The sequence below is a fragment of the Falco rusticolus genome, chromosome 5, assembly GCF_015220075.1.
Source record: "Falco rusticolus isolate bFalRus1 chromosome 5, bFalRus1.pri, whole genome shotgun sequence".
Classification (NCBI taxonomy): Eukaryota; Metazoa; Chordata; class Aves; order Falconiformes; family Falconidae; genus Falco; species Falco rusticolus.
In genome coordinates, this window is record NC_051191.1 from 48,650,277 (window position 1) to 48,722,365 (window position 72,089).

Sequence of the window (72,089 nt, forward strand, 5' to 3'; positions counted from 1 at the left end):
GCTAACAACAGCCCAGACAAGAGAAAGAGAAAATGTCTTGGTACTAATTCTGCAGAAAAGAATCTTGACATGAGTCAGCTATGTTGTGCTATAGGAGTAAAGGGAAAAAATGGAAAAAAAAGTCATGTGGCATGTGTACATGAATATTGCTTGTGAGATATGCAAAATAATTTTTATAACCTACAACTATAGTCAGCATTCAGAGGGCATCAGCTGGAGTCCTGTTTTGGGTACTGCACTTTACTAAAGATGTAGACCCAAGGAAAAAGCCAGAAGGTAACTCTGTGAAAGACCAGTGAACAAGAAATCATAGTCTGTGAGGAAACACTGACAAAAATGAGGCTAGAAAAGAAAGAGCTGCACAGAAAGAGGTCTACAAACTACCAAGATTAGAAAATGGACTATCTCGTCTCCTTTTCAGTGGTGGCAGAAGAAGTGAAAGGCTTTGCTGTAGCAAGAAAGCTTCAGGCTGTGGGAAACAAACCTTTCCAACTGCTGGGAAAGGTCACCACACTGCTGCTGGAAGCAGCTGCCTCTGGAGCTGTAAGGCCTCTGTCACTGATGGCCCAAAGTACCCTGGGCTTGGCAAGGGTGCCTCAGGAGGGGCACAGCTACAGCTTACCCTGTCCTTCAGCTCCAGGTGGGAATGGGTGTCTTTGCATCCCTTCCACCTGCAGGTTTCTTCATAGAAGAGAAACTGCAGTTCTTAACCATAAGCTAGATATCATTGCACAAAAGACGTGCGTGGTTAGCAAGTGATGATGCTTGCTTGTTTAGGAAATAACATCAAAGACTCAATTATAAAGAAGATTTTCCTATATTTTTCATAATTCAGAGTTCTGGGATAGGTTTTGGTGCCTGGAACAGAAAGGTTTTATGAGGTTGTTATAGGCCCTGTAACTTCTTGGCCCCTTCTCATGATTCACCATTGGCTGTTGCACTCAAGAACCAGACTTCAAGAGTTTAGTCCGGCGGGTTTCTTAAGTAATGTGCAAAACCGTACCGAGTTAAGAGTTCAGACAATATATCTAATAATAAATGGCTTACATTTTAGATATGTCTTTTATTGGAGAAGAAAAGTATTCCCTGCTACCAATTTCAATTCCATGTTACATCCACACTTCTTGGATGTATCAACAAGGTGGATCAAGAAATATGAATGTGCATGTCAAAACCAGTATGTTACCTAATATTTACAGTTAGTGGGTTGGCTAATATTTATGACCATCATATAAGGTATAATTTTAACCCAGAATAATGCAAGCAATAATTTATCTGTAGGATCCTAGAGATTGCTTGTCTCCATTAATCATATCCAAATCTCAAACAGCTGTAAGCACGTTTAGAAAATGTAAAGTTATTCCTAAGAAAAGAGTCAGCACCTGTCTATAGAAATCTCTGTAGGAAAACATGTGAGTTGGAAATTTTACACACCTACTATAAGTAAAAATTATTTAAACTGGATTGAGTTCTGAGTTATCACTATGTTTGGGTGTGAGTAAGGGCAAAATATTTTCAAGTATTCAAACAAATTGAAAATTGTTTTTCTTTTGGTTTGTGTATTTGTTTTTACTGAACTTATGTAGATGTGGAGTTTGGTTCAAATGACTACCTAAATGTTACCTCCAATAATTTCTCAGCCCTTTGCTCAGCAGAAATTACAACAAATGTTGGTATATTTTAAAATCACTGTCTGAACGATTCAAAAGCAGAAATGATCCACTTCTAAAAGACAAATTATTTGCCAAGAATATTACTTGAGTTCAGTGATTTTTGTTGTTTTCTAGTTGCTGCTTTCATCAACATCCCTGTACTTCCATGAGTGCTGCTAAGTTCAGACTAATGGCATATTTTGAGAAGATCACATGGATTGAACATAAAAAGCAGTCTTTCAAATGCAACTTACATACATATAATTTTAATATTAAGATTTATACCATAGGTCCTAGAGACCTGAAATGACAGGTAAGCCTTATTTTCTTGTTACTAGATATATACCAGATAAGAAACACTCTAGTCAAAGAATCAAAAGCTTTACAATCTCAAACTTTCTATTGTTTTGACTTTTCAGATGGCAGAAATATTTTTTCTGGCATACAAACCTGTTATTTGAATTACTCCTAGTACGTTAAAAAGCAATATTATTAGCATAAAAGGGATGCTACCTGCCAAGCAGCCTGTGAATTCTATCTGGCTAATACGTTGGACGTTAATTCACTAGCAGTGCCTGGTACTCTGCCTACTCTGATACTCTTCATGTATGGCAATAAAATGAGACTCAGCAGCAACTAACACACAGCAGTATATTACATGCTACTTCCCAAATATTCCCTACATGAAGAATGTCAGACGAATCCCATGCCAAGGAAAGATAAAGTGTTAGATACTGGAGCTGGGAAATAGTAAATGGTTTCTTACCATTGGTGGAGAAAAATGCAGTATGGACAAAGTCCATGTTATTGAAATTAGCGGTCCTTTTAAACGTGTTCTGCAGAAGTAAATTACAAATCTTTATTAAAATGTATGTGAGCCAAATCTTTTCTTTTTCAGTACATAAAATATCTAGTTACTTTTCCTGTAATGTTATATTCATACATGATTTCACAGTAGCTTAAATTTTCTAATAGAGTTCCCAAAGTGCTTGCTTGTATCCAGATATGTGGTCTCATTTTAGAAGTGCTGAATTCCCACATCTCCCACTGAGCAAACACAACTGGGTCGATGCACAAAATTGACCTATTTATTTATGGTCTTATCCGACACCCTCTGAAATTAAGGAAAATACCCAATTCCCTTGTGTGCAGAAAGATGAAAGAGTTTGCTAGAGTCCTTTAATTTTAGGCATCTACTCATACAAAAGCTTGTCAATAGAACCTTCAAAATGCAAAAAGAAAAATTTGGTAGAAAATTTTGGGTTTGCAGGAAAACATTTATTTCTGATCATTGACACTTATTTTGGAAAATGTATTTCTAAGTCTTTTCTACCATAATATTTGTTGATAAAGAACAGTGCAAAAATACCTACACATGACAACATTTTTTTTTTGAATACTACAGAAAAGTTTCCTTCCAACTGATTTGGGAGAAAAAAATAATATCTTATTCTTCAGTGTTCTATCATAAGGCAAAAGAGGTGTATCTACATAATGAAAATACCCTTGAGTAAACACACTATAATATTCAAGCTATTTTCATATCTCAGCCTATTAATGCAGGCAGCTTTCTCACGGCCTCTCATATAATCTATTTATACTGTGTCTGTCTGGACAATATGTGACTGAGAATGGTATTTATTTTACTTTACTTCATACTGAGAAGCGTTCATTGCCCTCTTAAATAAGCATTTAGAACTTCCTGCTTCTTTTGGAAAAAAAAAAAAAAAAAGCTTTCTTTTAAATTATGTGCAAAGCTGAATGAATTTGGAGGAAAAATAAATCCCTTGCTTACTGAATAACTTGCTCCAAAGAGCAGTATTATTTGTTAAGTACAGCAAATAAAATTTTGTTAAATAAAGTGAATAAATACTTGAGTAACAAACCTTATGAAAAACCCCCAAACAGTGCATATCTAGTAAACAATTTTTTGCCTGCTAATTTATGAATTCCCATGAGCCTTGTGCTTCCCTCTGGGCCCATCCTAGATAAGCTACACAAGCTTTTTGACATGCCTGTGATAGCCTTTACTCTTCCGCTCTTGTCATACCCTGCATAACCCTAGAACTACACCCGGGCAGCCCAGATGAAATGGTCAGGTAAAGCCCTGTTGGGCAGCTGTCTGTGAGCAGCCAGGTTGTTTTCAGGGGCCTCTGTGCAACATAGAAGCTTGAAAGGAGTTTAGTGCTTAATGATACTATTTCAGTGTTCAATCCACTATACCTTTCATTGAGAAGTTTTTTTAAAGCCCACTTTTTAAACTAACAAACTTTGAACATAGTATTTGCCTTGTAACAATACCAGTTCCTTTTTCTAGAAGTGACTGAAGAAATTTCTCAGCATGAAAGTAGAAAGAAGTATTACTCTGTGGGAGTGTTCAAGTGTACATATTTCTTAAGTCTCACTGGTGAATAATGGGAAAAGATGTCAGAAAAATGTATGTGCTAGGGGAGGAAAACTTTAAGTGATTCAGTCTGGTGAGCAATAGGCATAGCTTGAATTTCAATCTTTCTCCATCTAGCATTTTCCTTTCCCCTTTTTTCAGTCTTATGTTTTTTATTTTCCTCTTTAATTTATTTAATACTTTTATTTATTCACATTCAGTCTTATACAATTGACATTTCTTTTTCACAAGAGATAGTAATTCCCTGATACCACTCATTATTTAGAGCACTATGTGCTAGACAAACTTTTCAGATATTCAAGGGATGCACATTTTTGCATTGTGGAATGTCTTGCATTTAGTGGCATTTAATACAAAATATAACGAATATAACCACTTTGCCTTTACATATGCAGCCTCCAAGAACAGCTTTCACAAGAAAATATCTGGATTGCAAACAGTCTCTTCAGTGCCAGAAAAAACCCTGCTGTCTATACGACTCTACAGTCCCGTTGAGCTGCAATTTTAGAGTTGCCTGGCTATTCTTTCATGTCTACAAATCACATCATTGTGTGTCCCAGTGTTAATATGTTCCCTCAGTAACTGGTTCACGTGAAATGGATTGCTATAAAATTTACATCCACATTTTTATTGTACCAGTGAAGAGGAAAACCCAGGCATTGCAAATTTACTCCATATTTTTTGCTACAGACACATTAAAAGATAGGAATCTTTTGTTTGGACCAAATTAAACAAAGTGCAAGATTTCTCTGAAATAATATGTACTTCCCATGAAATGTTTACAAATTATTTCTGCAAGAGTAAAAAGAAGTAAATCAGTCCAATTTAAATGCCTGCTGTAAACCTGGTTATAGTAGGTTGAACATAGCCTTATATTAAATTTTAATCTATAATATTGACACCAAACTGAAGAAAACCAGGTCTGCAGTCCCTGAAGGAAAATAGTAATTTTTGTGCACAACTTCTTCTTGCACACTCTCAGAAAGATCTGCTACTCCAAACATTTGAAGTAGATGTCCAGTTTCATCCATGCTCTGTTAAATGCAGAACAGTGTTAAGAAATGACATCCAGATTATAAGTATATTTTTGTTGCTGATCTCTTACTCTGCCTCCAAGATGCAATGGAGTTTGGCTTCAAACAGATCAGAGCTGCTTTTGCTGGGTTCTACTAGCACTAATTGATGTGCCCACACAAACAGTACAGACAAACAGACAAAAGCGACTGAAATAAAATATTTCTAACCCTAGTTTTAGGGTAGATTTCAGAGCTTTGGTACTGATATTCACTGTCAGCCCTGAAAAGGGTATTTATACATTAGTCTTTCAATGGCTGAACTCACATTTATTGGTTCAGCCAATCCTGAAGTCTACGGAAAAGCCGGGAATTCAAGATGTTCACTTTTTACACTGTTTTAACCAGATGCGTCAACTCTTCCTTCTTGTTTCGGAATACGTAGTCACCTTTGTTTTTAGAGAAGCTGTTTGTTTTGTTTTGTGAACTATTTTGTTGGATTCTGAAGTAGGAGCATTATCCACTTGATATGAATCTTGTTTCATTACTCTAAGTCAGGTAGTTGAATACTGTGAGGGAAAGCCAGGCATTCAAATAATCCACCTTGCAATTCTTTACAATGTAATTATAATGCCATCAAGACGTAGAAATCCTTGGCAAGCTCAATACTTCTCATAGAAAGTCAGTGTCATCATTCTTCCACAAAAGGGGAAACGAAGCTACAAAATGTGATAATCTGAGATAATTTCTAATTCTCTCATGGTAGGTAGTATGGTGCCTCTGTATTGAATATGAAGGTGGAGGTTTGCCATTTTTCATATCTTTTGAAGACATGTAAGACAATAAAACAGTGACAAGGATTTGTTAAAAAAAAAAAAGGCTGTTCGTCCAAACCCAGGTTTTCCTTTCAATTCGTAAAGGCTAGAAATAAGAAAAAAGTTTTAATTGCTTTCAAGGAAAAGGTAACTAAACCAAGAGTCAATCCTTTTGAAAATTCTTTAATGTCAAAAAATATCTCCACAAAGATAAAAGAAGACTTTCTAGTATAGCAGACAAGGCACAGAGGATGATTGCGTCACTCTTCTAGGCTCTGATGAAACTCGCATAAAGTATTAGGTACCCCATTTTAAGATTAAATTAAGAGAATCGGTTGGAGAATAAATGAATCATCAGAGGATTGGGAAAAAAAGTGTAACAAGAGAAAGGGTTAGAGGATCAGCAGTTGTTCAGAGAAATCTTAGGGAGGAAATGATGACATTCTTCAAGTACGCAAAAGGTTGCATCAAGAAAACTGCAATGAGTTGTCCCACAAGAAGTAGAACAAAGAGTAAGTGGTTTAATTTGCAACAGAGACTTGTGTTTGATATTGGGAAAGCCTTAACAGCTACAAGTAAGACTGACTAACAGTCCAGAGCTGGGGAGCGGAGGCCTTCTGGATATGCCTGGGCACAGGGAGCATCAGAAACGGCCACAGGGAGAACCAGGATGTCTGAGAGGTATTTAACTTGATGCTGCATCACAGCAGGAGGATGGACTAAATCTTCTTTGTTCTCTCTTCTACATTGCTATGACTAGTGTGATTATTCCTGCTGCACTTTGTCACAAGCTTGCAGTGCAATACCACTACTGAGAGAACGTGTGTTGGAACTTCTGCTTCACAGGCATAGCATGCGGTTTATATACTATGAGGCGCTGCTGTTTTATCAGCTCAAAAGCCTATCAGCATCAAGAGTGCTTGTTGCATTTGTGTCTACAGATTTTACAGACTTGCAGCCCATGGAACTTATGTGAAATTAATTGTGTTATCTTACTTTACATAGAATATACTTTTTCTCTGGAAATTAATGAACACTGAAAGAAACCACTCCATTACACTTGGCAACCCTGTAAACAGTATGTCACATTTACTATGTAATATATAGCTGGTTTATGACTAATGTACCTTTAAATACAAGGGATGTGGGACTCCAATTTGCAGTCACTTTTACTGAATTAAATAGGAATAAAATAAATGTGCTTTTATAGAAATGACTCAAAACCCAAGAGAACCAAATAATGAATGAGATTCTTTCAACAGAATTTTTACATGAAAGTCAACATAGAACAGAGCTCTACAGTAAGAATTTAATTTTCTGTTAATTTTCCATTTCATTGTTAGCTGATTTAAAAATACTATACAAAATCATTTTTCTTTATATTAAATACCTTTTTCATACACACAATTCAGACAATCAGATTTCCTATGTAATGATTTTTTATCTTGTTCTCTTCAGAGCTGGATGTTTATAAAGACAAGCAAAAGGATATTCTGATAAAACAATTTAATTCTTAAGCTTCTAAATAAAAATACATGTGTATATTAAGCCATTGCTCATGGTGATAGAGAATATCCTTGTGTCCAGTTACTGCCTATATTGAGTACACTTCTCCAAAAGCAGAGACTGGAAGAATTAAGAATCTGATGCACAGTTTTCTGTGCCTTCTGTAGTTGATGGGTCTTGGTCTACCTCTTGAAGTTTGGGAAAGCTAACACAGAAATCCAAAATTCAGTTAGCAGTAGATCTAAACCGAAATCAAGCTTTTACACTTAAGATAAGCCTAGGGAAGTCTGGGCAAAGGGCACACTGTAGATCAGAGAGTGGTAAAACTGTTGCATATGTCACATCAGTCACATCTGTTCATCAGCTTTCTACAAACAAAACGAAACTAGGAAAAAAAGAGGGTAAATACTCTGAATGTCTAGAAATGTCATATTTAATTAAGTTCCATTTTGTACTAATTTGCTTCATGATTGCCAGTTGCCCTGATTCAAGAGTTTATAGTCACCAGAATCGTAAGGTCACCACAATATTTTTTACAGTCACACTTAGCACCCAGCATAAGGTTTATCTCTTCTCAGTATCAAACAGCAATTCCTTCTCCTTTAGAGTATAAAATGGCAAATCCCTACATGAACATCACTTTTTAAATGGAAAAGATTAAAATAAACACTTAAACATTTGTTTTGGTGAAAAATGGGAATAAGTAAAAGGCAAAATTCACATTTTTTTTCGGAACACTCTGAGCAATTCTTAGACTGGCAAGGAAAATAAATTGAATCTACAATAAATATTGTACAAACTTTCATAATAAAGCAGTAATTTGACTCTCTTTTTCCTTGATGAAAGATATATGACATTATTTTTAAAAGTCTTGGACCTGAAATACAAGAATGTGAATTTTCATTTTCTAGAGCCACTGATCTTTTATTTTAAACAGAAGGTCATATTATGGTTTCATTTACAAAAGAAAAAAAAAATATCCTGAGGTATAATCTTATAGGTGAAGCCGTAAAAAAAAAAAAAACCACCAAACTCAGACAGGCTCAACCTTCTTTCAAGATTCAAAGAATACTTTTTAAAGCTACAAAAAACATTTTGCTGTCTCCAACAGTTACATTTCATACATTTTTAACTTTTTTAGTGCCACCAATTTTGTTCTCCTTTAATCTAAACATACAATAATAAATTATCAATTCACTATTTGAAAAAGAAACTATATGAAGAAGCTGCTTGCTTTGGAAAATAGCACCAAATTGTCTCAATGAACAGAGAATCTGAGGAGTAATGGGGAGACTTGCAGGAAAGAAGAGGGAATTTCAGTAGATGGTAGGAGCTCCATAACTCTGTGTGAAATTCATATAAAATGGCTGGCCAGTAACCGTTTTGGAGAGGATTTAGAACATACTGAGAAATGAAGTTATGTAAAGTGGTGGCAAGGGGTGAAATAGCGATCTGCCCCCAGAACAACACATTTTGCTGTTGTTATAGCAGAATACATGAGCTCATCAGACTGATCAGGCTATTGGGCCTCTTGTCCCAGCAATGCCATCGCCTGCATGTCCTGGTAACACTTACAACAAACAGTATAAGAGATCCCAGTGGCTTCAGGTGACCTCAAGTTTAGAAGTTCAAGGCCATGGAACAAAATAGAAATGTATTAATCTTAACCTAAGTAACCCTAATTTGCCCCTGTAAACCTGCTGTAATCCATAATCCAGAGGTTTATTCTGTTGGAGGCAGGGGAATGCAATGTCTGTGGTAGCCAGGAGAAGTGAGATTGCAAAATGGACTCTGTAAACTGCACAGGTTTCTGTCCTGGATGTGCACTTAACAAGTAGATTATGATTATTAGATAGGCACTGCAAACCAAATAGCAGGTGTCCTTTAGGCTAAAAGATAACCTAAATTATAGTCATAGTTGGATAAGGGGAAAAAACCACCACATTAAAGCCACAAAAGTAAGGCTTGCAAGAGGCCTGAAAGATTCTACAAAGACCTCTAAATCATCAGAATTTATTGGTTGTATTTTTAAAACCTGTTTTACTCTCTTCTATCCTATAATTTGCCTAATTTTTTTTTTTTTTTATCTCGGTGACTTAATTCTATTGCTTCTTTTGCCAAATGTTTCTCCTTTTAAATTGACACAAAAATGGCATTGCAGGCTGTGAAGGGGTTACATAGAGTGTGAACTCCCACTCAGAAAGCTGAATTTTCTAATTGTGACTGAAAGATAGGTAAATCCTCTTGCAGAGCTGATTCAAACAATTTTCAGGAGACACAGGGTTCAGGAATACAGTGGAAGACCTTTAACAACATGACAAATGACTGTTCCAACCTGTCCAAGTCTCAAGATCCAATTTGCAGCGGTTTTGGTTTTATAAATGAGGAACAGTCTCTGAATACATTTTTGCTTGGAAGCATATGTGTGGATTCTTCAGAGGCAAGCTTTCCATCTTGTTACAAAAAGCTGATACATTCATTTTGAAATATCCTTTTTAATTTTTACATGCAAGGCAAAATAATTCCATCCTTAAATTTAGTTGGTAGATTCAAACTAGTTCAATATACTGATGTTTTAAAAATTATTAGTTGGTGTGGATGCCTGGCTGTTTTCTGTGGCCATCCTCCAGTGTGTTATGCAATACCTGATTTTCAAAAAAAGCTCTTTGAAAATCAAATCTATTAGAGGTATTTTGAAAAAACTGTTAGTCACTTTTCCAAATCTTGACTTAGATCTCTAAGGGTTTGGGTTCCTGGTATATTATGATAGATGAAGATGAGTCAAGAAATCCAATGGCTAAATTTTGAAATACCATAAATCACAGGATGCAGAAATTTCAATAAGATGGTATGATTTATGTCTCCTGGGGGTGTGTCCCAGCATGCTCATAAATTCATCTATTAAGTACAGAGATCTAAAAAAGAAAACCAACAAAAAAAACCCAACCAAAAAAACAGAAGTGAGACAAATAAGTGCAAACCAAGAATATTCATAATCAAAGCATAGTTTAACCTGTGTGTTATCCTTTAAGTTAAAATGTAGCTGGTCTTTTTGGAACAAACTTTTGTTCCAAATGGTATGGAACAAAGAAGTAACTGTAAAACAAGTTGTAAAGAAGGAAATAAAACAATGAATAATGTAGAAAAAGGATTGCCTTCATTTTTTCTCATCACCAATAGAGTAAACATTCCACTGTAACTGATTAGCTGAAGGAATTGCAATCACATTAAAAGTTTTTACATGTAGAATTAAAAGCTGTTTTGTTTAGAAAACCTCACCATTTTATCTAGGTTGACTACGGAAAATTACTGTTGATGAACATCAGTGCAATTAATTGGTTAAAGCAATCCTTTGAAGAGCTTATTTACAATAATAAAAGTACAATTTGCTTTCAATAGTAGAAAGAAAGCCCGTATCTGGTTAATGGCAAGTTAAAGTGAATGACTCTTCAAATGCTTAATGAAAAGCAATGGGTATTTTGAAGTGTTCTCTGAACATCACTCTAACCTAGAAGTATTTAATGGCCAATGCCCCTAATCCCCAGCAATGTTGGAAGTGGAAGATATCTGATTCTATATTGATAGAAAAATATTTGAAACGTATTCAAGACTTTTTTAATTCTGAGTCATGATAATGGGAAAATGAGTTTAAAAGGTTTCTACTCCCCTTTTTTGTAAAATTTCATTTTGCCCTTCTTCAAGATGCTTGTATTCTACTTTTCCATGTCTTTGAATCAGGTAAAATTTGAGTACAGTGTATAGTGTTCTTATGATCACCTCATCCTGTATGCTAGAGATCATCTGTGCTATTTGACCTCTACTCCCACATCACTATTTTTCTTTATTATGTTTTTAAATTGAATCAAATGCAGTGAGCTACTTCAAAGGTCCAAGAGTTACAAAAAGCACATAGTTTTCATTTGAACCCCACAGGGCACGCCCTGTTTAGACAGGGTTGGTTCTGATGAAACTCATCACCATCTACCTTAAGATTCTCTTTATATTTCCTCTTTATAGTGATGTCACATAATCTGAACAAAACTGTTAAGTTTTGTGATGTCATTGCTTATATCTTCAAAGTAATGATTTCGTATGTTTAGCTGAAGTTAGAAATTATTTCCTCAACAGATTGCCAACATACAAAAATGAGCATTTTAATACAGACACACAGACACAAACCCTACTGTAAAGGTCCTTTTTTTCTATTCCAATCCTGTTTTTAGGACTTCCCTCAGTAATACAGTCAATAGCTCCCTCTGAAAAAGTTTACCCTCTGTGATGACTAAATTGGAAATCAAGGATGACTTGGCTATTCACATGTTTTTCATAATCTGGGAATAGGCTGTTCAGAGCTGCACAGGATGTGTCTCATTTTGAATGCTGGTTCATAACCCCTGACTAACAGAGGACATACAAGGAGTATAGTTCCAACAGTTGCATGAATTACTGTCATCCTTTTCTAGGGCATTGTGTAATCCAGCTGGGATGACAAGGCTTGTCCAAAGCATGATCTCAGGGCCATCAAAATGGGAATTAAAGGTTTGGATTTCCATCTGAACCTTGAAAATGGTTGGACTCCAATTCAAGATACTGCAAAATACAAAGAAAGGCCAAAATCTGATGAAACAGCTGCTTACTTGAAATTTTATATCCTCTTACCTAAATGAATCCTCTCCTCTCCAGTCATTACTCCATCTTTCATGACCCACATTCCCAGTGACAGTCTTTCCTGGGAAGATCTCTTCCACAGGGAGCTGTAGCCTCCTGGTAGCTTTGGTGAGGGACATCTGCCAGCACACTCTTTCCTTCGTGTAAGAGATTTTCAAGAGGGCTGGAGACTGCTGACATTCGCACAGAAGCCAGGCAGGAACAAAATATAATGCTGTCTGTCACTGAAACACAGCATATGGAGCACCTGAGTGCTAATACAGAGGTATATCAGTGTGTATGATAGCAAATGTTTTCTGCATATGGTTTCTTCATCATTAATTAAAACTGAAAAGGTAAAGTCAAAGTGAGGTTCAGGTGTCTTTGGTCCATTATTGCTTTTTCTTTTCTCTCACCCTTTGTTTCTAGCATGGCTAGTAGCTGGGAGGACTCATACAAAGTCTAGTTTTACCAATTTACTGCATTTTTGAGGGAAAGAGGTAACAGTGATCCCAAAATGTCCATCTACACTACAAAAATGTGAGGAATAGTTAGGAACAGGCTTCCTCCTCAAGATGGAAGTTAAGTTTGGAGTGTGTGAAATGGTAAGTAGTAAGGCTACATTGATATGTGTTTAGCTCCTGCAGCTTCTGGATACATCTGGACAAAAAATTTGATTCAGGAGAGAATAGAAATGCCAGCAGAAAGGTAAGCCAGTGTCAAGTACAGAAACAGATTGGCCTTTCCAAAGAGAAGAGAACAAAGCAAAGGACATGATCATGTCAGATACTGCAGCTGAGGACAATTTGAATCTCTTTCCTCGAGTGACCCTTAGATCCCACAGACTCCCTTCAGAAGACAGCAGGGAGATGACTGTGAGGGATACACAGTACATGCTCTTGTGGAGTGGGAAAGGGAGAGAAGGGAAGACAGACAGTGATGGAAGAGACTACTCCACTAAAGAGAGGGCTCTCTTTTTTGCAGATTGGTTGCATTTTGTTCAGTTTTATAAGAAGTGCTTTCACAGCCACAGAAAAATAATGCTACTGGTAACACATGTCCAGAATCTGAGACACTGGTCCTTTTGATCTGTAGAAATGTCAAAAAGTTCAGGACTGTAATTTCTGAGGTCACAGAACACTGAAGGAAACTTTGATTCTCAGAATATCCAGAAATTACATTTCTGTCTCTTTAGCTACTTGTCAGCCTGTGCCTGGGTCAATATTTACCTGGATCAATGTTTACTAAGCATGGGTCAATATTTACTCGCATTTTTAGTAGAGGAACTCCATTGCTGTGGTAAAGAACAGATTACTACAGGTGACTGGAAGAAATTATTACGCATAGTATAGAAAGGAGATGAGAGACAGGCAGTAGTGTATTTGAGAACACAGAGGATACCATGCTAGGGAGCTAGGAAAGCCCAGGCGTGAGGTCTGAAGATAGAGAAGGTGAAGACGGCCCCTGAGAGGCAGCCAAACAGGGGATCTGGTTTCATCCATTCCTAATGGGATTGTCACTTACCTAGCTGGTGCATGAGCACTTTGAGGCAGATTTGCCTGCCCCTCTTCCTTACCACAACGACCACAACAACACTAACCAGTCTCTGATCATCAAAGCTGGGATCTATTAGAAGGCAGCCCAAGAAAAATGCCTTTTTCTGTAGTGGAAACTTAGAATGAGGAAGAGCCTGAACCTCTGGGCCACCATGCTCCTGCAGGACAGATCCTGTCCTCCTGCTTTGCTTTTCTTCCATAACATTCTTGATTGAAGTAAATGCTCCCCTTTATTTTTTTCCCCAGGCTCCCTAAAATAAAGCCTTTCTTCCCACCCCCAGGGGCAGATTATGTCAGCTCCCCATCCTTCTGAGGAGCCTGCAACCTGAGCTGCAGCACTGGGCGCCTGCTGGACATACCTCTCTCCCAGCCCAGCCGGGCGCTCCAGGAGCTTTTCCCTCAGGGTGTGTTTGCTCCTCGCAGGGCAGCCACTCACCCCTTCCTGCATCGGCTTCCCTGGACCCAGGCGAAGCAGTCAGCAGCAGGCAGGCTTCCTGTCTCCTCTCCCACCCCTGCTCTTTGAAAGGTCCACAAAATAAGCTGTGAGCAAATGAAGCAGATGCTATCCATCAAAATTTAATAAAAAGACTGTTATATAAATAACATTAGCATGCAGTTGCCTGTAACTTTCTGGGAATCAGTATTTGGAGCAGCATGTAGCCCTGTAAGTTTGTTAAATTGGAGTAATAAAATCATACAGAAACCAAGATTGTTCTAATCATGATTTTTTTTATATTGACTAAGCTGCAGTCAAAGTAGGTCAGACTGGGAAGGAGAGCTTATCGATGCTGGGCCCTGTGCATGGCCATGGGCCTTAAAATTACAGAATGACTTAAATGTTGTAGTTTAGTTGTTTTTTTAAAAAAAACAACCTTGTTTATCTTCTGAGTGTCATAGCAGGGGGCAAAGAGTGAGGTTAAAGGAGTACTTGTATCAGACCTACATACCCATAAAAGCACACGAAAACGGGCTACTGCACCAATGTTCAGACTTGAAAGTCCTCTCCCATTCATTGAGATGCTCTGTCCTCCACATACTCCACTTTGCATTTCAGGAGGGCTGGGATCCATAACACGTACCTCTACTGCCTCTGGGCATTGACAGGTAGTGCGTTTCCATAATCTCTAAAGGTAGTAACACCTTCCCTCTGAGTTTCTTGGGATGGGCTTTATTACAGAAAACAGGAAAATCCTTCCTCTACAGGCAACAGTTCCTCTGCAGGCAGACTGGGAGCCCCCAGCTCAGGTCCACCTGCTCCCACCTTGATCTTGATGTCTTTCTTTGATTCTCCCTAATGCCTAACACAAAAAAGCAGAGATGGCTGTCCATCTCCTTATGTGCCTCCAAAGAGATGACTAAGCTATTAAATTATAACACCTTTCAACCCCATAACAGATATCAGAACAAATGTATTACGATTTTACTGGGAAAGTATATGAATGGGTTCTGTGAAGCAAACTGACAACAAGTTTACCCTGACCTGTTCCTCATCAAAATCTTGCTTTGAAATGTTTTTAAACACCAGATGCAGCTGGTAACGAAGGTTCAAATAACTGACATTACTAAGATGCAGCCAAGATTTCAGCAAGCCTCATGGCGACACTTCTAGACAAAGATAAGGCTTTGTTTTAAGCATGAAAGCTTGGAACAGCACTAACCATATGTAGAAAAATGTGACAACAAAAATCATTAGCAGTCTTGCATCCAGTGGAGAGGCAGGGGAAAGAAGTTAGCTCAAGGATTGGGAGTGGGGGTGGGGGGCGGGGAACAAATGATCCTTAACTTTTAGAGTGAACTATGTAAAGAAGCTGTAATGTAAGGTGTCTGATTACACCTTTGTGCTACACTGACCAAGACTAGCAGTCAATTATTCTACCATGTTTTCTTCCATCAAAGGAGAACAATTATAAGAGCTGTTTTAATGGCTCTTCTTAAAATTAAAAAAAGAGAACAGCTAAACTTTCCAGAGTTTATTGTGTTTCTAAAAATTTGGTGTTCTTTTAAACATCATTTCACATATTACAGGCTTTAGTTTCAGATTTGCACCTGGTCTTAGCCTGGGGGCAGGAATAAAAGGATACAAGTCAAAACACAGAGGCACAAGCCTCCAGTATATGGATAGGACAGCTAACAGAAGAGTGAAGCTACACATGTTCACAATGTGTTTGGATTACTAAATAAATAGTAATTATTGTATTTGCTCTCCTTTCAGTTTGCTAGACTTTTAAACATTTTCAGGAATAGAAAAACTGTATTTTATCTTCTGTTGATTTTTGCATCAGAACAGAAATTACTAAAATAAAATACAAATCTGAACAGAGTCAGATATATTTTTCCTTTCATGCTTTAAAAAATCTCCACTGTCTTAAAAAAAACCACCCCCCCCAAAAAAACCCCACCCCCAAAAAAAACCAGTTAAAGCTAATTTCCCCTCTGTCTTGCTATCCTGGAGAGAAAGTAGTAAAAACAGCAGTTTTATATAAAGCAGTTCTAACCACAAATGTTAGAATCGTTCTACTAATGAAAACATGTTTTTCATACATATCAAAAACATGCTGTAGTTTGAAGAAATACAGAAAAACTCTATTATTAGACAGGATAATAGTGTATTAGACTGTGTATTACTTGGTTTGACAATCATTATAGCATAAGCAAAGGCAGGTTGATATCTGTTTAAATAGTTTTACCTAAAGCTACCCCTTTTTTCTGATATTAATCTCCACTTTGACTAACTACAAGATTAATTTATATCATTTCCTTGAATTACAGATACTGTAAACAGGAGGAACAGCCAAACATTTTTCTCAGTAATGAGTCAGAAAAAAACCCCATAGTTAAAACCAAGAAAACTTTCCTAAATATATGTTATAGGGATATAAATAAGTAAGATGAATTACATCTAAGCATCTGTCTTATAGTGTACAAGTAGTTTGGGATTCTAAACAGATGAAAAAAGAAATAAAGCAAATGAAAAAGAAAAAGGAGGAAAAGAAAGCAAAAGAGCTGATAAAGTTTCTGGCTACAATACAGGAGACATATCATTACCATATGATCTAATGTGGGTGTCAGCCTGGATTGTGTTCATTGAGAGAAACCTTATTTTTTAACTGTGCTATGGAATAGAAGCAGGAGGGTTTTCCACCAAGTGACAGTCACTGAGCTGAACTTACCCCCTCCTCCTTTCCACACCTGCAAAGCCTTTTGCTTGGGTTGAATATTTAGTTTAATTACATCTCAGCTTTGAGAGCTCCTGTTGCAAATCCCTGGATTAAAAGGTACGGTTTTCAGTAATTCTCCTGAATTATGCTGCACTAATAAAACTTCGGGCAAGTCTACGGCAAGAACTAGTTGAATTTTAGGAGAAGTAAGGAAAAAATCCTACTAAACGTTTAGCAATGTTAAGTTCTGTATCCAGCACTTTTGTTTCTTGGGAACATGAGAATGCATTCTCAGGGACTGTGCGGATTTCCTACTGTTTATTTGACTGTTCTGTCTCTTGTTTTGATTTGTATAAGCACTGCTATAGTCCTTTCTTTTTCCTTACTGTAAACTTTTGCAGCAGTATATTCTCTGTTTGCAATCCAGTGTTTAGAATTGGTGATGTAGTGAGTGTAAAACAGTGCGTGAGTTCTTACATTTCTGTTTTAAACTGTACTCTGTGAGTTCTTTTTCATTTGGATTTCTTCCTATATATTCCAAAATTAATGAATATAATTTCAATTTCAGAGGAAAAAATATGAAGTAGATAGTTAAACAGGCTCAGGGTATGACTTTGTAACGTTAGAAAGTGCTATGTTACAGTGTACAAACAAGGGACTCATTTAAAGAAGGTTCCTATGAATGAAATAGTAGAAAAGAAAACTCCTGGAGTTGAAATTCCCGTTAACAGGGTTTTAATCTCTTTAAAACTTCCAACTCCTATGTTTGCACATCTAGACTTTATTACACAAAATGGGTAAAAAGTATAATTTAGGGGATTTTTTTTTGAAACTGCACATATTGTTTAACTTGTCTTTTGTGGCATTTTGAGAGATTTCTGACAATAGGTGAACTAATATTTAAAATGTAATATTAAGGTAAACTGACAAGAAGACCACCAATACAGTGGTGACGTGAACTGATGAAGCATATTTCCAGTGGTATTTTAAACTGAAATGTGGCCAAGTCTATGGTATAGTTTCCTCAGTTTGTGGAACAGTCTTCCTCATTATAAACACATAATTAAAGCAAATTTAAACAGTTATGTCCTGCAGATGTAAATATTGTGTCACAGATGTTTAAGAATTCAGAATTTTTTTCCCCTCTATTTTTTTGTAAGTGAAATGTGAATATTTCTTACTAGTACAGTTTTGTAAATGTCTTTTTCTCTGGTTATGTTCATTTACACATGCAAACAATAGGAACAGATACATGTGCCTGCAGTATGAATGTGTATACGAATGAAGATATGCAGACACATATCTACTCCTGTTTCCTGATTAATATGTAGCTTATGTCTGCTATTTTCTCTGCTGTGTCCTCAGATTGGATCCTTGATATCCTTTGTTGTCCTACAGTCTTCCTTTATACTCAGTTCTCACTGTTTTTATTATGGTTTTGACAAAACAGGGACCTAAGGAAAAGGCCTACTACAGGGTTTAACTGATATAAGTGAAGTCATCAATATTAATATGAACAAGAAGTAAAGTGTGAAGACACTTCCAAAGTGCCTTTGCATTGTTTTGGGTTTTTTTTTTGAGGGGTAGTAATTTAATTCCAGGATAAGGTTCTGATTGTGCATTCTTGGGAAGGATGGTGCTTCAGCAGTCACCTTGGGGGGGGGGGGAATACAAGCAGTTTTAAAAATTTAAAAGTATTTTAAAAATATACAAATATCTAAAAAAGAGCTGGGGAATCTTTTATACTGACAGCCAGTGCCATGCTGGAGTTAGTGTGCAGCATTACCAATACTTATTGATGTTAATGTATATCCTGAAAAGTAATTTGTACTGGAGTACTGTTTTATTGATCATTTTCACACAGCAGCTTATTAGGATGAATGGTGATGATTTAACAGATTTGTCTTTCAATTTCAGATTATTAATAAATTGCATTGTTATTTTTCAATAGTTCATACATAATAATGATTATTTTTTTTAAAAAAATGGTTTTGATTAAACTGTGGTAAGAATTCCCCACCATGCATTGACACCACATTACTGTGCCAGCCTTACTTGTCCATGTGGACCCTGCATGTGTCCTGGGGGTGCTGCTGGGAAGCGGGCAGCCCCGATGTCGGTGGAGGGCCAGGGCAGGGTGTGCAGGAGGGTGGCCCACATGGGGACACAGCCAGCCCTGCTGCATGGCACAGGTTTGCACAGCACTGAGCTGGGCTGACAGGACATGCTGAAACAGTCTGAGCCTCTAGTTGACACTGGGGTCTATGAAACCCCTCAATGCACACAGTAGGTAGCATGTCTGCTGCACTAAGGGAAAATGCTTTCAGTTCATATCAAGTCCTAAAATTACAGAAGCAAATGGTTCTTAGACAACAGAAACAATGTTTTGCTCCATGTGTGAAGTCACTTTGAAGTCTTTGGGACACTGGAAGATGTTAGGTACCTGTCTTCCTGTTAGGCAGGTGACAGAAATGTAAACGATGATTTTAAAACACTAGCAAATTTTATAAGGTTACCTCATCATCCCCTCAAGACTGAGCCCTAAAGCTTTCTGGAGGATTGCAATGTTGGCATCTGCAGGTAGAATTTCATAAAGAAAATTGAACACAGGCACAATATAGATTGTATCTAATTCCAGGCCTGTGTGTTTTATTTTGTTTTTACTCCTGTGAGAGTGCTTGGGTGTGGTATTCTAGAAAGAGAGGCCTCAGTATACCAGTCGCACCTAACATCAGCTGCCCATGTCATCCATCTGCCTGGTAGGTTCCATATGTTGACGCGGAGAGGGAGACAGTCCTCCTCCTCTGCTTCCCCCCAGGTTTTGTATGTTTCCATTAGTCAATGTAGAGCTGAGAAATGCTACACCACACCCATAACTTTTAGATAACTTCTACTAGAAAAAAATTAAGCCCAGCTAACACCCAGACAAGGCATTTTGGAAGTTATTGACCTGAATAAGCAAGTGGACTTTTTTGCTTTCATTACAAAGAGTAACATCTGTACTCAGGACTATGCCATTCATTTTAAGAAAAGGCTCCTAAATCGATGAGAAGTTTGCCTTTCTGACACTTGGCCACTTGAAGACAGGTTTCTTCATATTTTTTTGTGAGTTGTTTTTAGACCCATAAAGGTTTGTAAAAGATAAACTTTCTTATGTAAAATAAAAAGAAAAATAAATTAATTTCCAGAAAACTAACTGATCTATACAGCCTTGATGCAAAACTTGCAAACAACTGTTTTGTAATTTCTCCTTAGTGCACAACACAGGTAGTACGTTGTACAGTGTGTTGAAATGCATTTAGGCCTAGGTCCTGAGAAAATGTATTTAAACAGTTTTCCTTGTTAATATCTATGGCAATACATGCTTGGGTAAAGTTGTTCCTGAGCATGAAAGTCTGTAGAATGAGGCCCTGAAGTCCCATTACAAAGTGTGCTGACAGTACAACAGGCATCAATTTGAGTGCTCATGCAGTGTAAAACAGGGGATTTTCAGAGTATATTGTTTATGTCATAAAATCCCCTAAACAAAAAATTTGGAAAGAAAGTTAAGAATATCCAATATAACATCGTATTCCATTTTATTGTGCTGTTTAAACTGGGAAAGGAGTATAGCTCATTTAAACAACTAAAGATTTTCCCCTCTCCACCCCACCACTAAGTCCTACTCTTTCTCAGTCAGTTTTACTAGGCTATAATTTAAAACACACAGCAAGCTGGAACTTTAAAAAAATATTTCTCAAGCCACAAGTTTGGGAACCTCAGGTTCGTCCCCAGGGGACGAACTCATTCCTATGAAACAAATGCTAATGAAATCAAATAGACTGTTACGTTGGCAGAAAACAGACACATGGAAAATGTGGCTTATTGTTTTGACTGTTTTGCATAACAAAGTTGACAGCGCTGCCTGTTCCTAATAAATATTACTCTAAATATGCAAACAGATGTGTTTACAGTTGTCTTTAAACTGCTCTGTAAGAAAAAAGCCTACTGACAAGCAGTTACCAGACTTCTATCACATAACTGTCCTATTTTCACAATTCAGTTTTCATTTATTGAAAGGAACAGTTATGCAATTGGTGGATATGCTGGACCTCCTTCGGCAGGAACTGTGCAGCTATGGGAAACTGCTACTTTTGTTATAAATCTCCTGCTTTGATCCCTAGGTTGTGCCCGGAGTCGATGAACTAAGCCATGAGGCTGGCTCTTCTCTTTGTCCTACTGTTGCCAGCATGCTTGGCCAAGCCGTTCCACCAGCAGGGCCTCTTTGACTTTATGCTGGAGGATGAAGGGTCGGCTGATATGCCTCCAACGGATGATCCAGTCATATCTGGATTTGGACCAGTGTGCCCCTTCCGCTGCCAGTGCCATCTTCGCGTGGTGCAGTGCTCTGACCTAGGTAAGCCCAAGAGTATCTTTATAGAGTATATCCTTACATTCCAGCCACAGGTTTGCAGCTGAGAGGATGAAGCTTCTATGCACTGCCACTCTGAAACTGAGTTTTTGCCAAAGAAATATAAAGAAATATGCTACAGTAATGTTAACTAGAATGTGCTATATGAAGTAGGCCATAGAGCCCTGACAAGATGACATTTGTTGTGACCCTAAAGAATGTTTGATTTTTCAGTGTATATTTTGTGTATGTACATTTCATTTGTTCTTTGAAAGACCAGTTTTCTGTTGCAGAGAAAATAACTTTTCAAAGCTATTCCTTCAAATGCATATTAAATAAATTCAGTGAGGTCAGATGTGGGGATGGAAACATTTTTAAAGGTTCTAAATTGCATTGTCCAAGCTCCAGCACTCTTTAATCATACTGTCTAGTACTTCAACATAGAAATCATCCCATTTCCATTGGAATACATGAGCATGGAATAACCAACCCTGAATCATATATGCTGGGAACAGCTTTTTGGAGGAAAGAGCTTGGAAACACTCCAAACAATGAACATATTTTGGAGTTCCTTATTAAATATCTCTCTTAGACACTGTTCAACTGAAACCATGAGAACCTTTTTCACAAACTCCCCTTACTCCCTCACATACAAGGGCTTGTCTGCACAGTCAAACTATCAGGATGTGAAGCCACGCCTGCCATCACTGTATTTGACTTTCCCATGCAGAAATCTCAAGTAATGAAGTTGACTTCAGTGAGGCTGCTCTTGGTTTAAGCCAGTATTATTCAGTCTAAATCAGTGTGTAGCACAGAAAATCAATTAAAATTGGTTTTGCTCACAAGGAAGTTAGGCAATTTATTCAGTGAACAGCCAAATAACTTTTCTTATGATTTTATAGCTTTTTTTTCTTTAAGTTTTTTTTTTTCTCAGCTGTTTAAATGTATAGCTGGATGTTTTTATTTTCCTGTGTTATAACATTGGCTTTGATAATTAGTGTAAATCATGGCACAAATCCATCAATTAGGACCTGGGTCTCATTGTGGTGGGTGTTGTACAATTACAGAAAAGGAAGGGGAAATATTAGTTACATCCCTAGAAACTTCAGTGAATTTATTAAAGCAAGCCACATAATTATGCAACAGATACGTTTGGCAAAGACCCAGTGAACAATGCAAACCAAGTTGCAGTAATGAGCATGGACTAACTCGCCATGCATTCATAAAGTTTTCACAGTACTGTCCCCATTGAAAAAGAGTCTTTTTTTACCAGTTACATGTGAGATAACAGCAAACATGGGGTGGGGAGTGGGGAGGAGGTTGCCTCACATGCCATGAAGGTCTTAGGTTTTATTGTTGTTACATTGGCTAATGCTGATGGAATTTAAGTTATTTTGGAAACTTGTCTCCAGTCTGCTTCAATTCTGCAGAATGTAAGGAGCTTTCATTTGGTAAAAAAGTAGAGATACTCACAGAGGGATCTTTTGTTGCTGTACTTGCTCCCATGTTAATTCAGTTCTCCTTCATACACACATGGTTTCCAAAGGGTTGCACTGCAGTCCACTGCCTGCGCATAATTCTGGCTTAATAGAGTCCCGTACTGACAAGGACACTCAGACAGCAATTAAGGTCCCAGGTCTGTGTTTCTCAGATAATTTTGAGAGGAGTGATAAGAAAGAGATATATTTTGAGCTTGGTTTAAATTCACATTCTGCAGATACCGCAGTGAAAAAGTTGTGCTTTTGAAGCGGCTGGGCTGATAACATCCAGCCTCTGGGCATGAAGGAAGAGAGATCTCCCTGGGCTTAAAATACGCAGCCCTGGAAAATAAATAGAGAAATGAAAAGTCTCAAGGAAGTAATGATCATTCAGAGTTCCCCAGCCTTGGCATGAAGTTTTATCCATCCTTGTCACATGTGGCTACAACAGCCCCTGGTGGGTTGTGGCCCAGGTGGGATGCTCACCAGAGCACAGGTCTGATGGCCACTCCTGTGAGCAGGGACAGGACAGCTGTGTGTGCTGCCTGCTCGCAGGCAAATTGGCTCTTTGCTCTTCTCTCTTCTGGCCTTCAATCTGTTTCTGTGCAACTCAGACTCAGACGAGGTCAGATTTACCTACTGGCTTGAGGAAAACTGTTCCCAAAAGCGCAAAATTCTGTTGCAAGCTGTGGAGGTCTTTCCAGGATGCCGTAACATTCTGCTGGGCTATGGGATGAAGGGTGCTTGGGACACAGTGATCAGGAAGATGTGCAGACCAGAGCCATGAAACAGCAATAACAGTTCCACCTCCCTGCTAACCACTGCTCCTGCTCGCCTCTTCCTTCAACTCTGGGCATTTCTGACCCAAACAAATTAGCTACCACCCTCCCTCAAAATTATTAAATGTAGTCATCTAGTCCCATTGGCACTAATTGAAGAAAAACTGCAGGCAGTAACAAGACTCCTCCCAGGGATATATTAAGAGCTTACTATATTAAGACTCACAGAGGAAAGCTGAATTCTGGAGTAGGATTCTTTCTTCCACTCACCCTTTGGCATGGAAGGAGGGCTCTTTGCAGTCACAAGCCCCTGGGCACATCAGAGAAAGGCAGCTGGAGAACCCTAACATGGGCTACTTATGGAGAGGTCTCCTCTTCCTCAGCATGCTTCTTTTTGTGCCCAAAGGGGCATTTGCTATTTGTTTTTGTTTTGCTTTGTAAGGAGAAAACCAACTATCTGACACAGTTTTATGAGTAAACCACAGAACTACCACATCCAGGGTCCAGAAATCAGGGTTGCCTGTTGTCTCATGAGCACTGGATGGGGATAGTAATAATAATAATAAAATAATAAAAATCCAAATTCAATAAAAACAGTGAAAAAAATGCCTGGTGGTCCAATTACACTCCTGTCAGCTGAATTTTTGCATTCCTGTATTTTTAAGCTTCAGTCACATCTTCCTAAGCACATACCTTCCAAATTAATTTATTTTGCCTCCAAGCCAAGAGCTGAGTTAGCAGGAAGGAGAATTCCGTCTTCTCACACCCTGAAGAAGAATTCTGTCTGAGCTGTGGTTACTGACAGATCGAGAGCAGAGCCCCATGTGCCTACTTTATATGAGATGTCTTAACTTTGTGCAAGGATCTCATCAAGGAAAGCCACCATGGTATCTTTATAAAAGCACTGCCTTTTCTGAATATGCCTCTTGTTGCTGAAAGGGAGCCACAGGTTTACCTTTTAAACATGCAGCAGAATAAGACATTACTATGCTATAGCCATACTTTCTGTAGAAATCACAATCTTTCTTATTAGCACACACTACAGGCGGGGAGTACCTGATGTAGCTGGTCAGAGGCAGCTCTTTGTGTTTTAAAATAATAAATACAGAGAAGATGTGCAGTCAGTTGACCAGGCAAACATCTCGTAAAAGTCCTCATAAGGATTAAATGTTCCATTTAAAGTCTCATCCCCCCAAAGGGTGTCTCAAGAAAAGGTTCCTCTCAGAGTGCCCTGGTAGGCAGGAGGATGTACGTGTGATTACTCAGCCCTGCAGCGGATGCAGAGTGCTCCATAAGAGCATTTGTAGGTCATGACCAGAGCTTTATTTCACCTTCAGATAAGTCTGGCAGCCCCTTATGAAGTGAGCAGTGTCTGTGTTCTGCAGGGTGCAATGAGGTCGCCTTCCTTAGAGACTTCACAGGACATAGGGGGGTCCCTCCAGCCTTCTTGCCATGAGCATGCATGGAGGATTTGTGGACTCCAAATGTTGTGCGAGAGATGGATTGCAGTAATCAAAGTTCAAGCAGTATTACAGCTTAAACTGGAATCTTACACAGAGCTCAGAAATGCAGGGCTTCTCCAGCTGTAAAGAAGGGTATATTAAAGCTCAACATGGGTGTTAGAGTGTGTGTTTGAAAAGCACTTTGAGATCAGTGGGTGAAAAACTCACATATATGTGTAAAGCATTATTCCAGGGATCCAGTAACATGAGGCAGTTTGAACACATACAGTGTCTAAACTGTATTAACTGATGGCTCTTCAACACCTGAACCATAGTAATGTGACAACAGCTAATTTATTTGTTGACAAAAGATGATATGTCTCATTGTATAAAATCTTCCAGAAACATCTGAACACCCCTTATCTTATCATGACTCCATGTGGAAACTTCATCTCTCATCATAAAGGAAATTATCTCCTTTGGGATATACCTTGATTTGAACATCAGATATCAACATAAAATCTTTTTAAAGCAAAATAGTATGTACCTCACTGGTGATCAATCTCAGTCATTTCTGAGTTCAAGAAAACAGACAGGATTACTTACTATTGTGTACTTAGCTTTAAAATCCCTGCCAGTATTTGGATGTTTACTTTCAAAAACATAACTTTTAAAGCTAAATGTTTAACTCAAATTCTTACAAGTTTCTAAAGATGTAATAAAAGACAGCATGGATCCTTAAAGAGTTAGACATTAACAAAGTATAGTTTTAATTATTTTTTTTTTGTTTTGTTAATTTACATTGTAATTTCTGAGCTTTTAGGACAACTTATTCCATGTTTTATGCATTTTTTTCTGCTAACAGTAAGGACTAGAGACGTATTCCTTTCATGTTTAATAGAAGTTGAGATTCTCATGAAATCCCCTGACTTCATGGAACCGGATCATTTAACAAAAATATTATCAGTAAAAATGGAACCATGAAATCTGGGAAAGTATATTGTCACTTATGCTGAGAGTAGCCTCTGCATCACAGTACCGTGGCCTTAAAACTGAAGACTAAATACCTTTTTTGACAACATTCTTTAGCCAAACATAACTTATGCTGTCATCAAAGACAAGTCACTGGGCTTTCCACATGCTAACTGGTTGAATTGTAATGCCCTAACATGCTGGACATCAGACTGGAAGACTGGTACTATCTGTAATATAGGAGTAATCTCAGGTGGTGTTAGTTAAGGGTTATCTGGGACCCTTTCATAGCCATGGGGAGAGTTAGGTAGCTGCCCTCAGGGGGGCAGTTCCTCCTGTCAAAGGTGGATGTCAGTGACAGAACGGCTACTTTGTTCCTGGAGAATTAAACTAACAACACAAGGCCTCAATGACCACCTAAGCCTATGCAACTTACTTTCAAATTAATGAAGTTAAAATTAAAACATGGTGTCCTGCTTTTGGAAAAAAAATAAACTTGAGTTACCAGCATTAGTTTGTAATAAATTTGCCATGGGTTATTAAAAAGTTTATATATACTCTGCTTAGATATATTTTTGTAGGATGCCTTGGAAAACATGAAGAAAACATGAATTAAAGCCCTGTAGTCAGTACATCCTGAAAAATTATCAAGTCAAGAACCCAATAATTAGAAAACACTCATGAAAAATTGTCAAGAAAAAAAATATCAGCCTGGATGTAGACTGCTTCATATTAACAAAAAGTCGTTAGCTTTTGCCAATGCAATACTAAAAGACAGGCCTTGTTGCATTGCAACCTGAATTGCTGATGTTCCAGTTCCGGTTGATAAACATGATTCTAGTTGAAAATTAATCCAGTCTAAACACATCCCTTCTTTATTAGCTGCTTAGTCCTAGGTAACAGTTACCAACTTTGTATTTTCTTTCTTCCCCCCTCCCCCCTTTTTTTTTTTTAAAAAAAAAAAAAAAGATTTGTTTGGTTGCATAAGACTAGGAAATGCCATTTAGAAAGCCTAGTGGCAGGAAGGGAAATGCTGACTGCCAAGTCCAAGTGATACAAGAAGTGACTGTTTTCTGGTTTGCACTGTGACAGCGGTTCATTTCTAAGATTTCCCAATATGCAAACAAATAACTAATAGAAAGCTAGTAAAATGTGACTTAATTATTGTAAGTCATAGCAGGTCATTACAGTGCTTTAAAACATACTAAATAATCACTGCTGACACCTACTAGTGTTATGGACATCTATAGTACATGTATTATGTTAACACCTTTATAGGGTGTATTATTTGGTAAGACATGGAACTATTTAAAAACTGTCCATGTTTTCGCTACATAAAGCCTGTGCTATTCGACTCTGAAAGGTTACCAGCTGAGTCTTAGGAAGAGCTAAAGAGTCCAAAGGCTTCTTCCCAATGCTCACTGAGAATCCACTGCCAACAGGGAGACCTGGGAATTTGGGTCCTATGTGTAGCCACCAATGATAACAGCAAGGAACTGCTAATACTAGCCTCCACTGCTTGGGAAAACTCTGCTTGCAGAGCCTAGTTACCATGGTATTTAAAAAGATTCTAGTTTCAAGTTTCAAGCAGATTTTCAAAACACCTGTCTCTAACCCAGATTTGAGAGTATCCCCTCCTTATCAGCTTTGGACTCACTGGTCTGTATTTTGCTTTACTCATGTCCTGGATATGCCAAGTGATTAAAAGGAAATGCGTTAAAAGAAAATAATCAGGTTACATTAAAAAAACAAACAAACAAACAAAAAAGAGTATTTTTCTGAACGTATTTACTTTTCCTAAACTGAAAGTCTAACAATATATCCTTCAAAATACATTGTGTATTTTTATTTTTTTTAATTTATCCCTTCTGCTTTACATGCCTGCCCTGGCAAACAGTATTGACAAATGCTGGAATGCTAGGTCCATTCAGTTGTATTATGTTTAAGGACTCATTCACACAGGGTATTATTGTCCTTTATATTATGAAAGCAAAGTAGATAGGGAGTAGAACTCACTCATTGGCTTCTCTGCAAGGAAAGAGATGGAAATAATTAACACAGATACAAAGGGACATTATGACCAAGGACCATGCCTGCACAGGGTTTTTTTGAGGGGTAGGGGGGTCGAGTTGTAATTTTCAACTTATAGGACCAATTATGGGACTCGAACAGCTCTGTACAAACGACCTTGTTGTTAGCATGGTTACATTTGCTATATAGGCAACTCTACTGCAAACTTCTTAGGTAGTCAATAGGGAATAAAAAAGGTGAAAGTAGTATTTAAAGAATTTGTGTGCTCTCTTCATGCATACTCTTAAGTGAGAGGGCACCCAGGAGAGTATCCCATATCAGCTTTGTGTTTATTTCCTGGGATCTCTTAGAGTGCTTTGAGTTGCTACAAAATCTGTTAAGGAGAGCATGCTTGCACTTTTAATTTCAATAAGAAAAGGAATGCAATAAATACTCATATTTTAAAAAGCAGCAAAACCAAGAAAACTTCTCTGCCCACCTAATACCATCACAACGTTAGGGATTTAATGGGAAAAAGCAAATGCACAGAATATTTATAAAATTCTACAGTATTTAAAGCATGTGCAAATGCAAATGGGACTACAGTCTGGTTCTGTAATACATCATTAGCACAATAGAAATGTGCAGTAGGTCATCACAGAACCAGTTTCTGCCTGCACCTCCTGTACCACCTAAAATGTGAAAGCTTAGGGTGACCTCAGTTTCTATGCTGGAGTGCATGTTTTCCCTTCTACTGCTCCAGTGTGGGCCTCTAGATGAATTCTATTTTAGAGATGCATGGAAGAAAAGTGTTTGTAGTGGTGCAATAACCAAACTCTTCATTGATTATCTCTGCCTAAGAGGTATAGGATCAAAGGCATAAGTGAGTTAGCCAAACGGGACTAAAATGCTATGTTATCATTCATCTCTGATGCCATTTCTTTCCATAAATTCAATGAGGTCTCCAGCTTTGATTTCCACACCTTCAGATTGGGAAGATTGTACTGATGCTTTACCACTGGGAACTAAGAATGGGAAAGTAAAAGTGAACAGTGCTAATAAAGTTTGTATAGTAGCAGCAGCCCAGGAAAGAAAAAGAAAAAGAAACGAAGGGATAGTATGAGCAAGAAAGGGAAAAATCTTTTCTCTTTTTCAAGGGAAGCTATATCAGTAATTATTAAAAAAGGAGACATATAGACAGTTTCAAATCCAGGTAAGGAAAAAGGAAGAAGGAAATTATGAGAAGAAATTAATTAAACTGTTTTCAGGGTTAGTGGGGAAAATTTATTTTCTGTCCTTTATTCTTTCATTCTGTGACAGGGAGTTTACATTCTCTGGGCTGGAGATGGCTGTTACAGTGATACCTGACCTGAGGAAGATCTGTTACTAATGGACTAACAAAATAAATAAGTGACAAAGCAAAAGTATCTAAGAGTTATAAGCATATATAAAACATCATTTAGTAAAAAAATGGGAACTAACAGGCCTGTAGACTCCCTGTTTCAGTTAGGAAATTATCTCCCAACATTTACTGAAATGTTATTTACTATGTCCAGGCACAGTCACAGCAGCTCCTTCCACTGTTAGCTTGCATGAAAGTAGGTTGAAAACAATCCTACAACGTTTATGAAAAATGGCCATGTTATGTTTAGAAGTACCTGAAATAACTGGGAACATAACTTTGCCCTCAGGTCATAATAAAACTAAGGCTGTGCAATGGCCATGTGGTCAGAACAGGAAGGGGTAAGTGTGCTTGAAACCAGAGAAGATCCACCCCCACACCACCAACTCCCCACCCCCCACCCCCTGCCAAAGTTACTCTTTACGGCTAATAGAATATGTTAGTGGTAATTCTGGTAAATCCCAAAGTAAAGACTGAGGGAGCTATCTTTAAATTGTCATCTGCTGCCTGCTGCTTAAACTGTGAACCAGGCAACCATCAAATTATATTGCTCCAAAGGATCTTTCAGAATGTAATTTGTTAGATAATGCTCACTTTTCTGAGTCACTGAAATGCTTTCTTCTGACTACTCTAAAATACTTGTAAGAAATAAGTGTTTCACCTTAATGAATGAATACTCATAGATATTACATCTGCGTTGCATCTACTTCCACTAAAGCCATTATGCACATGGTGCTGGCAGATCGCATGAATCACACAGGACAATTGCTGTTCTCTGATGGGATGTTTTATGTCTGTAACCATGACAGTGGGAAATGTAAAGCTGGCAGTTCTAGGAATTCAGCAAACTCATAATATTTGATATTTTTTACTTAATGTCTTCATCCTTGAAGTCTCATGATTATTTCAGAATATTTTTCTGCCTTTCTAAAATACTTCAGTGCTTCTTGCGAAGGCATATACCTTCTGGACCTTTGAAAATAAAAGTCAGTTAGAAAGAACACAGAAATAGAAGTTGCTGGACTTTTAGTTTCAAGAATATATCATTACTCTTAGGTATTAGCTTTTGGAGCCAGGAGGCTGAATCTATCTGTACCAAAAATGTGACTAGCGCTGAAAAATAATTCGTAACATCTGTAGCTTGCAATATCCGTTTTACTTTGTTTGCTGCACAGAGTGGGTGGAAATGGAAAGGAGTAGTTAAAGCAATGCATTCATTTTTAAACCTTCACTAGGTAGGGCCTTTATAATTATTAGTACTATCATAATGGAGAATTATGCATTTGATCTTAATGCATGAATTTGTTTCTATTTTTCTGTGTTTCTCACTCTGCTCTGGGAAGGAATGTTGTAAATGTTTTGGGGAAAAAAACCCAGTGTGGTAACATATCAGCAGGTCTACCTTTCTGAGAGGCCATCTCAGCAGGGAATGGAGTTAATTTTCTTGTTCTTTCCTATGGAAAGGGTCAGAGGTATACAAAATTAATAATCTGTGAGAAAAATAAGTCCAAAATGGATCTTAATGGAAGATGAGTCTCACCAACTGAAGAGGAGGAAAAAAATCTGAAAAATGGTTTTGAATCACGTTTAAAAAGATGTATTTTAAGTCTCATGCATTTGAATAGACATGGCTTTTTTATATCTCTTAGAATAAAAAATATTAATGCTGATTTCATAGCAAGGGAGGGGAAAGTAGAGAACAAATATTTACTTTGAAAGCAGGAGAGGAGGGGACTGTGGATACCTCTCAGTAGAGAAGGACAATTGTTTATTATTTTATGGGTGGCAGGATGCAAATAATGAAATCATTCCTATTTGCAAATCCCACACAATAGCGAGCAAATTTCCAGTAAATACTGAAGCAAATAGCCTGGGAAAGCATCAGTGAACTTTTCTAAGTCAAAGCATTCAAAGCTGTGTTAAGCTCCTTGCCATCCTTCCAGAAAGCAGTTCTTGAGCCACTTTTTTTTCTGTGACTAAGTATCCTGACCCTGTAAGCTTGCCATTCACCTCATTCGCCCCAGGGTCCATTCAGGGCATTATAAGAGCATCCCCGTCAGTGGGATGCAGCAGAGCTGGGCTTGGAGCAGGGGAGAGCAGACAGCAGCCTGCCCAGGCAGCACAGGCAACTGCTGGAGAGGCTGCCTCCATCGGGAAAACAGCCGCTGATGATCACGGCTGGGAATTACATGTAGCTCAGCCCAAATTCCTCAGCTGGCAGCAGCTGTTTGTGGAAACTGAAGGAGTCTTGAAAAGAGCCCCATTTTATGGCCCCTGTGATAATATTCGTGAGTGCTGCAATGTAATAATACATGTATCTGAGCTACGGCATTCAGATGTGTCTCTGCTTTTGGCCCCTTCTCTCCAGCTGGGGAAGGGAAAGTTTATTCAGAACAAAAAAGCCCCATTCCTGCTTGTTTTAAAATGGATAGGTGGAGGGGAAAAAACCCCCAACAAATACTCCAAACAAAAACTTCAAACCACAAGCTCTGTTGCGTTGTTAAAGCTGTTTATAATTGGCACTGTTCACATATTTGTTATTTTGACTATGTGGTCTCAGTGCTGCAAGGATGCAATTCTCATGGAAGTGTCCTCATCTCTGGGCTACAGACAGACTCCTATTTGCTTAGTCTCCCTTGCTGGCCCCATAAATCCCACATTCCTTTTCTGCATAGTCTTATGGCTTCAGCAGAAATGTGGCTCCATGCCAAGTTGCAGACTAACTTGTGGCTCTCACTTCTGAGAAACTGGAGCAGTGGACTGAAACCCCTTCATAGCAAGGAGGGTTCAGAAGCCACCCTTCTCCTTTTGTGGGTTAAACAGTTCCATGGCTGCTTGATCACAGCTCCTGTAGCTGTGCAGGTTACTCCCTCAACTGCAAAGCCTGTCTTGTATACCAAAACCCCTAACCTGCCTTAGTCCTCACACTATTCCCAAATCCTTGCTACAACTCCTACACCTGTTTGGCTGGCTGAATGGCAGCGTAAGCTCACTGGGCTGGTGCAGTACTACACAGGAGATGGCTAGCCACAGATTGCTGCTCTCTCAGGGACTGGAGAAGGGCTCAATTATGCCAGCCTTGGCTCTTCTCTGCCTAATTTCTGGTCTCATAAAATTTCCAGATCCATCAGTCTTCTGTCCTCTCCAGGAGGTGAGGCAATCACAGTTAAACAGCCAGACACTGTAATTTCCTTAAGAAATTATGAGGAAAAAACTACACCCCATGTAGATAGGATCCCACAGAGACAAGCCTGTTTTATGCAAAGTTACCTCCTTCTCCATCCTCCCACTATACGAGGAATTCCTGGTCCTGTTAACCTCTCCCCACCAAATGTCTTCTAGGTAGAGAGTAGATGAGCCTTCCAGTGCTTCCAAAAGTGAGTGTGGGCCCTTGATTATCCATCTCTGCTGGATTGTGATGAATACATTTTGATTGTGTCTGTTCCAAAAATCTGTGGTGTAGTGATAAGTGTAAGAAAAAGTTAAGAAAACTATCCAGAATAATAAATTTCAGCTGATCCTGACTAACAGGAAGTATTTTGAGCACACTTGCACAGTTCCCCCCCACCACCCCATTTTCTAGTTCTGTGCTGTATTCTGTTCTGTATGTGTTTTCATGCGCATGTATTTTTACACACATACGTGTACACTGGTGGGAATCATTGAGTGCTACAGGTTGATAATGCAGAACAGAAGAACATTTCCATTATAAAAATCTGCAGAGAATAATACAGATCTGATCTGTGCTGCAGGAACCGATGGCTGCTCATCTTCTATAAGGAAGTCATGGTTTCTCCCAAAGAAATATTTTAGTGCAAATCAAAATGGTCTTTATGACTGAGGGTACATGAACTGATTTATTAAATCCTTTATATTTCCGTAATATTTAGGCTCTTAAATTCAGTGTAAACAAGATTTTTGGAATGGTGGAGCTATACCTTTTATACTTACTTGTGAATAAGTAGAATTAAAAAAAAATATTTACAAACTTAAGTAATCAATGACTTAGTTTTATTCAACCAAAATAAAGACAGATATTTTTGATTTAACATACAGTGGGAAAGGCAGAAGAATCTAAAACTTTACTCAGTTACAAGTTAATCTTAGGTACTAGAAGCCTGAAATATTTCCAGGGAACTGAATACCAAACTGCGTAGCACTGATTATTCACATAAGAAGTCAGACTACTATGAGAGATTTTCATATGGCTTTTTAAGAAGAAAACTTTAATGTATTAAAAAATCACAGCCAAGAGTTGGAATACTTGTGTAAACTGTTCTTAAAATGATTGAGAGGTGACTCAATTGACATTTTCCAACACCAGTTCCCTTTTCAGTTAGTATTACATAAATTTCACTGGAAGGCATTTGTAAGCAGACATGCAGTCATGCTGTACAGCATGGCTTCAGAAGTGTATGGGTGTCACTGGAGTTTCTCAGAAATTGGTAGTAAGGACAGCCCACAGTTCCTGTCTAAACTTCTCAGTCTCCCAGACAGAGGAATCAAAAAAACCTCCAGGGAAATAGTTATTCTAATCCAGAACCCAAAATCTATTTCAACTTCCAGTGGGATTACAATTTTCTTGTTTCGGTTCAAATTCTGTCATGCTGTCATTTCAGTTCAGGCTCCCCTGTTCATCTGAACTGGCTATCTATTTACCTGTCCTGGCCAGAAAGGTTTGAAGGTTTGCTCTCCAGGTAGGGAATCTCCAGCACAGGCACTAGTCTGGACTACACCAATGCTCGTCCTACATGTATCTGTCTGGAGAACCATCTATCTGCACAGCGACCTGGACCTGCCAGCTGAAGCAGAGCTCTTGAAGCCATCGTAGATGTGACAAGTGGTGGAACACTTGAATCCAGTCCACACCTGAAACACAGTTTAGCCCTGAATTTACGAGGTAGTCTCCAGATCCATCCTTTTATAAACCCTTCCTCCACTGGAAAGCTCCAGTTGGTGTATCTTTCAGCTGGAGGATGTACTAAACCGCTTAATGATAATGCAATGTCCCTCCAGCACCTGGGGTGCATCGTGTACTCCTCTACGCTTTGGTCTTCAAAACTCAAACAAGTCAACAACAACAAAAAAATCATTTCTATAGTTTTTTTCTGAAACATTTTAAAAAACAGCTTCAGGAAATGTGTAACAGAATATACATGAGACAGGTAATAAAACAAGTTTAACACTTTAAGGGATGGGAATTACATTCTTTGCATGCAAAGCTAATTACTGTATTGTACATCTTCCCAGTTTTTCATACAAGGTAGGAAGCCTTTATTAATCGCTTTTCACAAATGGATAGCTGATCATGAAATTCGCCTTATTGTTATAATTTGAAACATCTAAAGTTTAACTTCATTGCTCTCAGAAGTTATCAGTTCTACCCTATTCAGGGATAATGAGCTGTTAGATGCTGACAGAAGCTTGAAATGTATGGTTGGAAATTTAGTTTGAAGTTTAGTCTCTGGCAAATTATCCCCTCAGTGGCAATCCAAGGGTTCTTACAAAGTATGTTCCAAGGGAATGGCATAAAGGACGGCTGTATAGCTCTCATGTGCCCTAGTTTCTGCCATAAGCACTTATTTACAGATACCAGTCTACTTATATAAATATACTGAGAACCATAACTTAGTAATGTCACTTTGAGTGCAAGTAATTAAACCTTTTTTTTTTGTATTTATATGTGAAAAATGCTATAGAAGTTGCTAGACTGTAAGAACTTATAACAAAATTATGGTCTTGAAAAAGGAGTGCTTTTTGGGAAAGAATTTTTAGTTGCTGACATCATTCCTCTCCACTAAGGACAAAAACTGTCCAAAGACAACCAACGTACAAATTATATGGTATCACATTTTTATATATTTGGAACTCTAGTCCTACACTTTTAAAAGGAATGAGGGTTTTGCAACTGCCTTCACTAAAAATGAAGTCCGTGCCTGAATGAGGATGGTTAATTTTAGTAATATGAAGGATCTTAATCTCTATCATATATTCATGCACTGAGTATCGGTAAGGTAAACAGGATGACAAGTGAGTTTTGGATCTTGTCATTTCATGAACAGTAGAAACTTTTACTAATTCATTCCAGGCTGGATGATTGTGCTTTTTACAATTTTTGTATAGTGGTGTGATTAAAATATAGTGATGTGATCAGCCAGGCTAATGCATATGATACTCAGTTTTAATAAATATCACATTTAAATATTTTCATATTTTTTAGCTAATGTTAGATAATTTGTGGATGGGAAAATAAATTTGAAAGAGTGGCTAGGATGTTTTTTAAATTCAGAAACCAAACTTTTGTAATGATAGGACAACAGAGTATGTTCAATACAGGCTAATATGATCAATTCAAAAGTAAGATTAAAAGAAGCAAACCCTTTTCAAAAGTTTGGGTCTCTTGCATACATATATAGATACCTAAAAAAGCAATCTTATTTCCAGAATTTGCTAAGCACTGAAAAGCAGTAACAGACATCAGTGGGATCTGTGAGATGCTCAATAATTTGGAAGATTCACACCAGGCACCCAAAGATGAATTGGAGACCTCATTTGCATGCAGATGTTTTTAAGAATATGGCCAAATCTATAATGAATTCTTAGAACATCACTAATTGTAGTAAAAAGCTGCAATACACAGCACTGTGGCATCTCTAGGGTTTATGGTAAAATTTTATGGTAGTAACTATAGAATATAGTACCAAATGTGCTTTTTTTCACGGTTTACCATAATCCTTCCAAATAAGACCCAATCTTTTTTTTTTTTTTTTTTTTAATTACTTTACAGATGTATATATGTATGCTAAAAAAGATTGAAAGAGAAGCGGGTTTGCTTAACATTGGATTTTGACAGAGAAAGCTATGTTCCAGGTGTGAAAACACATTTGTGGTGAACCTTAAATATCACAGAATCACAGAATTGTTGAGTCTGGAGGTCACCTTTTGAGATTATCTTGTCTGTCTCCTGCTAAAGTAAGGTCAGATACATCAGGTTGCTTAGGGTTGAGTCCTGTCAACTTCTGAATATCTCCCAGGATGGAGACTCCACAACCTTTGTGGGCAAAGCACATCTTACCTCTGGGCAAGCATATTTCACTGTGTTTGCAATGCCATGTTTCAGATTAAAATAGATAGGTTTAAAGAAACAATATATGGAGACACATATCTTTCATCTGAGAACAGTATCACGCAGTCCATCATCATACTGGGGAGACACTGGTGATACTTACAAAGCGATCTTTCTCAGGGCAATTCAAATACAGTTCAAGAAATATTTTTTAAAATATTTACTGATAAAAAGACTGCTAGGCAGAGAAGTCCACTTCTATTAGATGCCCATGCAGAGACTTTATTAGTGTCTACCATTTGTTTAGCATTTCACATTCTATTAAAAAAAACACAACCCCCCAAAAAAAAAACTATTTAGGAAAGAACATTTTAATTTTGTGGTAAATCAGAATGACTGTAAAAGATTTGCTCTATTCCAAGTCACAGTATGAAAGGAAAACTGGGTAAAGCAAGTGTTATTTAACACTAAATAATTTCATTTCCATGACTTCATCGTACTTACATATCAGCTATTCAGAAAATAGTCCCAAAGAGAGTCTTTAATTTAAACTGTCTGATGTTCTTTTGGCTGTTGTAGTGAGACCAAGAGATTTGTTCTCCAGAAAACTTGGACATAGCTTCAGATAAAAGAAAAGGGGGGACGTGGATTGTTGGTGGTTTTTTTGGGTTTTTTTTGGTTGTGTTGTTTTTTTTGTTTTGTTTTTTTTTTTTTTAAGGTGGACAGTTACTGTCAAACAGTATTTTTTCTGGAAATTATTATAATTAACTAACGTACTTCTTTCAGAAAGGCTTACTACCTTTTAAATAGCAAAATAGCAGGAAATGTTCTCTGTCCACAAAAACTAACACACAGTGAAATTAATAAATACCATACCTCCTTCTGAAAGCGATATTTATTCACACAATTCAGTGGAATTAAATGTGTTAGAAATAATTTTCCTAAATCGATATGTTGCTTCAAGCTATAACTCAGATATAGTTTCAGGAAACAGCATAATGGAAATGTGAATAAATAAATTTTGTTTTGACATAGCAAAATAAAACTCCCTTTGACTGGCTGGGGACAGAAATACTTTCAGATAAGTCTTCATAAGCTTTTTCAGGAAATGAGTTCTAGAAATGGTGTTTAGTGAAGGGTAAATGCTGCTAAGAAGAGTAATGATCCCTATTTAAAGTTTCCTTCAAAGTCAATTCTTTCTTTTCACTGTCCCTAGGTCTGGAAAAAGTGCCAAAAGATCTTCCTCCTGACACAACTCTTCTGGACTTACAGAACAACAAAATCACTGAAATTAAAGAGGGAGATTTCAAGAACTTGAAGAATCTTCATGTAAGTGTATAAACTAACTAATATTTGCAAAAAAAAAAAGAAGGCAGGGGGAGGGGGGATGAAATGTGGTTTTGGCCTGGTACTCAGGTTTTTAAGGAAAACTGATGAAATACTCTGTGATCTTCCTTCACCAGCCCAGCCTGTGTGTTTCCTTTCCCATTCCTCTCCTGCAAACTCTTCTCACACCACAGAAATTTCTCATCTTTTTTCATCTCTTCATACCTGCCTCCTGTCCATTCAGTCTCCTGGTCTCCATCATAACTTCTCTCACCTAGTCATTTATGTTTTCAGTCCCTTTGGCACAGTGGCTTGGCTATTTCTATTTAAAAAGCGGATCCATCTCGACCCTGCAACCTCACTCACTCATTACTGTATTCCTTCCCCTCACCTCTGAGCCCACAGAGATTTGAATATGCCATGTTTGTCAGCAGTTTCTCTGTACTAATTTTAGTTCAAGAATCTTTTCAAATCAACCTTCTGCAACCTGAACTGCAATGGAATTGTGTTGTTGCAATAACCTCCTCCCAGCAAACTCCATCCTCATCCTCCTTTACCTGCCAGTCTCTTCAAAAAACTGCTGTCTGGTTTTCTCTTTGCTGAAATATTTTCCTGCCCTGGTTTCTGTGACTGCCTTTTTTTCTGGTTCCCCTGTTCTTTTCCAAGTTTCCATCAGACAACTACCTTCCTCTGTTTCCAAATTTTTGTTTCTCTGTCCTTCTCCTTTATTTCTATACTTTTAATCAACACCTTAAAATTCATACCTCATAGTCTTCCCTCAATTCGGTTGAAATAATCTCTTTCTTTCACGATCAGAAAAAGGATATTACTCCTCTGCCTTTGAAAGTAATACCCCAACTCAGTCATATTTCTGAAAATACTCTTTTTCTAGCCTTTCACCAAATCAATTTATCCTGTGTATTATTCCATTTGATCCTTTTTGATTGTAACCAATGTAAACTACCCGGCTTTGTTTTCCTGGCTCTTCACAGCCTCTTTCTATGCTGTTTTCATTCACAACCAAGAAACCAGCTCCCACTATTTATCTGTTCGTGATGCCAATGTTATCACCCAGACAAGCACTGTTTTAAAAAGAATCTGCATTCAGCCACTTATACTTGAGAGGAAAAAAATAAATCCTGTAAACATTTATCTCCTTTATTGCTTCCAAATTCCCTCTTAAATGTTTGTTTTAATGCAACATCAAGAGGAAAAGTTTACAAAATTTTCTAGGAATAGGCACAATGCCAGTCTGTCCATAATGAACTGTATCAGTAAGCCACGCTGAGGTTCATGTCATCTAATTTTAACATAGGTATCTATACTTGAACTAGTTACATAGATAACCTCTACAGTTAAAAAAGAGAAGTAGGTGCTTCTACATGACGTTTCATCTGACTTGGTTTTAGAATGAGCTGAGAATTTTTTTTTTTTCAATTCCTCTGCTTGGCTACTGAACAGATTTGCAACCCTAATTCCTGTCCACTTGTTTTGGTTTTCTTACACCTTGGAAAGAAATCTTGTGTTTACAGTAAAGGTCACCTGTAAAGTGCTAAAAAAGAGAAATGTCTCATCAGTGAAATAAATCTTTTCACAATCCTTCTTCATGACGCTGCATGGAATGAGTTAGAGCATGGTACTGCAGATGAAAAAAGCACTTCCCCCAGTGACTTCTGCCTACTTGGCACTCAGCTCAGGTCTCTGTTATACATCCTGCTGTGAGTTAAGGTATTGTGAACTATGTAATCTCACTGAGGTTAACTCTGTGGGCTGCTTTTCTTTATTTTCTTACAGCAGGTATAATTTAATAGCGAATTAAATAGATAACTCTTCAGGGAAGAGATTATTTGTTTGTCTTACTCCCAAGGGTAAGTTCCAAAATAAGTGCATGCTTAGGGACCAGTGGGAAACATACAGAAGAATGAAAATAGTAAGATAAGTTTTAACAAATAACCTTCTGAACAATGCAGTTTTCCTGGATTTACTCAAGAACAAAAAACGATCCTCTCATCTCCTCCCCCAAATAATAATTTAGTTATGTGGTACATTTATGTGACTAGGCACCATCTTTACTCTCAGCAGGCATCATTCTTCTTCTTACGTAATATCTGGGAATGATTCCCATTCCCCACATTGCAACTAAATATTCTTCAGAGCCATAGAGAAAAAGGGATATTGTTTTTAGATAAATATAACTCAAAATCTTTGTTGTTGATAGAGCTCTATTCTCACTTCTGTTTTAAGGAGATATATGTGTGTATGTGAGATATACATATATGCATATATATATCATGTATATGCTTTTTAATCCCTTTTTTTAAATTCCCTGATGAATATGACTTGTGATAGTGTTACACTTTACAGTATGATGTTCATCTCTAGACTTCTTAGACTTTACTAAACCTTCTTATACTCTACTAAAACAGGAAGATTTACATAAATTACCTGTATTATTGTTCCAAAATCTAAAATTATCAGCAACTTCAATTAACCTCTTGCATGAAGTGATCAGCTAAGGGAACAATTTCTTTAATCCTAATTTTCATAGATCTTGAAAAAATGAACAGTATATTCAGTTTATTCCTTTTGAATATTCATTTAAAATTCCTTCCTAATTCCTATAGACACCACCAACCACAGGTGTAATAGATCTAGAAGAGATTTTCATGAACAACTTGGGGCAAATCTAAAGTTCAATTTGTACTAAAACCCACACGAATTAAGAAGAGAAGAAAGGATCTACCTATAACTTGCCCATAGCTTCTCTTTCAGCATAAATGTAAATGCTTGTTTTGAGTGCACAATACACAGAAAAAGAAATGAAAGATAAATTAGTACCTACAAAAATATTCTTTATATCAGAAAATTTTCCAGAGTAGGTAAAATAGTGGTTAATATCTGCAACTTTGAAAATATGGCAAGTAAGAAAGGATACAATTAAGAGAATATTTATCTGCAAATAATAGATGCTTACCAGAAAACACCAGAGTCAACAGTTTTGGAGCACTTCATGTTTTTATATTTTTAGATTTATTCAGGTAAAAGTGGCCAAACTATTAATGTTATATTATAAACACTCAGTGAGACTTTACGCTATTTAAAAATGAAAGATAAGGTACATTTTATTAGCAGAGGACTTGGAAGAATAGGGAAAAAATTGAAGACAGTCTTTTTTTAGGGCCGAGGATTGAGTTTTGTGGTTTCAGAAAACTGTCTGATATTATGTGAAAACTTGCTTATGATTTAGACCTGTGGCAAAGCAATCAGAGAGGTGCTATGGAAAAGCCAAGGGGGAAAAAAAAAAACCAAAGCAAAAATACTTCTATGAAACTGTCAGAATTTTCCAGGCAGACTGACACTTCTGGATAGAGCACAGTACTTTGACCCCATGGACACAATAAAGAATCCAAAATACTACATGAGTAAGGCCTCATGCAGAGTGAAGGAGGAGTCTACAAAAACAGCACATGGAGTTGCATGCTGTGTGGCAAAGCCAAAGCAAACCAGTATAACACCTGGCACTTGGAAAAAGAGGTAAAAGAAACTACTGTGTATTAGATCACTATAAGAACAGCACAAACAACAGAATAGTGACTGCATGCTTTTCCAACAGGAATTTTTCAATGGCACAGTGTTAGTACAGCAAAAGAAGACAAATGCATTATTGGCTTGAAATCAAATGGAATGTTACTTAATTTAAGCTGGCAGGACTATCCAAAGCCATGGCTGTGCATACAACAGCGCTAAACCCAGTTGTATTTATACTGAAGGAAAAGACCTGCACAAAAGAGATAAGATATTTAAACCTGGGACTTAAGGTTATGACCATATCTACATTAAGGCATTATCAGCATTAGATGTATGGGCAAATAAACTGAAACACTCCTTGTAGTAATATCAAGAGGAAAAAAATCATGTATTGCATTAGAAGTTTCAAGCAGTCTTTTTTTTTTTCTCCTTTCCCCCCCCCCCCTTTTTTTTTTTTATCAAAAGAAGGCTCCCTATGGAAGGCAAGAGCCCAGATTAACTGAAGAGAAGTCTAAGAACATCTTCCAGGGATCCATAAAGTCCCTAACAGATCAAAAAATATTAATGAAAGAACACAATCTTCTGAAGGCTCATTACAGCTTCAGTTCCCTTTACCAAGGGATAATTAAAAGAAAAGTTAAATAAACATAATGCTCTGCAAATCACAGAATGAAGAATCAGTAACCATCAGCATACTGTAAAAACCAGACAGACATCTATGTCCAGTTTCTACCTCTGAACTCAATTTCCACTATCATCAATGGCAAACATTCTTCATGGGACTGAAGAATACCTTTTTACATTTTTTTTTCAACATGATGCAGCTGTAAGTTTCTAACAAATATTCTGAAAACAAAAAAGGTTAATCTGAAAGGCAGGACTCCCTTAGGGAGCTGTTGTTGCCTCAGGCTCTCCTTTGCATTATGTTTAACACACAATGAGATTTTCCACTGAAACATACATGCAAAATATTTTTAATGAGCAGAGGGTTAAGATCTTTTTGTGTGAGGAGAACAACAGAAAAAAAAATACTTTGAGGTCCTTAAAATTCTGGAAAAAGTCAGCTAAACTAAACAGCTAAAGAAAAAAGAAAATTTTATGGAATACAGCAATAAAATAAACAAGCAAATTGTGATAAGATAAATAACCAAAATGCTTGATTCAGTAGATAAGGACAGTGTTGAAAGATTCTCTAGAACTCCAGAGCATTAGAATTATGCTTTGTTGGAGCAGGAAAGTGTAGAACCATCTGTCCCCTGGTCATCTGTGCAAGTCACGTTACACAAGACTTATCAGTGGGAGCTCGAACACCACACAAACTAGATCTGCGGCAGGCTCCTTGGTTTTGTGAGATTATCCAGCAGGGTTCTGTGGATGTGACCAAACTGCTTTCCCCAGTCTGTCATTCATGCTGACAGGCTGTTGTTTTAGTGCCTTGCCATCTCCTTCCCTCACAGTTCATTCATCTCTTCCCTATTGTTCCTCTGTCGTCCCTTTTTCCTTGCCTTTCTCAGCTATGTTCCCTTGACCCTGGGTTTGGTAGGGTTACTACTAAACCCTACCAAAGAATTTAAGTAACAACAAATAAAGAATAATTGCACCATCATGGGTTTTTTATACCTTTATGCTTTTCCTGCCTTAGTTGTAGATCATAGGCCCTTCAGGAGACGTAAAATCTGGAATCCTGTTCAGAGACCTCCTTGGATCCAGAGGCTCTTGGTTCCTTCAAGTTTACCAATGTTCATGATTTTTTAAATTAATTTCAAAATGAAGACTTATTTTGTAGAATTCTGTCTCCTGGTATAACACAATTAGAGGAGAAAGTCAAGTTCTGGTTTTTATTTTTTGTGTTCTTCATTAATTTTTTTCCTAAGTCACTATCCACTTCTAATAATTTGACAGAAAAGCTTGTCTATATATCCAGGTTATCACTTAGCTAAAAACACAAGGCAAACAAAAAGAATGAAAATTATTATTTTTTTTACTTGATTGCCTGACTCCTGAGCTTACCGTTCCTAAGCCATTACTGTTCCTAGCAGAACTGTAATAAAAACCAGGTAATAATGTAATACATAACCCAGGAAATTAAAGAAATTCCATCGGGTCAGCAGATTGACTTTTCAGTTTAAACCCTGAAGGATGCATGCATCATTAAAGACTTGATGTTAGGTAAGAGTACCATCCCCAGCTGGCAAAACAGATGTATCACCATGTACTATGGCTCATAATAATTTGCTGATCATTTCACAGTTCACTTCTGATTTTGGCAAGGCTGTCTCTTCAAGGTATTCTAAACTAGGAAGAATAGAAGTAGGGATGAAAATCTCACAGATCAATCCCCTGAGATTCTCACATAATGAGATTACACCCCAAAATACAATCCACTGCTCCCCACCCCAGGCAGGGCAAAAATTGTAAATTTTGGTAATCCCAGAAGAGCAGCCATATGCTAACTAGTTCCTACAGGATTGCCACACACTCCCTCTGCAGTTTGTCAGGGTGTATTTTGACACAAGCCTGCCAACAAATGTTCCCAAATTTTCCTGAATTATGAATCCTCCTATTTGTTTTGGGAATAAATATTTGAGGTAGAAACCAGGCCAGAGGGAGCAAAATGGCCAGACTCCCACTGACTTCAATGGAGCCAGCATCTATTCCTGTCATACAGGAATTTTAGTTCGTTTTTTTTTTTTTTTTCCCTGACTATGCTAATACCAGAGGTGTTTCAGTAAAAAGTAAGCCATCTTTGGAGCAAAGCTTGGATTTTTTTTCCTCTGTGAGCACTACTTAAACTGCTGGTCATGATAAGGTGGTTCATAGGTATTATCACAGTGCAATATTATAACAGACTCAATGTTTACCATGCAACATTTACATGCTATAAATGACAAGGGGAAAAGGCTTTATCTCAGGGAAATGGGGATGGAAGCTAATTTTTCTCTTATCCATAGGAAATTGCCATGAACCCTCCTAGCCTAAGTGATGTCTTTAGTACTTGATGTATTTACATCTCTTTATTTTCTCCTTCTTTCCTGCCTCTTTTCTTACCTATGGCTAAATATCTTAACACCCATACGAAATCAATCTGAAAGGTGTACATTCCTGTGCTCAGCCTTTTGTATTGTGGATTGGTGATATTCTTCAACTCTTTTTTTTCTTTCTTTTTTTTTTTTTTTTTTTTTTCCTGGTGTGTGTGTGTGTGCATTTTAACAGAAATATCTTTTTCCATTCACTAAAATGGAAATGTTGAAGAAGATAGATTTTGAATACAAGTATCAATTCCTGTGGCTCTGTTCTAGGCTCTTAGATTTCTGCCAAATCATTTCATATACCACCACAAGTGCTATCTGTGGCCAAGGGCTCCAGCACTTTCAGCACTTCCAGGCTGACCTTTATTTTTCCCTCCAAGTACTTCTTGCTCTGTAAAAAATTTTTGTATGTCCTTTAACGAGATGTATATAATGCCCCACCATGCCATCTGGGCTTTATTCAGGATAGCTAGTCCATGTGTGTATTTTTGCCTAACATCCCTTCCTCAATAGCACTGCTGCAGATGTTTTCCCTAGGTTTTGCTCCTTTAGTTCCTGTTTTCACTGACCTCTAAATTCCCCTGAGTTTTTTGTTTTATTTCGTTTTGTTTTGTTTTAACTTTTGTTACATGCAGACCATACGGTGCACATTCTGAGGAAAGCAAACAGTATTGCTCCAAGGCTAATAGCTTGGTCTTCAAGTCTTACATATAATAGAGTTATTGTGAAGTGGGAAAGGAACCCAGGGGTATGGCTTGCCAGGTGTTGTGCTGGTGTGTTATCCTCATCATTTTCTGTTGCTCTGGGAGACAGTAAAACTTCTCCTGTGAATTCTGATGTGTGGGTTTATTTTTTTCTTTTTTACAGCTGTACAACAGTGTGGAAAAATAATGCAGGCTTATAATACCAGGAGCAGGAGCTTGCAGAGTGGGGTGTAAGTGGGAAATGATATTCTGGTACAAAAAAAGTTGAAAACTACAGGCTTGTGATACCTTCCACCTTATGCCACCATACACACTATTCCACTGTGAAATCAGTATTTTTAAACACACCTTTGATAGATACCATCATTTCTAAGTGTGAGACTTTCTGAATGTTTGAATAAAACAACATTTCTGTGTGTTTCCTCAAGATAACATGATCATATTCAGGAAAAAGCATTGGCAAATTGAACAGATAAATCCTAAATACTTAGATAATTTCTGGTTTTGGTCAGGACTATCAGTTCTGCTCTGAAGACCTGTAACAAACCTCCTAACATCAACAGCTCAGAGAATATTTACATTGCAGTGCCTAGCTGAATGTATGCCTACCTATTTCCAGCAAGAAATATTTCACATCAGATCATCAGCTGTGATAATCATAGCCCAAATGTTTTATCTGAAAGGCAACAAAGTTAAAATAAATCAAATAAAGAAGGAATAAAGGTAAGGGAGGCTTTTAGCTGAAATAAATGACCAAGCAGAACAAAACAGGATGCACGATAAAAATTTCAAGTCTCAATTCCTTGAATGTTGATTTATATGGAAAAGAAATCCATGGGAAAATTAAGAAAGAAAAAAAAAAAGAAGAATGTAACTAGCAGTTGCACATTCAGTTATTCACTTATTACGATATAAACAAGGAAAGAGACTCATCTGCATAATTCAGACTGTATCCCTTATAACTGAATTATTTCCTATGTCCAAATATTGTGCAGGTAGCTGTACTACACCATAGGCAGAACCTACATCTGTATCACAATTCTGGCAATGATGACTCAGGAAACCACACCCCATGTGTACCCCATGTGTTTTCATGGCAGTTCTTATAGCTCAGGCTCAAATAAAAGACTGTTGGGGTCATGGCTTCCACTGACCAATATATTTATTTTGGGAGAGCCTCATCATTAGGGAAATACTCTGCTGAACTGTGAGTGACCTTTTCTCCTTCCTCTTGCAAATGCTAGCTAGCATACAAAATTAAAACCAGATATGCTCAGCTTTACGTGTATTCAGTTAAACAATGTACAGAACATACTGCTTTCTTTGCTTAGAGTGATCTGCAAAAGGAATGCATTAGGGAAAAACCCCACAAATAAAATACTATTTTAAGCTATCTTCTCACCTCTCTTTCTGTTTCCATGGTGGAGAGGTGCTGTCACAGATGCTGATACACCTCTTGGCACTGTTTTAATACTTAACTGACTGTGGAAAGAGTTGAATGCTCAGTTTTCCTCTAGGAAAGAGACTAAAGTGTAATTCTGAAAATATTGTGTATTAAAATGCACTGAATTTTAACTATAGTGTATGCAATATAAAAAAATTGTGGTTTAGCAGTAACTGTTGCCTTCTGTTTCTAAAAACAGCATCATGGAGTTAGTGAACAAAGATGGTCTTTAGCTATTTTCTAGTAATGAATCTAAGCAGATATTATATCTATATTTATACAGCCCATTCTACCTAATTCACTGCACAAACATGCAGCACTGTAAGTCTGATAAGTAGATAGAAAACAAATGGAATTATACAATTCATTCTGATGTGTATCGTATCTGAAATCCTTTCCAGTAGCTGCATTAATGTTCTAACAGTGATGGGACTTTCTTTTCCCTTTTTATGTCCTGTTTGGTAAATCAGAGACTTAGCATTAATGTGAAATTCCAGAGGCATACTGGGACCACTTATGACAGGTAACAGAGTTTTCATAGAAGCATTTCTCCCCTGACTGTATGGAGAGCTAATTTGCTTAGTTACCCTGAGTCTAGATATCACAGTTGTGAGAATTAGATTAAGCACCTACATAATAGCCATTATGAATATGGTCCATGATACCTAACTGCAGATCTTACAGTATGATGCTTCAAATTGCTCCCCTCCTGTACCAAGGTACACTTACCAAAAAAAAAAAAAAAGCTTATATCTTTACAAAAAGGAGGTTATTATCAGACAGAAATCTAATCAGTGCAGTCTCTACAACTAACAGGAAAGAGGTAATGATAAGAATACTTTTACTAAGCTGGACTGTGCCTTCACTGTATAGAATCATAGAATATTCTGTTCAGAAAAAAACTGGTTAGGATGGTTGTGTGATGATGGGTAAGGTATAAAAGTATCCTCAGAATAAAAAAAAAATGGAAAAAAACCCTCAAATAAACCTGAAAATGTTAATTTTATGTGCATGTCTTGTTCTTTACAACTTTCAAATGGAAGGGTGGCACTTATTCTGGAGTATCGATTATGGATGTTAAGAGAAGCTGCATATACCTCAGTGATGAAGTGCTCACTTGCATTTATTATGTAGGCCTTGTTTATCTTTCACCATTTCAGAAGTTCTTTATCTATTTGTTTTAGTACTGCATTGTATTTTCTTCAGCTCACTAGATTGACTGTCAAAAGGCATCAAAAATATTATAAAAGAATCATCATTTTAAAATGTTTAATTCCTAAAATAATTTCCCTAGTGATCATCTGAGATCTCCTTCATTATTACTCCACAGGCATTGATCCTTGTTAACAACAAAATCAGCAAAATCAGCCCATTAGCTTTTGCTCCTCTGAAGAAGCTGGAAAGGCTTTACTTGTCCAAGAACAACCTGAAGGAACTCCCAGAAAACATGCCGAAGTCTCTCCAGGAGATACGGGCTCATGAGAATGAGATCTCCAAGTTGAGGAAAGCTGTCTTTAATGGACTGAATCAAGTGATTGTCTTAGGTATGAGCATAAGAAATTATAAAAAAAATCAACTCTGTTTTTTCAAGATGATGTTTTAGTTCAGTCAGTGATTTTATGTAGAAAGTCAAGAAATGCTCCAATAAATTGTACCTCCAAAGTGAGTTTTAGCTTTGACCTGAAGGCTGTAGGTACCTACACTGCAGCAAAGCTCATGACCGTGTTTTGTTGGCAGAACTAGGCACCAATCCAATCAAGAGTTCAGGCATTGAAAATGGAGCTTTTCAGGGGATGAAGAGGCTCTCCTACATCCGTATCGCAGACACCAACATTACTAGCATCCCAAAAGGTAAGAAATACAATTAATATTACAAAGATTTGCACAAGTATAATATAGTGACTTCTAGTCAGCCAGAAAAAAAAATATTATTATGGAAGAATCCTGAGTTCTGAGTCAGTCCTTAGAGTACCCATTACTTGACTACTTCATTTTTTGGTCAGTTGACTTTTATTGGCTTGGCAAATTTTGGTTTTCTATTATGAGAAGCTCTACAAGAGATGCATTGTTAAAAGTAAGCCATTTTATGATATTCTGCTTTTCTTGTCTCATAACTGAAATATAAAGTAGAAGAATATTTTCACCCTCCAACCCTGATTGGTGAGCCTGATCACCATTAAACAGATGTAAACTCAAGTAGAATCAACTGAAGTTCTACAAGCATAAAATCAGCGCTCCACAAGTCTGTGGAGTTTGAAGCCACAAATACTATTCTTATACAAAACAGAAACATTTGCTATTTTTAAGAGTACTTCATGGCAAATTGCTACAAAATAAGAACTTCAAAATAACTTATTAAAAAACATAACAAAATAAAACAAACCAGAATGGTTCCATTCCAAAGGAAATTATATTCAATTTATTCATACTACAGTCAGCAGATTGTTTCAAAAGAGCTGAAAACTTTTTCAAAGGTAATACTAGTTGTTATTTCTTTCTTCCCACATTTCCTGTTTTGGATATTCCTTTGAGGGACCTCAGATAGTTAAAATACTTGGTTCCAATTTTTTTTTCCTGATAAACAGAATTTGCAAAATACTGTGTGCCCTACCTAAAATAAAAAAAATAATTATTTTACCTCAGCTGTATAATCTCATTTTCAGCTGCTGTTATTTGTTAAAAATCAATGTTTGTAGATTTATGTATGTGGATAGGCTGGCTAAAGTGAAGGCTCTTTCTCTTACCTTGAACCATTTACATAATCATGAAGGCCAGAATTCATATCTGAGAAGAATATAATTTATCTGGTTTTTAAGAATTAACTTTTATGATGACCTTGGGAGCTTGATTTTATTTCATGCTAAATAAATTGTTACTAGTTGTTTTTAGTTTCCCTGATTGTGAAAGTTCCTTGTTTCCTTCAGTGAATTGTGCTGAGCCATGTCTAGTAAAAAAATTTTTTGTTACTGTAAAAGATTCTCAGTCTAACACAAGCCTTTTTAGAATAAGATACCAATCCTTTACCAAAAGTGATTTGATGGTGTTCTCTCTTTCAGGCCTTCCCCCGTCCCTTACTGAACTTCACCTTGATGGCAACAAAATCAGCAAAATTGATGCTGATGGCCTGTCTGGACTCACCAACTTGGCAAAGTAAGAATTCTTTTCTTCTTTTTGTGTAAAAGATTGGTTGAAATTGTAACCACCACACACATAATTAGAAACATCATTCTGGGCTTCATGAATGTTACCATCGAGGCATTCCATAACTTAGGAGGAAAAGCTTCTAAGGAGTTGTGTACTGACTTATGTGAACAAAACACTTTTTTTTTTCCTTCTAACAACACTTTCCAGCTGTTTTCAATTATGAGTGATGTATGCCCAGGACAACTGTTTCTTTGATTCAATTAAAAAGAAAAGAAAAAAAACCCAACCAAACCAAAACCCCCAAAGGAAAATAAAAAAGAAAGATAAAGAGAGAAACTGGAATTTTTAATTATGTCATCTTCTTTCATTGTATTTCCATCTTTGGTTCACGCAGTTTTCTTGGGACATTGCATTTCTCATGCAATTTGCCCTGGAAACTGAGGAAAAAAGCACATGGGAACCAAAACTGCTTGCAACAGTGTTTCCTTTGTTTCTCAAGAAAGGCAAGTCTTCAATGAGTCCCAGAACATGACCAAAAAATACCCCCCCAAAAAACACCAAACCAAACCATACAATATAAATGAAAAAGTGTCATTTTTTTCATGGTGACTTTACCTTGCTAATTGAAGAATATGTTGTTGAATAAGTTTCTCTAACTGTAGGAAAAGGTAAGGAGAATTCCAAAACAGTAGTTCTAGACATACAGAGTTATTTGTGAATTAGTTCACATTAGATAACATGCTAAAATAGTAAAGCAGGCCTTTACTACAAGGTATTTTAATATTATGATACTTAATGTTTTTTTAAATGGAAATAGATGTGTAATTGATCTAAAAGTCTGTAATCAGGTTACTGGATCTAATTCCTGGATCTTCATCTTAATCATTCTGCATGTCATAATGAAAGCAGAAAACAGAAATCAAAGAAAGATTACTGAGCAACAGGAGTTAAGTTTGCCGTTGATTATAGTAGATTGCACAGTGCTTTAGTGCAATGAAGTATAGAGTAACTTAACACTTATTTTGAATCTGGCAATTCCAAGTGGTAAAGTTTAGAACAGGTTTCTAGAGCTTGTAAAATAAGACTTTTCAACTAATTTTTGATGTTCATATTTGATGACAGATTCATCCCTGTTCAAAAAATGTCTGCACCTGGTTTTTAATGAAAAAATAAGAATCCCATGATTATCGTTAGGGTACTATGAAGCAGTTATTTTTTTATGAAAGAAGCTTAGTATAAAATGTAACATTCCCCAGATAAATGGTAAAGAAAACTTCCAAAACCAAAACAAGATAATAACTACTCAGGTAGAGCATAATTTACTTTATTGGAGGAGGGAGGTGTGGGGTATGTCAGCTGTCCTGCAGATGACAGGGGGTTTCTGCTTTTTCACATTCACACTTGGAAAACACTACAGGCTATATTGTGGGAAATCTGTCTTAAGGCATAAAGTTTTATGCTGCAAATGCTGATGGACTATTAAAAATATCGAACCTTGGTCTGCTTCTGTTGTGATTGTACAGTACAGAGAAAAAGATGCTCTGTTGATTGTTGTGTGGAAATGTGGAGCTGCTCAGAGCAGACACCAGCTTTTAAACTGCCCTCTGACCTGTGCTTAAGGATGCAACCTGAACATAGTCAGAAATCCTCTTTCATAATGCTGAAAAGTAAGGCAGAATACAGGTTGGTGAAAAAGTGCACACTGGACATAACGGAGCAGACAGATGAAGAAAGGAGGCAGCTATGCGAGAGGCAAGGATGGCATATGGGATAAATTTAAGGGGCATGCTGCCCCTTATGCCACGGAAACAAGCTACCAAAACCCAGCTTTTATTGACACATCTATATCTTTAGGAGCAGCAGTATGGGGTCAGACTGCTCTCCTCCTGGATCATGTCATGACAGCTGATGCTCAACAGTCTAATACCTGCCCTAAAGCACAGTTAGACTTTGAGAAACAGGTCATTCTTCTGCTGTGTTAAGGTGTTTTGAACTGTAAAATGTTTCACACAAGAGCTTGGTATAGATCTACTGCTCATTCTCTTTTGAGTTCTTGAGTTCTAACAGCACATAAATATTTGCTTTTTGTTTCTTTGTTTTCCTTGTAAAATTACTCTTAAGTCTTCCAAAAGTCTTCATATAGTGCTGCAATAGAAAAAAAAAATATATCTCATGAATGTAAACTGAATAAAGACTGCTGATCGCATGGGGGAATGAGCTCCATATACATTATGCCACTGATGTTACTAATGTCTATATCCTATTAAAGTTTACGGAAAATTTCTAGCTCCATAGAGTAGAAGTTGCATCAAGCCCAGAATAATGATATTGTTGAGCAGCATGAAGTTTGTTTAAAAAAGTGAGAAAAAGCAGGGTTGTTGGAGACAAAAGAAGGTGGAAAAATACTTGAGAATTTATTCAATTTTTAGGTATGCTTTTAATTATGGTCTTCAAAAATTTAAAACGCTGGGACTAATCAGCAGAAACACTGGAGAAATGTTACCTATTCACTAATATAAAAGGAAGTAATATGTCAAGTATATTAAGCAAGAGTGATTTTTTGAATTCTTCCATTTTTTTACCCATGGGAAAAAGAAGAGAGATGAAGATCATAGTCTTTCCTAACACTCTTAATCACTGTGTATTTTACACACTAAGATTGACTTCATTTGTAACCATAGCCCCGAGTGACTGAGAGATCGTAACACATCTAGATGAGATGTAATTACATATAACTGCACTGCTTGTGGAAGTTAGATCCACTTTTCTACAGACTCCTCCCATTTCACTCTTTCCCTAAAAGACTTTCCCTGCATGAGACAATGCAGAGTTGGATCTTGTCCATCCCTATCATCTGTAAAAGGGTTATTTTTGCTTCAACAGACTAATATGAAAGTTAGACCTGCTTTTTTTCATGCTAGTCTCCCCAGGTGTGACACATCTGCTTGGAGACCTGCATATGTAACATATATTTAGACATGTGTCAACCAAGAATTTATAGCCTTCTGCCAAACTGTTTGGTTTTATTTGTTTTCTTTGTCATCCTTTTAAAGACATTCACCATGAGCACCCATCACTGAATTCCTTTGTAGACATTCGAAAGATCTTATTGCTCTGTAGGATCAAATCTCCCAAACTTTCCTAAATCCTGATGTACTCTACTCAAAAGGAATTTTGTTCTAATAATTTTGAAATGAAAATTCTTCCTGAACAAATTCTAACAAAGATAAGGGACACTGTGAACTTATTTCTGAGTGAAATAAATCCCTGTTGATGTCTGTAGGAGGTCTCATTAAGCTCTCCTTTGTCATCAATCATTTGACAGCACTGGAATGTTTAAATAAGTATGATATGACTATTTGTATTATATGTTGCCAGTTAATAGGATATTTCTTTAACTTTTTATTTTTAAAAGAAAAATTATAAAATGCACTTCCATTCTTGGACATTATTTCTGGAAACATCTCTGCCATAAAGATTGAACAAGAAATATTAGTTCTGTGATTTTATATTAGGTCCAGATTCTGACTTTTGAAGCTGGCACAAGCCACAAAGAATTATAGGTAGTAGATTACCATGAATAAGACTTTATTTAAAAGTACTCATCCATAGCAAATTATTTTATCACAAGGATTCTGATTACCAATATTAAATTCTTTAATTGATTCAGTTATTAATAAATCTTAGAGCATTTCCCCTCAACATTAAAAAAGATTGCCTAAAGAAAAAAGATAAAGCAAACTAGATGAAGTAGGTTTAGCCTCTGTAGAAATAATTTTCTCAAAGGACAACACTCCTGATGATAACTCCTGCAGAATTACCACTGAATTCCTTACTGCAACACAAAGCGTTGTAACTTATGAAAGTCTCTGGAAAAGTATTCTGTAATTTGGTAATTGCAACCCAAAATAATATTAACACAGAAGTACATGGATAGGACCAGATTTTCCAAACTGGGCATAAATTGTGCTAGTAAACCCAGAATGTGGATGTATAAAGCAGAAAGGATGATTTTTATGATGAAAGCTCTGGACTGGAACCTGGGAGAAATGTGTGCATCCCACTTCTGTGTCCTGCTGAACAGGTCATCACGTATGACTGAGCTCATGGCTCCAGTCTGTAACATGGCTCTAACTACATAAGTATCTTCAAAGGATGTGGTGAAAATCTAAACTTAACAGTTCTGGTCACCCTGGGTTATGTACTTTGACAAAGAAAGGTACAGCCAGTGCTCCTAAAGTCATGCAAGAAACTCTTATTCAGCTTTTTAAAAAAGACTGGTGCCTATGAAGGTATGTCATATGCATTTACAGTGGGATTAGTCATATATCTCATGAAAGTATACAGTACCATGGGCACAGGTTGAATGATAGAATGATAATTAGCTCATTACCATTGTTAGATGTCAAACTTATTTAAACTTTAGCTAAACTAGTTCTCTGAGGTACCTCTCTACCTCATGCATAATTCTGAAAATTAGACTGGTCTGTTCTACAACAGTAGAGTAGAGAAGTAATCAACCCAGGAAAGATGGTTGTGTGGGCAAGTTTAACATATTTTTTTGTTTGGATTTTTTTTCTTTTTTTTCTTTTTTTTCTTTCTTCCCCCAGATTGGGTCTCAGCTTCAACAGTATTTCCTCAGTTGAAAATGGGTCTCTTAACAATGTGCCTCATCTGAGAGAGCTCCACTTGAACAACAATGAACTTGTCAGAGTACCTGGTGGGCTGGGTGAACACAAGTATATCCAGGTAAAGTTTATCGTACTGCCTCAGAGAGCAATAGTTGAAAGATTCCTACTAGTATTTGTGCGGTTATTCAGTCTTGAACAGAAATGCACACAGTATTTGTGCAAAGGTAACTTGATGCAAGTTTCGTGCTGAATAGGCATGCAAAATTTACATACAACAGGAAGATTCTTGTTCTGATTTTTGTGTGAATGTGGCTATGTAGGTGTATAGATCTGGAGGTGTGCATTCGTTATCTCTGTGTCTGAGGGGAAGCAACAAATATGGGATGAATTATGTACTTTAAATTCCTCTTTACTCAAAAGTGCTTTCAAAGAAAATTTCATCTGCTGAGATTTTTTCAATTCTACCCAGTGACATTTTGAAACCTTTCACAAGAACATTCCCTTTGGTATCTCAAAATGCTGTGCCTTCAGGAGGGCAAAGACACTCAATACACGTTTCACATTAGCGGTATTTTTGAGGCCCGTGTGGTTGGATAGCTAGAAATATGGCCTCTTGGAACCAACTGAAATCTGTCTTCACCTGGACTAGGTTTTTATGGGAAAGAAAGCTCCCAAAGAATGAAGATTCCCAAATGAAAATCACTACTTGCATGTAGCTTGGGAAAATTAATCTGAAATGGTGACTCTGGAGCAAAGTCATATTCATCAGCTATTTTAAATCTTTGTTAGTGATTACTTTGGCTCTGAGTCCTGCACAGTTGCACTCATGAGAGTGAAAGCATTAGAGCTAGAGAGAAACCAATTAGTACCAAATATATTCTTTATATACAGCACATGCTTCTGAACCACAGCACTGTATTAATAACTCCACAAGTTTGAGTCCTGTTTTGGTTACAGTATGATCAGATAATAGTAATATTATTAGATTGTCTTGCACAGTTTCTGCTTTTTCTATGGAAATTATTTCTAATTTGGTATACTCTAGGTATTTCAAAAGGTAAACAGAATCAAGCATTCATTAGGAAAAAAAGGATATATTGCTACTCTGTATAACATTGCACAATACATACCGAGTATTTGACATTGAATCATTTATCTTATTTGCCATAGTAGCTCTATTTCTCACTTCTGTACTTCTGTGCTTTTCAGGTGGTCTACCTTCATAACAACAAAATAGCTTCAATTGGTATCAACGATTTTTGCCCTCTTGGTTACAACACCAAAAAGGCTAGCTATTCTGGTGTGAGTCTCTTCAGCAATCCTGTGCAGTACTGGGAAATCCAGCCCTCTGCTTTCCGGTGTATCCATGAACGCTCTGCAGTACAGATTGGAAATTACAAATAGATGTCTAAAGATGGGGTTCGGTTGTGTTTCAGCTAAAAGTACCTGTTGTAATAGGCCTGTTCCAAAAATTATTGCTAACAATAATGCCAAATACCAGAAACTTCACTTCAAAGTGGAGATGATCCATTGATGTAGAATAAATGAATCATTACAGATGTGCAAGATCAAGCATACCATCAAAAAGAATTGCAAACTGTGCTTTAAACTGACTTATTTCAGCCTTCTTTTCCAGCATGCTTTCTGTGGCATTTTTCAGTTTGCTGAATGCTACAAGTTTTCACATTCCACTGTATATGAGATTCGGAGTAAATATTTGTCAAGCTATATTAAAAAAGAAAAAAAAGATAGTGATTGAGGTTATTTTTATAGCCACACACACACACACAAAAAAAAAAAAAAAAAAAAAAAAGAGGGAAGAAAGACTCTCAAATCATCTTGAGACTTGAGAAGGTGAGAGTTACCTCCTTTAAATTTATTTCAAGCCCTGGAGGTTTAAAAATATCCACTATAACACTAAGCTAATTCTGAATGTATCTATTTAGCAGAGGCAAATAAAGTTGTTGCTAATGTCATTATTTTGGGAAAAATTAAATAAATTCATATAATTAAATAAATTCATATTGTACACATAGTTCTTTAAAGTTTGCCATTCTTCTAGAGCAATGCTATTCAGGATTAGCCTAACATAATCCTATCGAACAAAATAATGAGTAGTCTGCAGTGCAAAACCTGTAACCTATATCTGGAGTTCAATGACTAAATTTCTCTAGGGCAAATACTTCTCACCTTGGTCACAGAAGCGGTTTTAATGACTTCAGTGAGACTGCCTTGCAGGGTATGGTATTAGGATTTAGTCATTGGTATCAATCCATGTATATATCTAAACCAAAAATAATATCAGTTCACTGTTCTGCATTGTACATGTCAGCATCCTTTACTGTTTTCTAAACAATGTTTTTAATTGTCAAGTAGAGATATGCAGGCTTCCCATCTGATGCATTTGAGGAATTTAGATTATAAGAAAAATCATAAGTATAGCAAAATATGAAGTGAAATAACTGCAAGGCCTAGCTGGACATTGCTGGGACATAATTTGTATCTTCTTAGAGTGATTTGAAGCCCTCTGCAAATTGGGATTCTTCAACCCATACCAGTGGGTAGCAAGCACATCAAAGGTAGGCTGCACATTTCTACTGTCAATCTACAAAGCTAAACATATACTCAACAAAAATGTCACCTTAAAAGAATTTTCTGCAGCCTCTAATACTCCAAGGTCAATCTCTCTAATTTGTAAAACTTGTATGTCATTTATATTAAAGAATAATGTAATACAGGCAAACTCCAAAGTGTTTGTCTTTATTTTCTGTTTTGATAGCATAACCTAGTGTGTTAGAACTTTAATTATGATTAAGTCTTGAAAATTGAATGTTTTTAGTATGATGATAGCTAATGTAAGAGCAATTTGTCAGAAATTCTCTTGCCTCAAGACAATTTTTCATGCCTAACACTCAGGTAATTTTTCTAGAAAAATAATATATTCTTTTTATAGCTGTCATTTATTCAAGTAGTAAATAATTGGAAATGATTATGAATCACTAAAGACATCACACAGAAAAAGCATGTTTGCACTTTTGTTAGCTATCTCCTTCATATAGTAGCCAATTATCTCCCTCATTTGCATCTATTCTTTCTTCTGGGTTTCACATCTTCTGAGTTTTATTTTTAAATAAAACTGACAGTACATGATACCCTTGTGTCACTGAAGAGAAAACCCTCTAGAACATCAACAGTTACATTTTTTTTTCCTTTTGGTTCTTGGTTGGATATCTGCGATTTTTCAGAGAGAGACTTCATGCAGAAAGCTAAGCACTGGCATTTCAATAGAGAACAAAGGCATTGTCTTAGCCTGAACAACTCCACAGGGTTTCTATGTACACAGTTCAAATTAGCAGATACAGATGCAATTTATAGGAAGAGATTTTTACAACAAATAATAGCAATACTTATTACATAATATTTCATATAAACATATTCACAAGTTTCCCATTTCTCCCTTCATGCCTTTAAAATCTCTTCAAACTAAGGCTTTTCCTTCAAACCAGAAGCAGCTTTAAGTTCAGAAGAAAGTATCTGAGTCTCGTCCTCTTCTGTGATACCCATGGTATGTCCCATACCAGGCTTGCTGCCCTCTGTGCTCAAGCACAAGCTATTCCTCATTAAACACATTCCCTGCTAACAAGCAAGGGCTGCAAACATAACAGGAATTTCCTGATTCCTAGTCCTGTGCAATAAAACAGAATAAGCAAATCCTATAACATGAGACCTCATGACAAATTCAGAAGGTAAACACACTGTTGGTTTTCCATAAATTGTGCAGCCATACCTACAATGTCTGACTGATGGGACTCTAGACACATAAAGCATCTGCAAAGACTTCAAAGCAGTGGGAAGCCCAGTACTTTTAAAACTGCTTTCATATAAATACAGAACAGATGGCTCTTCCATTAAAAAAAAAACAACACAAGAACAACAACAAAAAACACTGAAAAACAAGAAAAAAAGAAAAAATAAGACAAATCCAAACAAACTATAAACAGTTGAGATGAAAGAAATAAAAGAGCTAAAGTAGAAAGCATTTAGACCTAACAGTGTATCTGCGATCCATCCATAAAGTATGAAGATGCTAAACAGTCACAACTGTAGGACTCAAAACACATTAAGAAATGAATCCCTTGTTTCCTGCTGCAGCCTGAGGCCTCTTATCCCTTCCTGCATCCCTGGGGGACAGAGGGGTCCCTGCAGGCAAGGGTGTGACCACCTCTCAGGTGTGAGAACTGGCCCTCCTAGGGAGCCTGCAACAAAACATATCCTCATAATAGGGAAAGTCAAGCTGGTGGAAACGAGAGATATGAGAATAAAAAGATATAGTGACAGATCCTCAGCTGCAAGAATAATGGAAGAATTTAACTGACAAGCAGAGGCTTCTTATTTCTTCACTCAATATAGAATTATAAAAAAATCCAAACTAAAATAGTAGCCCTTGCTTGCCTTTGCTTTTAAAACCAATTTTCTAATAATATTTTTAAAATTATATCTTTTTGTGATGAAGAAGACAGAATGATAAAATTAGATACACCAATATATTTTCAGTCATCTTAAATTAATAATGCCTATGATTCATCACACTACTTAGGAACATGCCTGAGTAAATGTTTGAACTTCCCTTTTCCTTATGTAAAGAGTTTTCAGAATTATGGCCAGTATTTTCTGCTATTTTTTTATATCTAAATGTACAATTCTTCCCCTAGTCATGAATCTTTCTAAAGTGTTAATTAAAACCCCTGTAAGAAGTTTTTAACTAAAGAAAGTGGTCCCTTCTGGTTTCGACAGAATTGACAAAATAAGTTGGAAATGAAAATAATGACTTGAAGAAGCGATGCTTCTTTTTTACAGCAGTTTGATGGCAATACTGTAAACTTATTCTTTTGCTTTTTTAGTATCCTTTCCACCATTTTTTTTCTTTTTTTTATTAATGCTGTCTCTCAGGTTTAGGTTTTCAAAAGTACATGCACATCTTTTGTTAACAAAACCACATTGCTAAATAACGTGGTTTTTCAAAACTTGACTACAATTCAATTAATCCCTTCATCTATACTTGTCTTTTAAGGTCAGAAGGGAGCTGGCTGGTTTGTTCTACACTGCACCAGGTTATGGACAGTCATCATTTCTTGATTGTTGATGGATAAGTGGCATCAAATCCAATTTCACTTCCAGGAAAGGATCAGCTTTCAAATCCCTGGCATCAATGTGTTGCTTGATTTCCAGGCCTATAGATTTTTCTCAGTTCCCTCCACAATGTACTTCTCAAATCGTCTAAACACAATGTCTTGCAACAGCTCCTTGGCCCATAACCTGCTTTCTTGACCTACTAGTGAACCACTCTGTTATAATCTCTTTCTGCTTATGTTTGTTTGTTTTTTTTTTAAACCAATAGTATTATCTATCTCACTGTCATACATACAAATTAGCAGAAAGCTGAGAAATTTGTCTGATGCAAGCATTAATTTCATGCATCTATAATATCATATATAAAATAACCAGAGAAGATTACAAGATATTCTGATCCCACCACTACTCTGAAGTGCCATCTAGTGTCACTGAGGGACAGTAACAAAGTTCCTGTTCAGTAATTGTGAAGAGGAAAGGTGTTTATGAAGCTTTAGGAGCAGAGGCTACACAAATTCACATACTTACTCTGCTGTTTCTCGCTCTCTTTTTTTTCAGAGTGCATATTTTTGAAATCAATAGCCTCTTTGTATGTCCACATTCAAATGTTCTTGCTTTGTACACAGGCGTGGTTTTGCTCATCCTTTCTGAATGTACATGTTGCTCTGAAGTCAGTTTTGCTACAGGGACTGGCCTACATCTCTGTAAATTTCTTTTCAGAAGAGGTGGCCTTATTTTCCACGGTCATTACCAAACTGTTGCTAGGTGGTTGGGGTTTTTCCATTCCAAATTTTAAACCACCAAATGGCTTTACTCAGTGCTAATTTAGCTGGAAGCAGTTTATACAATAAAAGAAAAAGAAATTAAGGAGCATGTTAGTGACAAGTTTGCACAGCACTGAAAAGGAAATGCGGTCTGTGAGATGTTCAATATTAAATGCATAATCTTCAAACTGAAATACTGGAACCAAAAAGAGTTGATAATTTTTAGCATAAAACATTACTCTAACAAGTGCTCCAGCAGCTCCAGCTGCAACAGACCTAAGTATCTGTGCAAGTCCTGAAAAAGCACAAAACCGTTTGAATTAAACTCAACACAAACACTCAAACAGCTACACTCATCAATGGATACATTCAAAGTGACATAGAACAGCCCTTGGTCTCCTGCCCTGCTTCCTGTTCTGGAAGCTCAGGGCTGTTGGCGTGCCGAAAGTGCCTGAGGATCCGCCTGGATGCAAGCACTGCAGAGGGCTGCTTACCCTGCCTGTTAAACTCCAAAGATACAAAGATGTGGTGTCTTCAAAACTGCTTTGTCAGGCAGTTCTCTTACTCATTGTGTACATTATGCCTCTTAAAAGTTTTGGAGATTGCCTCTGTGTGGGTGTCTTAAGCCAGCAGACCAGAAGAATGTTAATGCTTTGTTACTGCCTGCTTAAACTGGAATGTAAATCTGTGGGGGAAAGAAGGGACAAAACTATGAAAAATAGTATTTTAAAAATCATACATATTGTGTGTGTGTGTATGTTTATATATATGAACACATCTTTGTAGATTATAACATAATATTAAAAAATAGAAAAAAAAGGAACTAATAACAGAATCAGAGAATCTTCAGTGTGACGAGAAGCAGTTATACTCATGTTTCTGAACCCACGTGTACGGCTGCAGCAAGCAACTTAGTGAAGAGGTTTTGGAAAATAACAAACATTGTAGGCTTTGCATCTGCAAACATTTACCCACATTAATAGTTCCAATGTTTTTGGTCAGGGGAATGGAAAGCTACAGATGGGCACTCAAACTTGAAGGGAAATTAAACAAAAGTTGCCATCCACTGCCTAAATACAAAAGGCAGGTTTTTTTTAAAAAACAAAATGCTGTCTAAACTGCCTCTGCCCAGAAAAGTTTCATCCAAGGAATTGCCCCAGGTACTGTCTTTGGCTCACACCGAGATGGAGAGAAAATGAATACCTGCAAATAATGATTTCTGGTGATAAATGGCATGACATTTTTCTTATACACACAAATATTAATTGGTAAATTTTGTTGTTCTTGGCATTTGGCAGAATGGACAGAAGAACATTTATTCTGCATAAATGGTTACAATTCACAAAACTTTCTATTTTCATACCTAACATGAAATTGAACAAAATTCCAAGGTGCTTTTTCCCCGACCTTTATGTTATTGACTGAACAGCACTGAAGTATATAACTTGTGATACATCATGCTAACACCTTTCACTTATTTTCAATTAATATATTGAACTACATAATATATTTGAATGAAAAAAAACCTTAAGGATATTGCTACTACATTTGCAAACTTCAGGTTTGGACAAGTTACGTCATTGCTTCCAGATGAAGACTTTGAGATGAATTGGGGTAGTGCTTCTCCACACAGTAACTTTTTGAAAGTTCTCAAATCCAGATAAAAAGCCGTGGAAAATAGGGACCATGTGTCTGCTGTTAAATGCATATTAGAAAACCCTTTCAACAGAAAAAAACTCAGAACCAATTAAGCTAACCATATAGTATTCCGCTGATGAATCCTTTCATCTTTTAATTTCAAGGTATTGAATCTCTGCAGGAATCAAAAGATTATAAAGAATAAACCAAATTCCAGAGTGCAGGGGGAAAAAACCCCAAGAATTCCAAAATGCATAAAATAAACATGACATGACAGACAGAATCATTCTAAATATTACGTGGCTATGTTAGAAACCCTAGACAACTGAAATGCTTCAAAAGCCTTATTCACTTTTGAGAATAATCCTTCAGAGTTTGTCCATACACATCATTCTAATGTGGAAGGAGAGAGTAGATATGTTTCAATGAAGTCTTGAAACAAAGTGCTATCTTTGAAGTGTTGGCTAACAGACAGTGATTGAGAGATCCTGAATCTCAGGTGATTAAATATTTCATCATGCCATCACCAAAATTGAACAAAAAAATTAACCTTTGGATATATTTTTTTTTCTATCCCTTACTGCTCATTTTCAGCATCAAGATCTTTAAAGACATGCCAATCATTTTTGATACCTAGCAGGAGACACTGCATATATATGTTACAGGGAGAGAGATTGTGTGAATTTCTGTTCAACAGATGCAGATAATGGAATTGTAACCGAAAAAGTTAAGTAGTTAGGCTCCTTACTGCTGTCAAAGAACTAAATTACTGTGAAATGGTAATATTTTCTTTGAAATTCCCGGTCAGAATTCTGACCCACAGGATTGTTGTCTTCCCTGCGTCTTAGGCAGTGAGAATGTGCTCATGCTATGGAAAAATACAACTGCACAATGATTTTAGATTATTCTGCAGAGCAGAAATAGAAAAAGATATCAGGAGTAGGATTAGAGAAGACATGTCCCATTTACCAAAGATCTGACTACAGAGGAGGAAGCTGAGGATGCCTCCCATCCCCCTCCACCCCACCCCTCATAGTTCAAATGATACAGAGGAAATAAAAGCTTTCCAACTGCTTGGCTACCTCATGGACAGCTTCTGGTTTGTATGAGAACGTATACGTGAGCCTCATGAAGGTCAAGGCAATACAGACTGGGTAATGAATGGATGGATATCAGCCCTGCAGAGAAGGACTTTGGGACACTAGTGCATGAAAAATTGGATATGAGCCAGCAATGCACACTTGCAACCCAGAAAGCCAGTCACATCCTGGGCTGCATAAAAAGAAGCCTGGTCAGCAGGTCAAGAAGGGTGATTCTGCCCCTCTACTCAGCTCCTGTGAGACCCCACTGTGGAGTGCTTTATCCAGCTCTGGGGTACCCAGCACAAGACAGACATGGACCTGTTTGAGTGGGTCCAGAGGACAACCATGAGAACAGTCAGAGATTGCTGGGACACTTCTTCCACAAAGAAAATCTGAGAGTTTTGGGGTTATTCAGCCTGGAGAAGTCTCTGGGGAGATCTTATTGCAGCCTTTCAATATATAAAAATGGCTTACAAGAAAGAGACTTTTTACCAGGGCAAGGGGCAATGGTTTTAAACTGAAAGAAGGTAGATTTAGGTTGGATATAAGGAAGACACTCTTTACATGAAGGGTGGTGAGACACTGGCACAGGTTTCCCAGAGAAGCTGAAGATGCCTTATTCCTGGCAGTGTTCAAGGCCAAGTTGGATGTGGTTTTGAGTAACCTGATCTGGTGAACGATGTCCCTGCTCATGGCAGGGGGGGTGGATTAGGTGACTTTTAATGATTCCTTCCAACTCCATTCTGTGATTCCATATGCAGTACCAGCGCCCTGAGTACACCAGGAGGCTCTTGCTGCCATGACCATATTCTTCCAGAGCCTCTGCCTACCTAGACATCTACCATGCATTATCCCAGGAGCTACATTTAAGCTCGGGTCCTTGTCCTTTCCCTGAATTTATAGCCAGGGTTCAGCAAGGGAGGGCAGCTGTGTGAGGGAAGGCAAGCTGGGAGCCAGCCATCATACAAGGCAGGGCAGCAAAGTGCAGAGTCCCACAGCACTTAATGAAGAAGAGCAGAGCTGGTGACAGTGACCAGGACTGGGCAACCATCCAGTGATGTCCACTGTGGAGGCAGGTCCAAGGTCAAGCTCAGATATCATGTCAATAAGATAACACCAGGTACAAACCCAGGCACAGCATACCCACAACGCAGCTAGGACTAGGGGTTCAGCTTATATACAACTGCTGAGCCGATGGGTGGAGGCAGTATGGCTGGAGTATGTGGATGAGGCTGGTCAGGACAATCAGAGCCTACTGGTATGCTCAGGGTCTGAAACATGGTGTGTTGTCACATACAGAGCTTGCAGAAGTCTCCAGTCACATTAATGGCCTTGTTTACAAGCTTGAAATGCAGAAAATAAATGTCACCTTCCCTGAGGACACTCTCGGCTCCAAGATTAACAGGCAGTTCAGACATAGACAAGATGACCTTTACTAGACTGAAAGGCACACAGGCATGGAGTAAAATGTTCAGCATCACCTGAGTGAATTAGGAGCTCAAACATTGTTTTCCAAGACCTTGGAAGGCACGTTTCTGAAAATGTTTTGATATGTGAATATGTGACAAGTCATTAGTGACTTTCAGAAGGATATTATGCTCATTGGTAAGGCAAACACCTTCTTCCCTGCACCGTGCTTTGAATCTAGTGTTATGACCTATCATCTGCACATCTATTCCCCATTGGCTTGCAAGAATAAACCTCTTGCGGGTTTGCTAGAGACGTCACCAGTCTGAGACAACACAAATCTCTGATGGGTCTGGGTGCAGGGGACATGAGGATGCAGACTCACACACATGCTCAGAACCAGCCTTGCTCATTCATCAACACTTGCATGCCTCAAAGAACACTCTTACTAAGTCCCAGAAAGGGGGAAGAGTAAATCTCAGTAAGAGAGGAGAAAACAGGAAAGCCTCACCAAAACTCTTTTACAGAAAGTATGGGTCTTTCTGATGTGATTGGCCTGTTAATATTTTATGATAGCAGGTACTCCAAGAGTTATTCAATTGTTGTGCTAAAAGTACTAATAAATGCAAAGATTTAATTGCTGAAACACAGTGTAAATGCCTTCCATTGTTACTCATGTGAGATGCTTAGCGCTGGAAATATGAAAGTCTCATTCTGCTTTCATGAGATTGGAACAGAAGCAGTGGATCTGGCTATACCGCAGCTGGCTAGCCATAGTATCAAAGTTACCTATGGGATAGGAACATAACCTAAATTATAGTGTTGCTTACTGGTACTGCTGTAGCTAAGTTTGTGTCAGCAATTCTATGCGAAACCAGCTTTTCCACTTAAAAATTATTGCTCTGCTAAAACTTGGAATCAGATCATATTTCTGGAAGGTATTTGTTTCTCTTTTGAAAATTACAAATCATGTATTTTCTTCAAAACTTGAGTGTAAAGCAAGAGTGACAGACACACACATACAAACACACAATAAATTTTGTGAAAATGGTGAAAATAATAAAATCATAATTTGATAAAATGATGATTGTGGGTTAGTTAATGTCAGCAGACTTTATGACCTGAATGCCTATTTTCTTATTGATGTCCTAGGTTATGTTCCAGAGTCTAAAGCTGCATCTGTATTGTTAAGCAAAATCATGCAATTTTCCGGCTCTGAACCAAATAGCATGACTTGGCCTCATCCATATTGTAAGGCTATCTTACTCCACAAAACAAGGTGGCTTCATTTGAACCCTCTGTTAAGAGTGGTAAGTCCCAAACTGTGGCTAGGAATTGTTCAGTTCAAGCTAGAATCATGAAAAAGCACCTTCTAATAAATTAATACTATAAAAAAATGACTTGCCAGTGCCAGGGGCACTATGTGATTTACTAGTGTAGGTAGATCCTAAAGGGGAGATAAGTCATCCATTTGCTTATATAAAATAATTTTGTGTGGTGTGGTGACATTAATATTTTGCATATTTTTTCTCCTCAGTCAGTTGTAATGCTTTCTTCAACCCTTCATGATGAAGTTTATCTCTGTCTTTATATCTTTGAACAGCTGGTAACATGGAGTTCTGATCTGTCTGAGAGTTTGGAGAAGTCAAATATCTGATTGCAATGTTTTACTTGCCATACCTATGATCCAAAAGAAATTACAACCCAGCATTTGAAGAAAGAAGGAAAGAACTTCCTTCTAGGTTAGCTTCATATTACTATTCCAAAAAGGTGCAGCATCATTGAAAACATTATTCTGTTTTGTAATATTATGTATCTATATAAGCAAAAGTAATTTTAAATATCAAGAAATCATGAAAAAGACTACTGGGAAGATAAAGGGGTAGACGTTAATTCCAGGTTTTGGTCCAAATCAGTTTGCCATTTAGCAGACAGAGACGTGTATAAATAAATATACAGATACATAATTATCCAAATAGAATTGCTAAGAACTTACTAAAGTCCAAAAAAATACAAGGAGGTAAAGAAAAAAGAGTCAGGCTAAGTAGACAGAGGTCTAAAATCTATGGGAGGTGAACAAGAATACTTGGAAAGTGGTGTATTTTCCTTAGTCAACACAGGATGAGGGGAATGTTGGTACTGTTTGTCCCTTCTTGGGTTGGATGGAGAGCAAATTAGACTTTAAGTACTCTTGTGTCAATTCAACTTAAGCATATAAAAGCTTGTAATGCAAAATCTCTTAAATTGTTTCTGTGCTTTCCAATGTGCGTAACTTACACAATTATATATGAAATCTGTTGAAAAGCTTTGCTTGACTAAAACAAAACTGTTCAGTGAGGACTCAGGTGATGATCTAATAGAAGCAGAGGATTGCCTTCTAAAGTTTTATTTGACCTTTCAAAAAAATTCCCTATTTTGGCTTTTTTATTATTATTGTTTTTAGAGTCAGTAAGAAAATGGAAAATACCTGTGGGGGAATAGATCAGGACTGTCTCCAGGCTTGTACATCTCATTTTGCTTGGCTCTATTTCTGTGACATTTCTTTGCAGACATTGCACTGAATATTCAGCTAAGAGAAGTCTACAGAAAAAAATTGTTGGAGAAAATACTGTGCAGACAGTTTACACAAAGTGAGGATATTACCTCACTGATGTGACTGGCTGTCTCCTGAGCTGCAGCTCCAAAGGCACAATTCAGGTACAAAACAAAAGTGTTTAATGTCATTCTAGATTGCTTAGATGTGCCTGATCTCCTGCCACTACTTCAGGACAGAACAGGTCTCCTCAAGATTCTGAGCTGTAGCAGCCAGCCTCACTTGTATGTGCTGTACAGTTAAGGACGTGTCAGACAGCGACAGATGCCTTTCCATCACCAGCTGACTGAAGTCGCTTGACAGCATGCCATTTCTAAAATGCAGATGCCCTGTTATTAGGCACTGTGGGATAATGTGCTTTGTTATCAGCTGCCACTTGAAAATCGGACAGGTTTTTAGGTCCTGTCTTGTAACCGGTACAGATGAGCTGGATACCTTACGGCATCTCACATGATGCTAGATGTTTACATTTAGGTAACTGAATACTGTTCTGGGTCTCTGTTAGAGACCTGAATTATGCCCTAGGCTCCATAACTACTTAGCAGAGCCCCGTTGACCATGAGGAATGCTTGGACTCCTAGCACACATGTAGACACCTATGGCTGCTGTCTTTCAGGACCAGAGAGTGTGATACAACATCCTGAGACCATTTATAAAAAAGGTGGTCTGCATCTCACATAGAAGTGGAGGGAATCTTAATGAAATACAAGATGGAGAAACTTATGAAATAAAAAAGATTTTCTAATGGGAAATTTTATTTTGGTCAGATGTTGCCGGCAGTGCCATGCAGCCCATAATAAAGCATTAGTAGAATTTCTCAAAACTGCACAATTCCTGAGACAAAAGGTATTGCATACAACATGAGTAAAACCACTCTGGACCTCCTTATGATGAACAAAGACAAGTTAATCACTGGATTGGAATCTGGTGGTTGCCAAAGCTGGCCATTTAATATGGTCAAAAGCATATTTCCAGCCAGTATTCCAGAGGAGTTCAATGTCCCCAAACAGGAAAAGGATGAGCAAATTTGTCTGGGAGGAAAAAATTCAAACAAACCCAAGAATACCTATACTTAAAAAGAATTTAAGAGACTGTCCTCAAATACCTTCCCCCCCCGCCCCGATTTTACAACCAAAAAAGGTCAGTTTTAGCCATAAGCTTGCTCGTTTAATAGAAAAGTGAAACGCAATTAAAGTGAAAACATGAGAAGTATGAGACATGAAGAATTAGGAAATACAGAGTATATATGTAATAGTGTCTCTGTACATATTAGTAAAAAGTAAAAATAAAACTGAGGTGCAGTGGAAATATCGGTGACATTCACAGCGTGGCTGAAGAGATTTGTAAGAAGCTCAAGTTTATGATGGGGCAAATAAATTCTAGTAATGTTATAGGCTCACAACTAAACAGACACAAGACAATGGGTAGAAATTAAATACGTAAAAAAACCCCCAGTAAACACCATTTTTCTGCATTTGGAGAGGAGTAGACTGATGTACTTTCATCAGACTGACATGCTCTTGTCATATGACAACTATCACATAGTTTCTAAAGGGGAAAAACGAAATAATATTTGTTAATGACAAATACTTTTAAATTGGGCTGTCATAATATTTTGTACTTAAATCTCTTAGAAAGCCGTTGTCCTGGTTTCAGCTGGGATAAAATTAATTTTTTTCTTATTAGCTGGTGCCGTGCTGTGTTTAGAATTTGGTGTGAGAACAGTGCTGATGGCACACTGATGGCTTTGGTTGCTGCTGGGTGATGTTTACACTCAGTCAAGGACTTTTCAGTTTCTCGAGCCCTGCCAGGGAGAGGGCTGGAGGGGCACGGGAAACTGGGAGGGGGCACAGCCAGGGCAGCTGACTTAACTAGCCAAAGAGGTATTCCATACCATATGGCATCATGCTGGGAATATAAACTGGGGGACAAAGGAAGGGGGGGGGACACATCCAGCATTAAGGTGTTTGTCTTCCCAAGTAGCTGTTACACATGATGGAGCCCTGCTTTCCTTGGGATGGCTGAACACCTGCCTGCCCGTGGGAAGTGGTGAATGAATTCCTTGTTTTCCTTTGCTTGTGTGTGTGACTTTTGCTTTACCTGTCTTTTAAACTGTCTTTATCTCAGCCCATGAGTTTCTCCCTTTTACTTTTCAGATCCTCTCCCCATCCCACTGTGGGGGGACTGAGTGCGCAGCTGCGTGGGGCTTTGTTGCTGGCTGGGGTAAACCACAACAGCCATATAAGAGATCTTTGGTTCGTTTACAGCCCATTTTCATGTGCCTGGGAATACCGGAACACCAGTGCATTGTTACTGTTCATGGACTACAAAAAGTTAGATACTACTCACCAAGGCTGTTAACCTGCCATCAGTCCCAGGAAAAGAAATGTAAAAATCTGATATAGCATCCAGTTGATAATGTATTAGGTGACCACTAATGTCAGGATAGATACTAATAGGTAACAAATGATATAATAGATACTATCTAGCAAGCCTTTACTTGCTTATGAGGTTGCAGACTTGGTGGGTAACAGGGTCTTCTGCAGTAGCAGTAGATTTTTCCAAGGTGTTTCATTTTAAAAATGACAATGAGCAGTACTTTAAAAACCTGCACATTCAATGTCTTCCAAACTGTCCCATCTTCATAGCAAACACAATTTATTACCAAGTGGATATATTCCAGTAGAGGGTCACAACAACTGCCAGAAGGCCAAATGCTGTGTGATGGTTGTCTGGACATTATGTTCAAAGCCGGCTGTACACCAGGCTGCTATTTCCTACACAGAATATCTCAGGTTGGAAGGACCCCATAAGAACCATAAAGTCCAACTCCCTGCTCCTTGAGGACTACCTAAAACTAAATCATATAACGCCATATTACTGTATTACTTTAGGCAAAGGGTTGCATTTATAGAATTCACTGTGAGACAGAGTCTTGTGGAGGAGAAGCATGATGCAGTAAACCAGCTTTGCAGGAGGCCGTGTTCCCACTCCCACTGAGGGAGAGCAGACTGTCCTAGCAGCTGCTGCCCGCTGCAGCTGCATGCAGAAACAGAAGCAGCCAGCACCCCAGGACCTCACCATACACCCTGTGAGGTGGAAGCTACTGTTCCTGTACCAGCTGGCAACCCTGTTCTGTTCGTAAACCTAAAGTTTTCCGGTGTTTGTGCTTCAAGGAGAAAGAGAAGAGTAACGTACTGAGTGGGGATGTCCTGGGTCTGTGCTAGCTGAGCAGACTCTCCTTCCTACCAGCCCACCAGCCTGGGAACCAGCCCTCTACTTCTGAGTGCTGTCTGCAAGTGTACGTTAACAGACACAAGGATGAAAACCATAATAATTAAGTCTCACTCAACTGGCAAACTAATTATTTCAGCTGCTACCCCAAGGTGCAACCCTCTGCCCACAGATGGAAAAGTGCTGAGCTCCTGCCATAACCTGCCAGATCCTGAAACCAGCCTCATCAAAATTCAACAAATTTTTTCACCAAATTAGAAAACTCCCAAACTTTTCATGTCTTACATTAAGGTTATATGTTGTCCTAAGCATAAGTGAGCAAAGGTGTTTTGTTGAACTCGGTACAACAGCAACAGGATGAAGTTTAATGGTTTGTGTTATACAGCGGGTCAGGGTAGATGATGCAATATCCCTTCTGACCTTAACCAGTAGTGCTCTGAAAGCAGATAGACACTGCTAATGCTTAGATTAGGGCAAGATGTTTAGCAGCCAATGGTTTTCTAAGGTCTACATTCATGCAGCATTTGTATATACAAATAATAGGCAGTGAGCTAGCCAAGTTTTCCAAGTCTACCTCTTTCTTTTCCTGTACTTTATCTGTACTGTTGGAAATACAAAGATGCTGCTGCTATAATTTTTACCTGTAACTACAACTTTCCCATAAATTCAACAACATTGTGGGATCTCCTTACATTCTTTACATTAGGAATCATTTGAATTGGTTCATGTTCTAGGGTTACCTGACTTTCTTTGATACATGGATCACCACATTTTAAATGCTGTAACACAAAGTACAGTGTATACATACAAGAATCTGTTTAAAAAACAGCATCTTGCCTTTATCTGTGCTTTTCTTAACAGAAAAGCTTTGAATCAACTCAAAGGAATTTTTCCATTGACAATTTTAATCAAATTAAATGCAGTCTAGTACAAAAACAGCCTGAAAAGCAATGGAGAGGAGGCTAACTACTAGAATATAGACACTGTCAAGTTTGAAACAAAACAGTCTGCAGTTTTTCAGAATGACAAAAACAGATTTATGCTCAGCTAAAATATCTGTTGCAGTCTGCTAATAAGTTGTACCACTATTACCATTTTTGTAAATTTCCAAAGCTGTTATTTCCTTTTTAGGAGAAAGGGGGAAAAAAGATTTGGATAACCACAAATTTTGTAATGCTTATAGTATGTGACCTAACACTTTCCATTTAACATGTAAGAACAGTGTAGAGGCTGAACAAATAACATTTTAATTTGGAGGAATGGAAGTTTTCAGATGAAAAAATAATAAGGACCTACAGCTTTCAGAACCTGAAATAGAATTGTTTTTAATGGAACTCATTTGACATGAGTCAGCCTTTAACAATATTTCCAAAATGCTGCAGGACTTCACAAAAACATTTAGCTAATTTTTACTGGACATTTGAGCTAATGTCAAGTTTTTGTTTATTTACGATTTACAGGACAACAGGCTATATATTCACTATTTAGAGATACGGAAAACACCATGCATAAACACTACACTACCTCTTTATAATTAAGTGGCTTGCTATATGGTGCCAATGAAATGGTCTTTTCCCTTACTGAAGATTTGTTTACCTTCTGCTGCAGGCAGCCAATTAAAATGAACTAGCCTGCATTTAATCTTTAGAGTAATATTTAATTTAAATTATGAGTGATCAGTGCAAAAACTCACTACTTATTTTATGAAGCAGTGTGAAAAGTTCAAGGAACACTTTTTCTGAGGCTATATGCTTCTACAATCCAGATACCCTACTCTTAATTTTGGGCACCCACATCTCTTGGATTTTAGGGTACACATCTGTGTACCAGATGTGTACACAGGTTTAAGATTAAAAAGAAACAGTTGGTTTAGATAATGCCTATTAGGTTTTAGTAACTTTAGGGTTGGTGTTTTTTTTTTGGGGGGGAATAATTTAAAAGCAAACAGATTGAGAGGAATTCCCATTTGTGCAGAACCGTGTAGCAGTTATAAAGAAGGTAGTTTTACAGGAGGGAAAAGGCTGAAAGGATATCATTGGTGAATGAAGAAAGAAAATAGTGTCACTGTAACCCAACAATTTTTGAAGGCTAGATCTCACCCACTGCAAAGTAATATACTTGCAGTGACCTCTGTTTTCAGATTCT

The 72,089-nt window shown here is 37.5% G+C and overlaps 1 protein-coding gene across 1 annotated transcript; it reads left to right on the forward strand.

Annotated features, from left to right (window-relative positions):
* Window positions 1–16,666: 16,666 nt before the first annotated feature.
* On the forward strand, window positions 16,667–56,839 carry DCN (decorin). The gene is made up of 8 exons (XM_037389536.1): window positions 16,667–16,868; window positions 20,915–21,147; window positions 37,507–37,619; window positions 47,652–47,865; window positions 48,059–48,172; window positions 49,378–49,471; window positions 54,076–54,214; window positions 55,306–56,839. Exons 2-8 carry the CDS (start codon window positions 20,943–20,945, stop codon window positions 55,498–55,500), a joined length of 1,074 nt encoding a protein of 357 aa, XP_037245433.1. The 5' UTR covers window positions 16,667–16,868; window positions 20,915–20,942; the 3' UTR covers window positions 55,501–56,839.
* Window positions 56,840–72,089: the final 15,250 nt, after the last annotated feature.

What these genes read in the sequence shown, in the direction of transcription:
- DCN (XM_037389536.1), top strand. Translation starts at nt 20,943, where the DNA reads ATGAGGCTGGCTCTTCTCTTTGTCCTACTGTTGCCAGCATGCTTGGCC. An exon ending in GGTGCAGTGCTCTGACCTAG is followed by an intron (nt 21,148 to 37,506) that starts GTAAGCCCAAGA and finishes CACTGTCCCTAG; the next exon opens with GTCTGGAAAAAGTGCCAAAA. An exon ending in CATTACTAGCATCCCAAAAG is followed by an intron (nt 48,173 to 49,377) that starts GTAAGAAATACA and finishes TCTCTCTTTCAG; the next exon opens with GCCTTCCCCCGTCCCTTACT.